Raw genomic sequence first — 72,089 nt, forward strand, 5'->3', positions numbered from 1 at the left:
TGGTGATGTTGCTCTGTACTCTGGTTAATCGTGGTATATATACCTGCTAATAGTCTAGGTTACACATCATGGCATGTCTGTCTTCGACCTTCATTAAATGCAGCATGGTCTCGACTTGGCACGCCCACCCTCTAGGTCTGTCCAGCCGTCAGTGTCCAGGGGCCAGAGTTGTCCCTAATCTCTATATATGGATTGTCATTGTTGAACCCAAGGTTTCAAATTTCGTGTAATTATATATCTACACATAGATTTTGATGATAACAAATGAATTCAAAGAATAAAAGAGTCTCAAGTTTAAGTTGTCTACACAATGGAGTCAAGCACATCAAGGAGCCAAGCATGAGCAAGAAGGGAACAAGTTTACATTAAAGTCATAGAGTAATGCTGTAAATCTCTTAAAAATTCGAAATTAGGATTAAGGCTCAAAATTAATATTTTATCATAAAGTATCAAAATACATTTTCCACATGTGCATGAATATTTTGAAAATTTTGAAAGATGATTGATTGTCATCTTTCACATATGCATGTTTTATTTGAATATTTTTAAAAGTAATTGAGATTTTTTTTTACTTATGCAAAATGTAGATGTTTTTGTTGGAAAAATTTGAAAAGTAAAGTATGCTCCTTTTGTCATATACAAAAAGTAAAAAGATTAGATTTGAATTTTTTGAAAAGTAAAGTGTGCTTCTTTTGTCATATGTCAAAAGTAAAAGATTAGGTTTGAAGTTTTTGAAAAATGAATGATGTTGTCTTTGACAATTGAAAAAGAAGAATCATTTATTTGAATTTTTTGAAAAAATGAATGATGTTGTCTTTGACATGTGAATCTTTTTAAATTTGAATATAAAGTCTCATATACCTATAAATAGATCATTTGAGAGCTTCACATTTACAACATCAAGAGCATACAACATTCATTCAAAACTTTCATTCTCTCTTTTCTAAGTATTGAACCTTAATCCTTATTCATTTTGAGAGATATATAGTTTGCATTGTATTGTTCTTATTTCACTCATTGAGAAGTGTTTTCTGATAACCTACCCATTATCAGTCCTTGTATCAGTAAAAGAGTGTGTATAACTCTTGTGCATGTAGAAAGTGTTCTACACAGGAAATAGTTGAATCACCACGTATAAGGTGATTGCAAGTGTAGAGGGTGTTTTACACGGATCCTTTGTAGCAGTATTGTTCAAAGGTGTAATAGGTTTCTATTTCCACCTGAAGGAGGTTGAATAGTGAATTTGGAGATCCTCAATGGATAGCTTGAGACGAGGACGTAGGCAATGGGGCCGAACCTCGTTAACATTCTGAGTTTGCTTCTCTCTTACCCTTACTCTTTATATTTATTGTTGTTTTGTATTTTGTTTATATTTTATATTGTATATTTGATTTATAATTGTTATTTTTTTTTTAAATACAACTCAATTCACCCTCCCTTTTGTGTTAGTCATCTGGGCAACAGTCATCCAGTATAAGTGTTAGGCCTTCTGACTCAGGGGTTCACGTCCCACGCGTGCTACTTTGCTCCTTCTTTTTGGGCTTCTAGAGCCAGTCTTTCCCTTCCGCCCAGCCCATCCTATTTCCTCATTCTGATTCCCTTCTACTAGAGCATCCCATGGCCCATCTATCCCTCTAGGCTGGGCTTGCGTGGCTTGGCCCGATGTAAAAGGTGGGGCCTACCTCCCTCACAGTTTGCTTGGAGAATGAGATGAAATAAAAAATTTGTGAATAATATTGAAATAGTTTGTGAATAATTGTAAAATAGTTGGAGTTATAATGTTTTATGGAATTTTGGAAGAGGATGGAAAAAAGTTAAATAAAAATATTATAAAGTTAAAATATTATTAGAATATAAATTTTTTAATATTATATTTGTTTTGTGATTTGAAAAAATTGAATTGCTTTTTATATTTTGTTTGGAAGTTTGGAAAAGCTGTAATGATTAGTTTTAAAATGTTTATATTTGTGTAATGTTTAGAAATGAAATATTAAATAAGATGAGAAAAGATGAGACGAGAAGAGATGAAATGAAATGAAATGAAAAATATTACCAAACATCCCTTAGTATCTACACAAAGCCTTGGACATTATTCATCAGTGTCATTTCCTTTTTTACCCCCTCTTATCTTGCATTATTACAATAATAATAATAATAATAAATAAATAAATCATACAATTTGTATTTCAAACTTAGCTTCATCCCACCTAAGCTTGTCTCCCATTTTTATTTTTTTGGTAAAATAAAAGGCCATTAAGAGGGATTAGAACCCACAACTTCAACATCGTTTAAGTATTATAAAAATTATAATGATTAGTTTGAGTGATATTTAGAAAAAAAATAATATAAAATGATATAAGATAAAAATTACTTCTAAACATCCCTAATGTAGGATTCATTGTATTCATAAAAGGAAAATTAAAGTACCAAATATCAATAATATACTATATTGCATATATTTATGGATTTATTTTTATCTAATCTATTTGTATAATCTATTTGTCCACGGAGCATGTCTCTAGAATGTCTTGAAGGGTGCCTCTTACCAATTTGGATTCTTGCGCTGTCTGTCTATCCGTAGGAATATTTATATATCTTATTATTATATCGAAATAACACCTAGATGATTTTAGAAAAGTTCAAAGAGGGAAAAAATAGATATTTTCTTTCAAAAGTAACAACACCATTAATGTTAACTGTTGTGCAAAAGAGACTAATTAAGTACAGTCTAATTACACAAATAAAATAAGATAAAAATTAAATAAAATATTATTTTGATAAATTTTTAATTATAAAATTAAAAAAAATTAAATTCTTTATTATATTTATTATAAAAAAATAAAAATAAATTATTATAATTAAATAAGATGAGATGTACTCACGAATACTGTTGCATGAGTTTTACTATGTACAAGTAAAGTCGCGTACTAATCTGCATACTAATATTGATTTCTTCATATTTAAAATTTAAATTAATATTATTTTCAATAAAATTTACTTTTTGACCAATTATATTAAATTAATGTATAGATTAATACATAATTATACTTGCAATTAAATTTTTACCTGTTACATTCCGAGGATGTTAAGCCGAATGGCGACGGCACTAATTTCCCTCCACCTTTCGGCTTTAGGCTTTGAGGGACCCTGCGGCTGCACATCCTCAAAAGTCCACAAAAATTAAAATCAATGTACTGACTACTAGTACCGCGTCGACAAATTCACAAAAGCATCAAACCGTCTGTTCTTGGAATGCTCCTCCCTTCCTACGTATTAGGTAAAAATAAATTGATAAATTGATATAAATTAAATATATTATATTAAATTATAAAATTATTTTTATAATAAAATAAATTTAACATATTATATAAAATTAAGTCAATTTATAAATTTATTTTTATTTGATTTTTTTACAATTGTATTAATTACTTCTCTCTAATTAATATAAACATTGTGGGAATAGTGGAAAAAATAACCCTAATGGCTGTCTAAAGTTCTCTCCACCTACACATGTTAGTGGATCTTGGTGATTAACTACCACCACTCATATCTCAAAAGGATAATGATGTATATATTTATATATGTAGCTAGGAATTAGGTTTTTCCATGTGCAGTTGGACGGGTGGGTGTGAGCTGATACTTTTAGGCCAATATGAACATGCTCGGAAACTGATTGGTAATCAAATAAAGTTGAAACATTAAAAATGGCTGGGGAGATAAGAACAAAACAGTGCTTGTATGGATCAGATCACTAAGCAAATGTTAGTGCATCTAAAAATTTTCGCTTTATATTAATGAAATCCTCTGTATCGGAGTAGTAGCCAAAATTTGGAAATTCTGCGTATGATATGATCATGAGTTACAGTAAATATAGGCTTTTTCCCATCTTTAGCTAGACACTGTTTACAGTCAAAACACATATTTTATTTTAAAATATTGCTATCTCTAATTATTAATTAACATTAATAATAATAATAATAATAATAATAATAATTAACTGATTTTGTGAGTAGTTATTAATATATGGTTAATGTAGTAGTAAAATATGAAAAAAATTTAAAATATTATTATTAAAAAAATAATATTATATTAAAATTTTGACTAATATATAGATAATTCAATGTGGAATTATATGTTAAATTTCTTTAGCTTAAGACAAAATATATGATTTTAGATAAATTTTAATTTTAATTTTAACTAAACCATTGTGAATGCTCTCATTGATATTATAAATTTCTTCTTGTAATGTTAGGTAAAAATTTTAAATAAACAAGTTTTGTACATATCTTTTATAAAAATGTAGATTTCACTAGAAAAGAAAAAATCATTTTATATTTTTTAAAGTAAGGTCTATATTTTTATAAAGATACGTGAAAAATTTATTTATTTAAAATTTAGAAAATCAATTTTTTTTCTTTTATCTTGTCATGATCGTAATAGTATCGAGATCTCTTATGGGAGATTTGGACGTACGGGCCAATGATTGATGTAATATTAAGAGATTGTTTAGATTGAAAAATACACTTAATCTATTTTATTATTATAATTTTCTTAAATTTTGACACAAAATATAATAAAAAATTTAATTTTTTCAAATTCTAATTTTAATTTTTTAAATTCTAAAATAATAATAATATTAAAAATAATATCCTAACAAAATTTTATTCAACTTTCAACTTTTATCTAAAGCCATCTCATTTTATCACATTATCCAAAAACCTCTAAATGTGAAGAACCAACTATTAGTAGTATTCCCTTGAATGAGTTTGAGATAAGTACAATAGAAAGTTAATAAACAAGGATAATGAGTTTGGGTCTCGAATCTTTAATAATATTATTACCCTTAGAGATCAGATGGATGCATGGTGTCTTATAAATCATCTCAACCCATCTCATCTTATATCATATCATTTAATCATTATAATTTTTTAAAACTTCCAAACAAAATACAATAAATTATTCAAAATTTTTAAATTTTAAAATAAAAATAATATTAAAAATAATATTTTAATTTTATAAAATTTTATTTAACTTTCTTCTTAACTCATTTCATCTCAACTGATTGTCTAAACCAGGTCTAAGAATATATCAAAATATGTGTGAATAATAATGAAATAATTTGTAAATAGCAGTAAAATAATAGTGAAAAAGTAGCAAATAGTTTATAGATAAAATAAAAATAATTTAAGAATATCTTAGAAGAATTATATTAATCCCTAACTTAATATTGCAAGAGAGTGAAGAGTTTTACCCTTGGATGTAGACTCCAAGTGTCGGTAGATATTTTTAAGTGCTTGAATCTGATGATTGAGTAAGCCTCGGAGAGTCGGAATGATGCCAATGCTTTGTATGCTCGTACATGCATACGCATATATATTATACTTATATACTTTTGTATTTGTCAAGAAACATTATATTTGTACGTAAATGGATATGTTGGACATAAAATCTTACCATACTATGAATATAAAAGATATATGCTCCACATCGGGTTATAAGCATATGGGCTCATTTGTTAAACCTATTTCTAGTTTCCATATCACTACTAAGCATAGGTGTCACCTAAAACTATTTAAAATTGAGTTTATATACCATAATTTTTTTTTTTTATAGGAAATAGACTTTATTTCATTCATGAAATCGAAATTATTGCTGTGACTAATAAATACAGAAAAAAAAAAAAATCTAGATTACAAGTCAAACTATTCACATGTTGGGACTTTCCTGCACACAAATTTCTTTATGGCAAACATTGTCTTAATTTCTATAAAAATAGAGATATAAGATATAAGAATCTGTAAAAACAGCAATTTTTATTTCAATTTGTCAAAAATCTAACACTGTAAAAATAGAAATAACCATCATCCAACCTCCAAAAGGAGGAGAGGGTATCTAATTCCTATCCTTCTAAAGAGGAGAGAAAACTCATCGCATCCTCTAAAGGAGGAGCGAGTACTCCTACTATAAACAAAAGTTCAATAGCATATTTCTTTTTATTTTTCCTAACACAAATAACAAAACAAAAATTACTGATTGGTAATCAAATAAAGTTGGTAATTAAATGAAGTTGGAACTTTATAGATGGCTGGGGCAGGTAAGAAAAAAACGGTGCTAGCTTGCTTTTAGATATTTTAGTATGAATTAGATCACTAAGCAAATGCTAGTGCATCTAAAAATTTTAGTTTTATATTAACGAAATCATTTGTATTGGAAAGGAGCTCCACATATGAGCTACAATAAATCTAAACATATTTAAACTCATCTTAAGTGAGTTCCATAAAACTCACTTTACCATCTTAACTCATTACTATTTATAAAGAATTCAACTCATCTCAACTCAGTTCAACATCCAAACGGGACCATTAAGCTTGATTTGGATAGTGAGTTGAGATGAGATGAGTTTAGATGAAAGTTAAATAAAATATTATAAAGTTAAAATATTGTTAGAATATAATTTTTTAATATAATTTTTATTTTGAGATCTGAAAAATGTGAATTATTTATTATATTTTGTTCAGAAATTTAGAAAAATTATAATGGTTAAATAAAATGATATGAGATGATATGATATGAGTTCAGATGATCTCTAAGACACCTTGCATGCATCTAATCTCTAAGGGAATAATATTATTAAAAAGATGGGACCCAAGCTCATTATACTTGTTTGTTAACTTTCTACTCATGTTATCTCGCACTCATATAAGGGAATGGTGCTAATAGTGTGTTGTTCATATCTAAAAATAATAATGAAATAGTTTGTTAATAATAGTAAAATTATAGTGAAAAAGTAGCGAATAATTTATAGATAGTAATAAAATAGTTTGAAAATATATGAGAACAATTATATTTCTCTAACTTAATCTTGCAAGAGAGTGAAGAGTTTTACCCTTGGTTTGATATACTATGGGACTCCAAAGTGTTGGTAGATATTTTTTAAGTGCTTTGTATATACATGTATACGCATATATATTATACTTGTATACTTTTGTATTTGTCAAGAAAGATTATACTTGTAAGTTGATATGTTGGACATAACAGCTTACCATATTAAGAATATAAAAGATATAAACTCCACATAGGCTTTTAAGCAGAAGGGCTCATTTGTTAAACCTATTTCTACTTTCCATATCACCACTAAGCATAGGTGTCACTTAAAACTATTTAAAATTGAGTTTATATACCATAATTGGTTATATAATTTGATGACATTTTATCTCAATTTCTCATCTAAGATATTTAGAGCTGACTTATATACCGTATCCTAATCCTTTTATTAATAAGGAAATTGAGGTGAATTGAGTTTTTCTAATTTACTACAAATTTTACTAACAAAATCTTGCAAATTGAGGTGACAATTCACATAGTTTGTAATTTAATACATTACAAATGTAACAAATATTAATTTTAACTTACTATAAACTCTTATCAGAAAAGCTTAAGTTTTTAAAGTCTAGATGGCAAATCTCGTACTATCTCTTACATTACTTTATTGAAATAATCCTATAAAGATTAGGGATGTAAACGGTTCAATTCAGTTGGTCTTAAAAAATATTTTTTAGACGGGATTAATTCTTTCAATCCACCAAAAGTATAGGCCGGATCGGACCGATAAGGCCATTGGACTAGACCTGATCACTTTGGTTTGGTCTAATTGGTTTTATCGGGTTGTTTCGATCGGTCGGATCATTTTTCTCTTTTGTTTTTCAAGTTTTTAATAAAAAAATTATATCAAATGATAAAAAATATAATTAAGTGAATGATTGGTCAAAGTTGTCTTATTAAATATATACTTAACTAATTAAGTATCTTAACTAAGTATAATAAATTAATAAGGTTAATATATAGAATATGTATTATCAAAATATCTTAAAATTCTTAAAACTTTAATACTTTATATTATTTAGGTTAGAAGAAAATTATATAATTATTTACTTTCAATTTACATAATTACTTCAAAAAATTATTTAAAAATCTATATTGTAAATTCAGTGGGTCCGAGTGAGAAACCCTACAACAAGACCAAATGAAAGAATGAATTTTCCTATATACTTTCTTAGATCGTGACTGATTGATCTGGTTCGGACGTTGTTTTGGTTCAAAGTACCGTACACAGGAGGGCTCCACGGACTCAAAATTCATTTTGGGATAAAGGAGAAGGAAAATGATAGGGTTACCATTGGTGGCTCCCGCTGGGGTCATTGTTAGCCTTATTTTATTTTATTTTATTTTTAATTTTTTTTAATGATTAAGAAATTTTTTTAATATTATTATAATTTTTTTATATTTTTTTAAAATATTTAAAAGTATTAAAAAATAATTTAAAAAAAAATCAAAAAGATAAAAATTTTTTTTTACCTAACGATGACTTCCAGCGGAAACTACTAACGGTGCCTGTAGCACCGTGAAAGGAGAATAGTAAGTTAATATTATTACACGCTGTGAATTCCATGGGTGCAATCCTCCCGTGTGCATGAACAGTAATTTTTCTCATGTGTAAAATATTTTCCGAATCATTATCTCGCTTACCCTCGGCCCTTACGTGTATATATATATAGAGCATTCACGAACCCCATTGACACTTTCACATATACGGGGGAATAAAGATGATTTCGAGAATGAAGCAATATTCAACAACCACCCCATATCACTTTCTCTGCTTCTGCTGCTCCTTCTTCTTCTTCTCGTTTCAGATTTCCAGCGCTCAGAATGCTACTACCGACCCATCTGAAGGTTCTCTCTCTCTCTGGGTGTGTGTGCGTGTCTGGAGGTATTTTGGAAGCAAGTAGAACTAAGAGGGGATCGATGAACCAATATCCTACCTTTCTCGTGAACATGACTATAAACTCTGACTTGTTGTTCAGTCCCCGAGCTCTAGATCAGTAAGAGGCTTGTTATTGTTTGTTTACACTCCAGAATTCATGAGCTTGGAGTTGTTAACATGATCTTGATGGTCATCATCGTACTATGCATTTACATGCTTTAATTAGATCGAATTAAGGAGAGCTATAAACCTTTCATCAAACATGTATCTTTTTTACTGGCTGACTTATTTCACACGTCTTTGTTTTTTTGTAAAACAAATTTCTAAAGTAAATGAAAGGTCAGAACAATCTAATAAAGATGTATAAAGTGCTTGAGGGGTGGTTTTCCGGGGGTGCCAGAACTGATGAGAGATCCCTCCATTAATCCTCAAGGGGGACGAAATACTATGTTGTATACATCTAATATATAGAGAATAATGTTAAGTACAAATTTCGCTTATGTGTTTTGTAAAAGGTAAATCATATTAAAAAGAGATATGCTATACATCAGCCACTATTCATCCTCACACTCCATACTTGATAGACTTTTTCTTAATTTTTTTTATTTAATATCATACCCATCATCATTGAACCCATCTCTCTTCTACCTCTCTCTCCTCAATTATCTCTCTCTTCGACCTCTCTATCTCTCTCCTAAAGCTCTCTCATCAAACACCACCTCTCTCTCTCCTCAAGCTCTCTCTCTTCAACTTCAATCTCTTTCCTCAAGCTCTCTCTCTCTTCAAGCTCTCTCTCTCCTTTAGCCAAAACCCATTTCTTTATAACTCTTCGTTTCTCCATTTCTTGCTCCAAATCCACCTCTAATACCCTCTTCTCTGATGCCCATTTCTTTCTACTCCTATCTACACCAGAAGATCTCCTTACTCTATTAGCCTTAGGCAATGAAGCTACTGATGTGTTTTCATTCGTATGGGGTGAGTTTTGAAGAGCCAGTTTTTTTCGTTAGTGATTGGGTTTGACTGCCACGTAAGGTGTAGGGTGTAAAATGGATTAAGAGGCTGATAAGAAGAATATATAATTCTATTTAAAAAAATAATTTCTTTTAAATCTTTTTATGATAAGGTTTATTTATTTTTTATAAAGACGCTTTACAAGACTTGTATAATAAATTACTAAGTATATATGATGTGATATAATAGTAGAAGTAATGCATCTAGATGGGTTTTAAATACAATCAAAATATAAGTTGATTAGCTTTACATGATTCTAGTGTTAATTCATGTACTTAGCTTCTTATAAGGTATTTGGATTGCAATTAAAAGCCTTTAGTTTTGTGTATGGATGGTGTTTTCTAAAGTAATTTTTGTTAATTTTGGAATGATGTGAGACAGCCAAGGCATTGAACTCGATATTCCAACAATGGGATGCGCAAGCTAACGCATTATGGAACAATAGCCGCGGAGAGCTATGTACCGGATCTGCCCTTGATGAAACGATATTTGAAGACCCTAGTAATAACCCATCCATCACTTGCGATTGTACTTATGACAATGGTTCAACTTGCCACATCACTAAACTGTACGTCTATCTCTCTTCTAATTATTTATCATTATTATTATTTATTTATTTATATTAAATGAAAAAATCACTTAATGTATTTTATCAAATGACAGACGAGCTAGATTGATTATGATAAATTAATTAGTTGATTTATCAACTAAATTGATGATGCATAATACATTGGATGTGAAAACTGTGTATGTATATGTATGTGTTATATTCATATACATATATATATATATATATATATATATAAAAGCTCAGGTGATTAGTGGAGTCTTATATATATATATATATATAGGAAAATACTTCATTTCATGAAGGCATAAAACCTCAAACCAAGTTACAATAGTGTTGATAAAAAAAAAAAAAAAAAAAAAAAAAAAAAAAAAAAAAAGAAGAAAAAAAAAGCTACATTCTTAATAAAAATAGGGACACCATGCCACCAAATATGCATATCATTAATGGACCATGCATGTCTTGCAAGTTGATATGCTATCACATTTGTCAATCTGTTGCTATGTTGTAAACTGCACTAGTCAAAACATTGCATCAGTTTCTTAATATCGGAAACTAATGTTCTTGTTGCTGCATGAGACTCAGTTTCTTTGTTAACTTCCTCTACCAAAAACATACAATTACTCTCTAGGATAAGGTTATAGATGCCAATGTTTATGCAAAGTTGTATTCCCCTTAGTAAAGCCACAGCTAACCATTTCAATTATTTCTGGTTCCAAAATTTCAATTTCTGCTCTACTAACTGCTATAAGGACTTCTCCCTTTGAATTTTTTAAAACTACACCCATACCTGCCCTCTTAAGATCAAAGAACAGTAAACCATCAATATTAAGTTTATAAAAATTCTTAGGAGGAGATCACCTGTAAACTATATCCTTCACTGAAACAGATCCTTGCTGCTACACACCAGAAACATTCTTCAGTTTTTTCAAAAGAGCAAACCCAATGACTTGTTTTGGAGGAAAGATAATATGATCATGACCCATTTTATTTTTTCTGAACCAAAAACCCAGGTCATTAGTAAAAAATCTGTCAATTCATCAGAGGAACCTTTCAAAAAACTTCCATAGCAACAAGCATAAATGAACTGATTTGTGGAAGCTGTTGCAGAACAGAAAATGTCCGCAACCAAGTCTCGTGTATAGATGGACACAAAAGCCGTGCATGAGCCAAATCCTCCATCTGGTGCTGACAAAAACAACATTGCCAATTCACATCTATCTTTCTGCTAATAAGATTAGCCACAGTAGGGAGGCTTTCCTTACAAGCCCTCTAAGCAAAGATTTTAACCTTTTGAGGGATTTTTAATTTCCATATAGAAGTCCAAAACCTTTTGAGATTTGCCCCATTAGAAGACTCACAAACCACATGAGCTATATAAGTTTTAAAAAACCTATAAGCACTTCTGACACTGAACATACCAGATTTTCTGTGCTCCCATATCCACTTGTCCATATCACCCAAGGCACTAAGATGTAGCTTTAAAACAGCCTCTGCTATCTTTGGATTGAATAGAGCTCTAACTTTTGAGAGATTCCACCAGTTGGTTGAAATATCAATCAAAGAAGCAACCTGTTCATCCAAATGGCTAAACGCTACCCTCTGATTTGAGCTACCAGAATACAACTCATCCCTTAGATTTCAGAAACCTGGTATCCAAACATCCCTCAAGATATGAATAGATATCCCATTCCCCACAGTCCATCTTCCACCTTGCATAAGCAAATTCTTGGCCTCCCAGATTCCTCTCCAAGCATAGGAGAGATTTCCACCAAGAGAAGCTTCCAACAGATTACCATTAGAGAAATATCAAGCATAGAACATCTTATAAAATAAGCTCTCTTTATTCTGCTGAAACCTCCAAGCTTGCTTTGCCAACAAAGCCATATTGAAAGTCTCCAAATCCTTGAAACCTATCCCTTCAACAGATTTTGATTGGTACATCTTCTTCCAACTGATCCAATGTACTTTCTTTTCCTCATTTCTCTACCCCTACCAATACATGGCCATCATACTTTCTATATCAGAATATAACTTGGAAGGAAGCTTGAAGCAGCTCATAGCATAAGAAGGAATTGCCAATACTACAACCTTTAGAAGCACCTCCCTTCCACCTTGAGAAAACATATTTCCTTTCCACCCTTGTAATTTATCCAAATTCTGTGCTTAAGCTTAGCAAATGCATTATTTTTAGACCTACTAACCATAGGAGGCAGGCCTAGATATTTTTCATATTACTGCACTTGAGAAGAACCCCACAGATTCATAATAGCTTGCTACCCACTAGCATCAACATTTTGACTAAACACCATTATTATGTTGTCTCTATTAGTATGTTGCCCTGAAGCCACCTTATACTGATTCAGAAATTGTTGTAATTTGAGATTTGTATCCATATCAGCAGCATATAAAATGAGACTACTATCTGCAAACTGTAGATGATTAAGTTTAGGAGCCCCTTGACAGATCTAAATACTAGGAACAACTTTAGATATAGCAGCATCTTTTAATAGATTGGTTAGTCCTTCAGTATACAAGAGGAAAAGATAAGGAGAGATGTGGTCCTCCTGTCTTAAGCCTCTTGAGAGTACAATATGATCAGTTGGAGATCCATTAATCAAAACAAGATTAGGCCAAAAATTTTGGAAGAATAAAGGTGGCATGGCATCAAGTCTGGGAGCTTTTGAGGGTTGCATCTCCTTCATAGATTTAACTACTTCATCAATAGTGTACTCCTTTATAAACTCATCATTCATAGATTCTGAGACTTTTCTCTCAATTTTATCAAGAATCACATCTTCATCTCGAGTACCTGCAGAATTAAACAAGGAAGAGAAATAGTTAATAATTAGCCTGTCACATTGCTCCCATTCCTTCCAACAATCCCCATCATCCATGAGTATTAAGATGCTATTCTCTTTTCTTTCTTTAGGAAGCTTTGGCATGAAAGAATGAAAGAATTTGGTGTTTTGATCCTCCTCAGCTAAGTAAAGAGCTCTCGACTCTGTCTCCATATAATCTCCTCTATCTTCATCCATTTCTGCACTTCCTTAGAAGCTTCACAGACTCCACTAGTGCTAAAAAATATTGAAGCCCTCTGTTGTTCAAGTTCAAGCTTATTTCTAGCTTCTTGTAGCTTAACATGAACCTTGCGAAACTTGGTCCTATTCCATATTTTTTATTTGGAACTATAATTAGAGATACACTCCATCACTCCTTGCAAACAATTATTTGAAATAGGAATTCTCCAAGCGTTCTTAACAATCTTAGAACATTCTCTTTCCCCTAACCACATTGCCTCAAATTTGAATGGTTTAGGCCCTCTCCTCCTATTAATAGCACCCTCCTATTCTAACCAGATTAGAAGATGATCAGAATAGACAGTTGAACCATGAGAAACTAAGGCTCTATCATATAGATTGCACCACAACAGGTTTCCCACAAACCTATCAAGTCTCTCAGAAATCAGAGCTGAATTTTCCCTTTTATTGCACCAAGTGTACCTCCGGCCACTAAACCCCAAGTCTTATCAATTCCCAAGTTTCTTTTCTTCTAGCAGTTTTAAAAGAGCCAGTCCCCCATTGTGACCCAAAGCATCAAATGTCAAATAACTATTGAATCTTAATCGAACTCTAGAAAACTCCATACTTGCAGCATTCAGTTATGTCTCTTGCAAGAACGAAACATCAGTATCTTCTTTTCTAATTAGAACAAAAAGTGTACGAATACCTCAAGGGTTCCCACGCCCTCGAGTATTCCAATTTAATATCTTCATCGATCTTGGTGGGGCTGCGAACCAGCCACCACCTTTTGTTCTAATACAAAATCAAAATTAGAAGGCCTTTTGTTGCCCACCTTGCTCTCCACCTTAGAATTGATAGTAAGAGGTTTGTAACTATGAGGCCTTAACACTCTCTTACTCTTTCATGAGATACAAGAGAGAAAAGAAGCATCAGACACGTCATGAGACAAATCCTTCCTGCTAGTTTGTTTTTCTAAAACCTCCCCAGTGGCAAATATTGAAGTGCCCCTATGTAGAGCATTATCCATAGAATCTTCCATTAAATAGTTGCCATTTAAAGCTCCTACAATATCGCTAGAATCCTTGTGTAACGACAGTTTCATCGCGATATTCTCCTCACAATAAATGAATAAACTGCCTATAACGGTCCCTGCGGATCAAGATCACTACTCTTCAAGCCATCCATAACCACTTCTGAATTATCATCATTAACTACCTTTGCAGGAGTTACCAATGAAACTCTAGCAACCGGAACAACTACATGATCTAGTGAACCACTCCTACCTTTATGATTATTGTATCGACTTTGAGCAAAACCACCAAAGTCTCCAAAGTTACCTGCATGAAGCCATGGACTGTAAGGAAATTTAGAAACTATCGTCTTCTCCATGGCTTCAGTCTACTGATCACAGTCCCGATGACTATGTCCAAGAATTCTACAAGTATAATAAAAATTAGGAAGACGTTCGTAGGAGAACGATGGGTTGGGATGACGCCACACAGATCTTCTTTCCATGTAACAATGGCTTAGACACATCCAAGCATACTCGTATCCTCATGAATTACCCCCAAGCCAACTCATCTTTCTCTAAATCCACTTCCATTGCCTTCCCCACTACCTTTCCAATGATGTTACCAATGTTACAATTCTTGGCCATAATTGGGAGATCATGGATTTTAATCCAAAAGAGAGCCTCTGATAATGAAACTTGGTGTACCTGCTATAGACCCTTCACATCACTTGTCAGCACTAAGTATTTATAAAACACCCAAGGACCCTCACGTTTAACATGCTCTTTATCACAAAGATCTTCAAATGCTGCAATAAACAATGTAGGGCTAACATCCCTAATGGAAATCGTCTTCACAGCACGTCAAATCCTCCTCATGGTATGCTTAAAAGCTTCCTTATTGAAGTGCTTAGCAGTGAGGAGCTTGAACAGCAAGCAATGCTCACTCCTTTCAAGACCATCATCCAGAGATTCTTCCTTTACCTCTAAGAGTTCCTCCTCCTATTCTGTCAAGGATAGACGTTCACACATCTTCAGATTAACATCCATTCTATAACCTTATGCATTTAAGAGAAATAGCAAGCACAGACATGCATGTAGTAGGGAAAGAAACCTCTACATGAAGAAACCCACGAGAAGAGCTTTTTACTTCTTCGTCTTTGGGGATATTTAGTATGGCTTGACTAGCGGAGTCTTGATGAGCAATAAAATAGCATTTTCTTTGTATTATTTTGTCTTCTAAATTTAAATTCTAATAAATTAGAAAGATGAGTAATGCTACTCATTATCTTAATTTTTATCATCCTTTTATCATTTCATGATGAAGCATTAGATGATAGATTCATAAATAAAGAAATGATGAGAGGATGATGAAAAATAAATGAAAAATATATTTTTTATTATAAATCTTTTGGTGAACAAATTTATTTTTTATTTTAAAAAATTATAAAATCATATAAATATAATTAAAAATTCGTAGAAATTAAACAATAAAAATACTAAAAAATGTTAAAAAAAATCAAAACTTTAAAAATTAAAAATTAGAAAGGGTGTACGGGCCTACGGGTACAACTATACAAGAAGGTCCTAAATTAGGGGTGAAAACCAACGTATTCGGCACGGTTTTTAAGCAAAATCGATGCTGTTGAAGAGGGAGGAGCCACCGACCGTAACTGGTCAATGAGAAGGAGGAAAACTAGCCGTATTGACTCTGGCAATTCTCTTTTGATTCTCGACCGGTTTTCGGTTACCCTAATAGCTTAGTTTGTCTGAGAGAGTAGAGAGAGAATGTGTTGCAGAGGAGAGAGAGGGATCTGGTGCCACGGATGCAAGGAATGGAGGAAGAAGAAGCTGGAGGTTGAAAATGGTCTGATCTTAAAATGATACCGTTTGGTTTAAAATAAACGACGTCGTTTCAATTAATTTTTTTTTTTCATACATCTTAAATGAAATGACATCGTTTCAATTATTTGTTATTTACGTATAAATTATTTGTTATATACTTATACGTAAAAAGACGATGTCATTCCATTTATGCGTCGCTTTGAGTATGTATATTAAAAAAAAGGTTTTATTGGTTCAGTCAGCTCAGCGATTTGAACGTTGGTCAAATCACTGCCGAACTAACGTTGGTCGATTCACATCAATCGCAACCGGTTTTTCAGTTTTCTGTACACCCCAATCCTGAACAATGTTAACGTTACCGTCTCGAAAGACAACGTGGTTCTAAAATCTAAACAACGTAACCTCGCTGAACGACTGCACCGAATCTAGCGCCTGTAAAATTAACAGGCATTACCCAGAAAACTCGAGCCAAAACAACTGCACGCAAACAAATTAGAGAAAATGGAAGGAAAAATTTTTGTGGCCAGTGTCTTCGAATGCCCCCAAAGTCCACTTCTTGGGATTGATTCATTAAACAGGCACTGCCAACTTAGGAAAGTATCTTGATCCAGAGTCAAGACCAAACCAGCGCTTTGAGATTTCCTCAACTATCTTCAGCGCCCAATCCATATCAAGAAATGGATTTACTTCCGTTCTTATCCAGGCTAGAATCTGTTGGTTTGATAAATATGCTAGATGTATGTCAACATTGTAGTTTTCAGTATAACATTTGCACGCACGGTGATCGAAACATCTCCATTACTTATTGCATACTAACCGTTTGTTTGTTTGTTTGTTTTTTCCAGTAGAGTTTATGCTCTGGACAAACGTGGAGTTATTCCAGAAGATATTGTGGCTTTGAAATATCTGACCTTTTTGTATGGATTACTCAGTACCTCTCTTGGCCTTTATTTTCTGAAAATTAACTTCGTCTTTTTACTTTTTTTTAACTACACATTATCTTTTCATGATACAAGAACTAGAGCCGGTGATGATTATTGTTTCTTCTTTGGAATTTTAGGAAGATTGATCAAAATTTCTTCACGGGTACCTTACCAGCATTTATTGGAAACTTATCCAAATTGCAGCTTCTGTAAGTCTAGAAAAAGCTATCATTTGTGATTGGAAGTTTTTCTGTGCTTGATAATTGACTTGCCTTCAGCAAAACTTACTAATTTCGTTTATGTGTTGCTGCTTAATCACGCAGCTAGTCATCACATTAATATAGTTATTATATATTTCTCATAACTTTAGGGAGAGATTAAGCTCGTGGGATTTAAAGTTGGCTTTCAATGGTAGATTGCTGTTTCTTCAGTGGAAACATTTACTTACAAAAATAAAATTTCTATTTAGTTGCAAAAAGACTAGAGAAAACAGTAAGGTAACTGAAGAAATGATCAAAGTGAAACAATGTAACTGTAAAAACCATCACAGAGGTTACTCAATAATGTTGGCATTAACTATCATATACAGGATGTGGTTGCATCTTTTGAGTCTTTTTGATTTATCTACCATGTTTCTTCTTATATATCTATAGTACATTAGCAGATAAAAATGATCTAAGGATTGCTGAGTTTTTCTTTCTTCATTTTTCTCTTTTCCCTCTCTCCCCCTTTGGCTGGTGTCGGGGATTTTCTCTAAACTTATACCCAGTCGTTCACTTGAGAAGCTTAAGTGGGATTTCTTAATTGAGGAGTTAGCAATGAGTTCAAGTTCCACCTAGTCAAGTGATCAAAGGTCTGCACCCCTAGCTTTGTCAGGCAGTTCTGGGGATCAGAAGTTTGCTTTTACTGAATAAAGCTTCGCTAGGGAAATGGTTATAGTGTTATGCAACAGTGAGGTACACTTTGTGACACTTGGTGGTTGTGCAAAATATGGTAGCATGTGGAGTATATGGTGTTCATATATATATATATATATATATATATATTCAGTGGGCCTTATGGGGTTTGTGTGTGGAAAAACATTAGGAGAGGGTGGGGGAGCTTCTCTTGTTTTGTTAAACATCTGGTGGGTGATTGTTCTAAAATCAAATTTTGGTTAGGGGCCATCCTTCGAGGACTATCTTCCCTTAATTGTTTGGTCTATCCCAATTATTGCAGAACACATGGAGATTTTTCATAATGTGCTCCACTGGAATGTAAATTTTATTAGATCAGCCCATGATTGGGGCATTGAATTTTTCTCTTTGTTCTTTGAAAAGTGCTATTTTAGGTGGAAAGAGGCAGTGAAGATCAAATATATTAGATCCCCTCCAAAAGGTGGATCTGAGGGTAAATATTTCTTTAATGCACCCATCCCTCCTGTTAGAGGTTGGATATACAAGATGCTTTCAACGATAGATTGTTTTTGGCGGCCACCTTAGGAAAGATTTTCTCTATGGACAATTTAAGAAAGAGGCAAATTTTAATAAAAGAATGGTGCCCAATGTGCAAGTAGAATGGGGACAGAATCGATCACCTGTTGTTACATTGTGAATTGTTTGGAGAATTATGGGCTGCAATGTTAGTATGTCCAGGATTGATTGGGTCATGTTCTAGCGGGTGGAGTTGTTGGCATGGTGGCAAAGTCCTTGTGGAAATTGTAAAAATTCAGTAGTTTGACAGATATCCCCTTTGCATTTGGTGAAAACACTTGGCCAAAGTTTTGGAGACCATGATAAAATGGCGAAAGAACTAAAAGCCACAATGTTCAGCACCCTCTATTGTTTGGATGGCTGCTCACAATAGTTCTCAACTTTTTAGCTTTCTGGATTTTTAAAAAACTTTTGCTGCTTTTATTTATTTATATTTTTTAGTTGGCTGTATCCTTTTATATTTCCTATGTAATAGGGTTGTGTCCATCTGCACATTCAATAAAATTGCATTACTAATAAAAAACTACTTTACAAATGATTTTACAAAAATATGCTTTGTCTATTTTGAAAACTAGTATTTTTTTGACCACTCATCCAATCAAATCTTATATATTGCTGCATTTCAATTTAGGCTTCTATCATCATTCAGGGTGCCATTCCTCAAATGGTTTGTGATGGAGTACCTTGTACAAAAAAGTTGACATTGTGAATTTTCATGGTTTCACAGAGAGCACCATTCTGTAATTGTTGAAATAGTCAACATTATGGTTGTTACCTGAAATATAAGGTCTTCTGGTTAGCTCTAATTCTGATTCCTGTTTTTATTTTTTATTTTTTGTTCTATCTGTTAGGTCACTTGCCCATAATACATTTTATGGGACCATCCCAATGGAGCTTGGAAATCTTAAGGAGTTGACAGTGCTGTAAGAATTCAGAGCATTCTCTACAATTAAATGTAATTTGGTTGTTAGCAGGCATTGTCAATAGTGATCTTTTTTTTGTAATAAAACTTGGTTATACTGCGTAAGGCCTTGCCTTTCAGATCAAAGTACTTTGCAGATACAATTTATGTATTCATACACCATCGGAGCAATACTCGTGGGAGGTTCCCTTTCTTTTTTGGAAAAAGATCTCAGAATTGAAGGGCTCTAAACTGTTCTTCGCATGAAACCCCACCCCACAGTCTCAAATTTCATCCACCTTTTGCAATACCCAATCTGAATGGAGATCTGCCCAGTTTGGTCCCAAAGGCAACGAGCAAATAGGACTCGGCTCATACCCAGACTCCTCCAGCCCATTCTTAGAATAGACAGAGCCATCCTGCTCCCTCTCAAACTGAAGTATAAATCTGGGCAGGTAGCTTTCTTGCTAGTTTAGGGTCGATGGTGGTCAGGTACAAGAAGGCCATTTCTGTCCACCACCCTTCTTATGTAGTCCTGCAGGGACGTTACTGCTCATACAGCTCTCAGCCAGCATACAGTTAGCCTTCACCTTCAAACAATGGAAGTGTGGATGGCTCAATGTCAAATGGGGAATTTTGTTTTTCTTTTCAGCAATAACAGAGCAACCCTTTCAAAAAACCTATGGATCCTCCACCCTGTCCTGCCACTTCATTGGTTGCTTAAACTCATCCTAGCAGCAGAAGCCATGTTTATTATTAGGATTAAACTAGGTTTTTCTTACTCATCTAAAAATAAAAAAATAAACTAGACTTTCCTTGGTCCTCTAGGTCTTTCTAACTAGTTGCCTGTCTGAAAATGCTTTCAATTTGTCTTTTAGACATCTACTTCTTTTGCTCTTGCCTTGTGTTAGCTCAGGCATGCTTCCTCTTACTTGATGGCAACCCTTGGTGCTTGTTTTCTTTCCTTTTCTGTGTGATCTTTGATTCTCACTGCTTTCTCTAATGCTAGCTGTCGGCAATAGCATTTATGCTGCTAGAATGATGTTTGCTCCTGGGAGATGGGAAAGGGGGTAGGGAATAGGAAGATGTTTGCCAGCGAGATCTTGCTCAAGTGACCAGTTGCTTTATAATAGTTGTAAATTAAACTCACTCACCACAAGGGGAGTAAAAAAGACGTGGAAAGACCTCTTTACTTGAAAATGTTTCTATCACCCAAAATATAAATAAATTACTTGATGGCCTCTTAAATCAAACTGCTTCTAGTCCTGAAAGGATGGTTCACTTTTTTTTATTTTGCTTGGGGCCAATTAACTCCGCCTCCCTTTTGACATGCCCACATAGGACGGTGATGGGTTTCGGAAAGGTTCAAGTGATTCAAATCTCTTGACGCTGGGACGTGCATGGACAATTAATGAATTGATGCTTTATTTAGACTAAAATGAATTAATGCTGATGCAGATAACTTCCACAGATCTTTGAATGATAATTACCGGAAAACATTTGACTATAAAATGTTCAATGAAAACAATTATCTTACAAAACAAAGAATTTAATGATTCTACTTGTAGATTTTTAATTTTCCATGGTACAATTAAGAAACATCATATGTACGAGAGGATTGCTAGAACTTTTCTAATGGCACGACAATATGCTTAATAACTTAGAAATGAATTATACTTGAAATAACGATACAAGAAATTTACTTCGCTTCTTATTCATTCCAATAACTCTTTGTATATATGTTATGCAGGTCTATTGCTAATAACAATTTCTCTGGATCTCTCCCTCCAGAACTTGGTAATTTGGTCAAACTGGAGCAAATGTAAGTTCCAACATTTATTCTTTTTAATTATTTTCTTCAAATAAATGCATGTCTTGCATGTTTCAACATTTCAGATGATGATAGTGTATACATTGTTTGGTATTACAGTTATCTAAACAGTTGTGGGTTGGGTGGTGAATTTCCCTCAACATTTGCTAAGCTTCAAAACATGGAAGTTCTGTAAGCAGGACTGCTACTCTCACTGTATATGTTTTAAGCTCCCAACCCCCCCCCCCCCCCCCCTTTCTTTTCTCTCTCTCCCCTCCCTATACCATCTTATGGTTACCTTACTATTAGTGAGCTTTTTGAATTTCAGGACGGCATCTGACACTCCTTGGAGGGGAAAAATACCTGAATTTATTGGTAATTGGACAAGACTTAAGAAATTGTAAGCAATAAAAAACGATCTTTTTATTTCATCTTCTAGTTCATATATTATGAAAGTAACCGGTATTTCTGTGATAGATATTGGTCTTCTTGACAAGTCATCCAATTGTTTCTGTAGGAGATTTCGAGGGAACTCCTTTGAAGGTCCAATACCATCTAGTTTTTCTATGTTGATCTCACTGAGCTCTCTGTGAGTAAATATTTGTTTCTGATTCAGGCTCTCTGTCTCTGTCTCTGTCTCTGTCTCTGTCTCTGTCTCTGTCTCTGTCTCTCTCTGTCTCTGTCTCTGTCTCTCTCTCTCTCTCTCTCTCTCTCTCTCTATCTCTGTCTCTCTCTCACTTCACACTTTAACAAGGGAAGAAAGACTAACTTTGGTAATGTTTGGTTATGACTGTCCAGACAGATCAGTGATTTACACAATGTGAGCTCTTCCCTTGATTTCATAACTAGCTTGAAGAACATAACAGATTTGTAAGTAAGCATGCCACTCCGCACGCTACAAATATATGCATGTAGTCTTATTATATTAACCATTAGCTACTCCATTTTCTTTTTGACACCTAAGAGTTCTGAGGAATGCCCTGATCAGTGGAATTATTCCTTCTAATATTGGAGAATACCAAAGTCTACAAATATTGTAAGCTCCTGAGTTTCTGATTGAAATGTCAGTTTCATTATTGGAGTTAACGATAAAAAACAAATTATTGGAGTTAGCTTTCATTAATTTGGCTCTTTAAAATGCAGGGATTTGAGTTTCAACAACTTAACAGGCCGAATACCCAGTACTTTGTTCAATATGAGTTCTCTTACATACTTGTAAAAACCATACAAGCTCGTTCTTCCGTTGCTTTAATATATTTACTCATACAGCTATAATTGATTTTTTTTGGTATGACCCTTTCCTCACTTCATGATTTTTTGCCTTTTCTTTGTCTTTTCTTCCACCATATTGCAATGGTCAGGTTTCTTGGAAACAATAGTCTTTCTGGAACGCTTCCTAGCCAAAAAAGTGAAAAGCTTCAGAATATGTGAGTCTTAATGTCATAGAAGTGGTTTACTGCTGTCAGTGCATAAAACCCCAATGGGCATGGTGCATGCTAAAACCTTGCTTGTTAGAAATCTATCTGAAATATATTTCACATAACTTTATTTCATCAACATAATGTAGTATTTAACTGGTTGTTCTATTTTAAAATATTAGTTATAGCTCTATATACATTTTCAAGAACATCAGGCTATCAACATAATGTATCCCCAAAGAATGTACTAGAAATGTCAAATGTAATTTACTCCAACCATTAAAATGCTCTCCAAGATTTGTTACTTAACAGCAAATTTGGATTCTAATGCTCTAGAGTTTATAACTCAAAAACAAGCAAGTGCATAAAAAATTTCTCCTGCCCGATAAACCTCAAAATACAGCAGAAATGTAAGTCACCAAATGACAGATAACTAACATATTACTGCCAAGTATAAGCGTCAATTGCAAGTAACATTAATCATAGAATTAGTGGCAATGCAAGACTTATGATAGGAACTATCTAGAAAACATGAAATAATATGTGAATTATCAAAAGAACAATTGTAAATTTCTTTTGCAAGGTGAGAACCCAATTTGAGTTGTTGCAACAATGTATAGTTAAGCTTCTTAAAGTAAGATTGATTTCATGAATTGCTTAATACATTATGCACTAAAACAAAAAGATCTTAGTTTCTATGGAGATCTCAAAAATGCCGGTTAACCAAAGATAGAGATGCCTTCCATGCCACAAATATCTACATTTGTTAAAATCCATTAGCTAGCTACTTACATAATTAGCAACTTGCAAGAGGATCCAAGATTTTCTTCAAGTGTCTTAAATGAACTCAAAAGGGACTTTACCTATCAAAAAAATGAACTCAAAAGGGACTTACAAAGAGTGGATACACTTATCAAGACTGACACAATAATTAAAGGGTCATGCTACTCAGCCCCCAATTGACACCTATTTGACCGAACTGTTTAATTTTTTTTTTCATGAGGATGTCTCAATTACATCTTACACAAATAAGCCTCGTTCACTTTCACAAAGCTTTTCATCTCATCTAATCATTACAACTTTCTCAAATTCCCACACAAAATAAAATAAATAATTCAACATTTTCAAATCTGAATATAAAAATAATATTAAAACAATATATTCTAATAATATTTTATTCAACTTTCAACTTTAATCTCAACTCATCTTATCTCATCTTTGAAACAAACGAAGCCCGAAAACCAGATAAATGAAAGCCTTAAATTACACTTAAACCTTTGTTTTAATAATATAAATCTCAGATCGAACATATCTGTGATATGAATTTGAAGATGCTGGCCCTATTTTGTAAACGCTACATTATTTTCTTTAATCGTAAACTAATTTTTATTGATCAAAATAGTAGGCAAGAGCCCAAGTATACAGGACATATACAAGAGTAACGCCTAAGCATGCTAGTTTAGTGATACAAGGCATTCATGAAAGGTCATGCCATGAAAATCAATTACACTCGACCCATGAAGTAAAGTATTGAAAAATAAGCTTCTAAGCCCATCCATTGACTGCTCTTGATCTTCAAAACATCATTCATTCATCCTCCTCCAAATGCACCACCATAGACATATTGGGACCATCTTCCATATTGATGCAATTGAAGAGTTGCCCTGAATGCCTCTCCAAGAAGCTAGGCGGTCGCTTACCCTTCTCGGCATCACACCCAACCTAGTCCCCACCGAGCAAGGACTTCGTTCCACAAAGTCGTGGCAATCTCACAATGTAGTAGATGGTCAACGGACTCTCCTCTCTTTTTGCACATACAACACCAATTCATGACTATGATCCAATGCTTCCTCAAATTGTCTAGAGTGAGGATCTTCCCCAAGGAACCCGTCCATAAATAAAATGCTGCCTTTAGAGCTGCCTTTGTCTTCTAAATGCTTTTCCATAGGAATGGCTTTGTGTTGTGCGTGACCGTGGCTTGGTAGAAAGAGCATAATGTGAATATTCCTTTCTTAGAGGGGACCCAAAAAATCTTTTCTTCAATTTCCCCAGGTAAATGGGTGGAATACACAAGGTAAAAAAGTGCCGAAAAAACATCAATTTCCCAATCTTGTACATCTTTGAGGAATGTAACTTTCCATTGGGGGAATACCATTGGAGATGATTAAAGGTCTGCAATTGAGGCTTCTTTCATTCTTGTTAAACCATAAACTCATGGATAGGTTTCCTTAAGTGCCCTATCGCCGCACCATACATCATGCCAAAATCTGACCTTGGCTCCATTATCCACAATAAAACGGATAGTACTTGCTTATGCATCCCAACCTCATATATATTTTTTTGATAAGTAAAAGAAGTTTTATTCAATGAATGTAATAAGCGAAGACCGTGTACATAGGAAGTATACAAAAGAAGCACCTAAATACATTGTAAGAGGGGGAAAGAGAAGATAGAAAAATATGAGCATAAGCTCCATCAAGTCCTAGAGCAGAAGACCATTGCTATAAAGAAAATACAAAGAATTTTCAAATTTCCTCCAAAGAGTTCTCCTTATTATTAAAGCATCGCTTGTTCCTTTCCCACCAAATACACCACATGAGATATAAAGGAACCATCTTCCACACCGCAACCACTTGTTTAGAATTACGAAGCCCCATCCAACACGCAAGCAAATCCACTACTTTCATTGGCATAACCCAAACCAGCCCGACTCTACTGAATAAACCATCCCACAATGCCTTTGCCACCACAAAATGCAAAAGTAAATGATCCACAGATTCTCCATGATTCTTACACATGAAGCACCACTCCATAATAACAAAACACCGCTTTCTCAAGTTATTGATAATCAAAATGTTACCAAGTGAAGCTGTCCATAGGAAGAATGCAACTTTGGAAGGCACATGAGACCTCCAAATTGTCTTCCATGTAAAAGAAGAACAGTGCTGGACAGTCAGCACCTTGTAATAGGACCGAACCGAGAAATTTTTTCATCCTGTATGCTTCCAAGTCAGTTTATCTCTCTCAATACCCCCAATCCGCAAGGAATGAAGGAAGCTGAAAAAATCAGTCACCTCATTGAGTTCCCAGTCCTATACAGCTCTAGTAAAACAAACATTTCAATGCAAGAATCCACTGGAATGGACTAACACATCGGAAACAAAAGCATGCCAGTGAGCAGCTAAGCGAAAGATACCTGGAAAAACACTAAAAAGAGGCCGATCACCACACCAAGTATCAAACCAAAAACGGATCCTTGAACCCTCACCCACAACAAAGTTCATATGGTTAACAAAATTCTCCCATCCTTTTAGGTTCTGCTTGGCCACTGAGATTTCTCAGATGAGAATTTTGAATTTTAAGATTAAATATTAAAATATTATATTTTAATATTATTATTATTTTGAGATTTGAAAAAGTTAAGAAAAAATTGAATTGTTTATTATATTTTGTATGGAGATTTGGGAAAGTTGTAATGATGAGATGAGAATTTTGTGTTTGAGATGAGAAATCTTGATGGCCAAACAGTACCGTATACTAAAGTTCCAAAGACACACCATAGGTCCCCCTAACCTCCTTAGAACACCCCTCCCCCCCCCCCCCCCCCAAAAAAAAATCACATCCATGTTCCTGATCTATAATCTCCCTCCACAACGACTTCCCTTCCAAATGATACCTCCACAACCATTTCCCCAACAAGGCCTTGTTGAAACTAGTCAAATTACAAAACCACCATTTGGAATAGGAGAGCAAACTCGATTTCAACTAACAAGGTGAAATTTAGTCTCCTCACCCATACCTCCCCACAAAAAGGTACGAAATAATTTCTCGATACGATTGCCCACCCCATCAGGCAAAGGAAATAAAGAAAGATAATAGGTTGGAAGATTTGAAAGGGTACTTTTAATAAGAATGATCCTACCCCCTTTTGATAGATAGAACCTCTTCCAACCAGCTAGCCTTTTCTCAATCTTCTCAACTACCCCATCCCAAATAGACTTAGCTTTGAAAGACGCCCCCAGTGGAAGGCCAAGGTATTTCATAGGTAGAGCAGCAAATTTACACCCCAAAAACTCTGCAAAACAGTTAATATTCCTCACCTCTCCCACCGGAGCCAACTCCAACTTACTCAAGTTAACCTTAAGGCCTGTAACAGCTTCAAAGCATAGTAAAACAGCCCTTAAGGCTTGAATCTGTCCACCATCAGCATCATAAAAGATAATAGTATCATCTACAAAAAGAAGGTGAGAAAGAGTGATGAAGCCATTGTTAACATTTCCCACCGTAAATCCAGAAAGAAAATCCTCCTGTTACAACAGCCTCCACCATCCGACTCAATGCTTGTATGATGTTGTCAAAAAGGAAAGGAGACAATGGATCCCCTTTCTCAAACCATGAGAGCTATGAAAGAAGCCACAAGGAATTACATTAACTAACACAGAAAACTGAGCAGTAGAGACACAATGCCTAATCCACGCACACCACCTCTTCCCAAAACTACATTTCCCAAGAATATAGAGAAGAAAATCCCAATTCACATGATCAAACGCCTTCTCTATATTCAGCTTGCAAATGACACCTGGAATACCCTCCTTCATACGGCTATCTAAACATTCATTAACAATTAAAATAGAATCAAGAATTTGCCTACCCGAACAAAGGCATTTTGGGGTTTAGAAATTATTCTATCCATCACTGTACTCAAGTGATTGTCAAGCACCTTTGAAATTATCTTATAAACCCCAATTACCAGGCTAATGGGGTGAAAATTCTTATATGCTTCCACAGCCCCACTCCACAAGGCCCACTCACCTCATTAGAGCACCATCCTCACCACGGTTCCTCATGCTTCAATTTGATGAAGATTCTCCACATGGCTCCTTGTTCGTAGTGATATCTCCATAGCCATTTACCAAACAAGGCTATATTAAAAGAATTCAAGTTCCGAATACCCAGACCTCCTTTGATGGGAGAGCATATTGTGGCCCATTTCATGAAGTGAAATTTAAACTCATAATTTATACCCCCCATAAGAAGTCACGTTGGAGTTTCTCCATACGATGAGCCACCTTGGCAGGGAGCGGAAATAATGAGAGGAAATAAGTTGGCAAATTGGAAATAGTACTTTTGATTAAGGCGACCTTACCACCTTAGGATAAATACATCCTCTTCCAACTAGCTACTATCGTCTCCATTTTTTCTAGGAACATCCCCCACTGACACTACTTTTGATTTTTCCAAGTTCACCTTTCAAGCCTAATACAACTTCAAAGCATAATAGAAGAGCCCTCGAAGCTCGAGTTTGATTATGGCTGGCCCCACAAAATATTAACGTATCATTAGCGAATAATAGATAACATATGTTGAGTGAGCTAGTAGTTGCCTCCCCCACTAAGAATCCAGATATGAACCCACCCTCCACAGCACCTAAAATAATCTTACTAAAGGCTTCCATCACAGAAACAAAGAGTAGCGGAGATAGAGGGTCACATTGTCTCAATCCTAGTGAGCTTTTAAAGAAGCCTTTTGGTGTGCCATTCACCAATATAGATAAACAAGCCGTAGAGATACAATGATGGATCCATGTACACCATTTCGTATCAAAGCCACATCTCTTGAGGATGTAAAGTAAGAATCTCCAGTTGACATGATCATAGGCGTTTTCCATATCCAACTTGCACAAAAACCCCGGCTCTCCTTACTTGAGTCTATATCCAAACATTCGCTGGAAATAAGCACCGAGTCAAGGATTTACCTACCTTTGACAAAGGCATTCTGAGGCTTCGATATTAACTTCTCCAACACCTTGCTCAACCTATTCGCCAATATTTTGGAGAGAATTTTGTACAACCCGCTCACCAAGCTATTGGGACGATAATCTTTTACCTGTATAACACCAGACTCTTTTGGTATGAGCACTATGAAAGTTGCATCTAGGCTTTTTTCAAACCTTCCATTTTCATGAAACTCATGGAAGACCCCCGTGATGTCTTCTTTAAGCACTTCCTAGCATGTTTGAAAAAAAAGGCCACAAAGAAGCCGTCCAGACCTGGAGCTTTGTCACCCGCCATGCGTTTTAATACTGGCCTAACCTCTAACTTGTCAAATGGCCTTTCGAGTTGTTCCATTTCCTGTGAATCAAGGACGTCAAAAGCAAGCCCATCTAATCTTGGTTTCCAAGAAATTTGTACTGAGAGCACATTCTTATAGTAATTTACAATGTGATCTGTGATCTCATAAATGCTACATTATGTTTTTTTTTTTTTTTTTTTTTTTTTTTTTTTTTAAGAAACTTTATTGAATGAAACTAGGCGAAGCCCATGTACACAGGAAGTATACAAAAGAAGTACCTAATTACATTCTAGAAACCTGGAAAGAAAACAAAAACTCATGAGCATTCCCTCCCTTAAGAACAATAGCCGAAAACCATTGCAGCAAAGAAGACATAAAAAATTTCCAGATATCCTCAACAGTTTGCTTCTTGTCGTTGAAGCACTTCTCATTCCTTTCTATCCATAAACACCACATAATACACAAAAGGAATCATCCTCCACGCCGCTGCCAACTGAGAGCTTTTGTGCTGCCTATTCCAACATGCTAGTAGATCCACCACTCTCATTGGCATAACGCAACTCAACCCAGCTCTACTAAGAACCCCAACCCATAACTCCCTAGCCACCTCACAATGTAAGAGTAAATGATCAATCGATTCACCATTTTTCTTACACATGAAGCTCCACTCCATAACAACCTTGCCATGGTTCTTCAAATTGTCAACCGTAAACTCTACATTTTGTGCAAGCCGAAAACATAATTCTCAACTATTCTCAATCCAATCACAACCAAATTTAATTGAGAATTCAAGCTTATATTTTTAGATGTTTTCTTGTAGTAGCACAATTAATTCATGATTGGACCAATAAGTTCCCAGAATCATGCATAATTGAAACTTTTTAACTTTAACATTCCTTCTATACACCTCAATATAACTGAAATCAAGCTAAAATTAGCTCAATTAGAGATGTTTGGAGGATGAGATGAGATGAGAATTTTGTGAATAGTAGTAAGATGGTTTGTGAATAGTAGTGAGATAGGTTGAGTTATGGGTTTTGGGAAAGGAGAGAGAAAAAGTTTAATAAAAAATTTTATAAAGTTAAAATATTGTTAGAATATAATTTTTTAATGTTATTTTTGTTTTGGGATTTGAAAAGGTTGATTTTTTTTTTTTTTTTGTTTGGAAGTTTGGAAAAGTTGTAATGATTAGTTTGAAAGTTGTAGTTAGCTGTTACTGGACACTCATAAGCATTCTCATGCTATGTTTGGATAAATCCATCCCTTTGTTTCTTTGGATAAGTAGATCCATCTCATGCTAAGTTTCCTATATTACCTATTGAATATGTCCTTACTAAATCTGAGGAAGAAGGACATCTTCCATGTGATAGCATGAAATCAATCTAAATGCTTTCCTAATTTCTTTGCAAGTGTGAATTTTTTGTGCATTACTTATTCATTCCTGTTAATATGATTTTGGATGCAGAGATTTATCTTACAATGATATATCAGGAAGCTTTCCGAGTTGGGTAACTACCTCTGGTTTACAACTGTATGTCTCTTATATTCTTATACATCTTTTCTCGCTCAAGTTTTGCAGGCTCTAACATTTTGCTTTGAAAGATTAGATATTCTGGTGCTCATATAGAGCTTCTTTTCTATCTTTTCTCAAACATGACTTGCATAATCTTTCTTGGACAAATGTAAGGAATCAACTGCATATTTTAATTAACCAATTATACAAATATTAAAGAATCTCCTGCTTGTCCTCCTATCATTGGGTTTCCAGATAGTTATTTTAAGCATTCCAATTGTTTTGAATGTTTGAATCCCTGCAGTGATTCTGTGTGTGTGTGTGTGTGCACACATGTTCGGTTTGGGTGGTACATGAAGACAAAAACATGATAAGGTTCTTTTCATGGAATTATACAGGAACTTGGTGGCCAACAATTTCACATTTGATAGCTCAAATGGAAGGTGAGTAATTGAATTATGGTATCTCTTATTCATTCATTATAAACCCATTATTGAATATAAGAATGAGAAAAAAAGAAAGAAAGAAACAATAGGAGCAAGCCTTTCTTCTGTGTGTTCAGAAAACAAGAAGAAAGTTTAGAAGGTCTGGGTTTATAATACACCTCATGTATGGTAACACACATTTCCACACTGATTCAGTAACACATCGTACTTATTCCAGTAATCCTAATTCTAAAACAAGAAAAGAATATAGAACACATTGCATCGATATTCTAAGAGAATAGGCTGTCTTCAACAATAATTATCTGAAAATAGTTTTTAAAGACGTACAAAAACTGCTTTTAAGAATAAGAACCCTACCAGCCCAAATTAGCTGCAATTTTTTACTTTTGGAGATGATAAAATTTCTGCTAGATTGAGCATTTATCATTTTCTATGCTTGCAGTACTTTGCCAGGGCTGGATTGTCTTCAGAAGAACTTTCCGTGCTATAGGAATTCTCCACGCTGTAAGTTTTTTGGTTCTCTGATTTCTTGTTTTGTTAGGTAATTTCACCAACTCATGGCAAAGTAAAAGAATTTATATTGTACTTTTTTTTCTTCTTCTAGTTGTCCATATATATCATGTATATAACCAAATTGGGCTTGGACGAAAAAATGCAAAAGAGGTATGAGGGAACTTCAGAAGAACATGGGAAGGATTCAAATTACACATTTATCCACATACTCATTGCTGCCTGAAGATGTACAATGAAGTGAGGAGCATGTTATTGAGAGTAGTTTTAAGTGTTTTGCCTATATGTTGTAGCTTTCGTTCAACTTCCAACTTGAGTCCGATAAATTTAGTTCCTTCTCTAGGTACAACCTTACTGGAACCACTTTGAATTATTTTCAATCATTTCGGCTCCACCATGAAACAAGATTTTTTATTATTTATTTTAATCTTAAAAGAAATAATAATCCCAGTCAATGAAATGATTTCTTATATCCGGTTCTTAGACCCCCCCCCCCTCCCCCGGTTTACCTATGTATACATCAACACAGATGCTTTCATTTTGAATCTTACAGATGCAAACTTCTCAATCAAATGCGGTGGCAACACAATGAGAACTGCTGATGGCACAGTGTATGAGGCTGAAAATGCATCTCTTGGTGCAGCTTCGTTCTATGTAACCAGTTTTGACAAATGGGCAGTGAGCAATGTGGGGTTGTTCTCTGATCGCAGTGAACCATCTTATCTACAAACTACCTATGCACAAGTAACTAGGACGAATACGCCAGAGCTTTTCCAGAGATCAAGAATATCCCCTGGATCACTTAGGTACTATGGCCTGGGTCTTGAGAATGGACCTTATACTGTAAGCATGCTATTTGCAGAAACAGGTTTTACAGATCGAAGCTCACAAACTTGGAAGAGTCTAGGGAGGAGAGTATTTGATATCTATATTCAGGTAAGAACTGTATAAAGCAAAACTCTAAACTATCCCTCATTGAAGTAGAACCACTAAAATGTTTCTACATGGTAAACCTTCAATGCATTATGTTTCAGATAGAATATATCACTATGCCCTCTCTGTTGCTTTTTTAGGGGAGTCTCCGACAGAAAGACTTTGACATATCAAAGGAGGCAGGTGGTGTTGAAAGAGCACTTGAAAAGGTTTTCAATGCTACTGTGTCGGAGAACTACCTTGAAGTTCATTTGTTTTGGGCTGGTAAAGGGACCTGCTGCGTACCAGTGCAAGGCTACTATGGCCCAATGATTTCGGCCCTCCGCGCTGTTTCAGGTACCATTTTTAATAATTTACAGGTCTCTATTCAACTTCAAATGGCATAATGTTCTTCTCTACCTTTGACTGCTACTGATCATTGGCTTCTATTGCTCAGATTTCCAGCCTACTGTAAGTGGGATTCCACCAAGTACTTCAGAACGGAAGAACAGGACAGGGTTGATTGTTGGTATTTCAGTCTCTGTAGGAGTTGTTAGCTCAATACTGATAGTTGCAGTTTGTTTTATAAAAAGAAAATCAGACAGCAATGTCGAGGAAGGTAAGCGCATGGTAGTTCTTTCAACAAAGCCTTTCCCGTGTACTGGGGCTATGCCTATTATTTCTCATTAATAAAATTCTTATTTACCGATCAAAAAATGTTATTTCAACAAAACCATTTTTGCTTTGATAAGTATGAAATTATTATTTCAACAAAACTTCATAATGGCATTGGCACTGATATCTCCTAAAAGTACCAGTCAATATCTAACTTCTTTAAATATTAAGCTAAAGTGAACCACATATTGGTCTTTGAATCTTCTTGGGTGCTACAAATATTATTTTTTGTATCTTATACTAGAATTTATATCTTACCCTATCCTTGCTTGACTTTGCAGAACTTCTTGGTATTGGTCCTAGACCAAATACTTTTAGTTATGCTGAGCTCAGATCTGCCACAGATGAATTTATACCTTCTAATAAGCTAGGAGAGGGAGGATTTGGACCTGTTTACAAGGTAAACTTTCTTAATACTACATATCCATTTAATACACAATGACGATTCGATATTAAAAATAAATAAATGATTCTAACTTTTCTTCAACAAAGGAGGGCTTTTTTTCTTTTGCTAACTGTGGTACATTATAGGGTACACTTTCTGATGGGAGGGTAGTGGCTGTGAAGCAACTTTCAGTTGCGTCTCACCAGGGAAGGAGTCAGTTTATTGCTGAGATTGCTGCCATATCTGCTGTACAACATCGCAATCTTGTGAAACTGTATGGATGCTGCATCGAAGGAGATAAGCGTCTCCTTGTTTATGAATATCTTGAGAACAAAAGTCTTGATCAAGCACTCTTTGGTATGATACTAAATAATCATCTCGTGTTTTTTTCTTTCACCATAGAAACAGAATTCTAAAATTTTTGAATAAAACACAAAACAACAAATTGTACAATAGGAACATCTAACTAGAAATAGAAAGTTAGACATGAAATTCATGACAACTCAACCCATTAAAATTTACATAGGTTGCCCAAAGGAGAAAAAAAGTATTGGAAAAGAAAGTTTTAAGCTCATCTATTGTCTGCTTGTGATCCTCAAAATCTCTATCATTTCTTTTCCTCGAAATACATCTCACTATATGATCAGAGACAATTTTCCACATTTTTTTAATGTGTGGGCTGCCATATAAAAATGGCCTTACTATCCTTCTAGGCGTAACCCACGCCAATCCAACTTGACCAAAAGCGACATTCCACGAGGTACTAGCAATTTCAGTGGTGTTAAAGGTTGCCTATTCTTACGTCTCTTATACTTGGGTCTTATTCTTATGATCAATAAGATTTTGTTTATTGATAAAAAAAAAAAAAGGCGGCCTACAAATTTCCCACTCTCCCTGCACATACTAGGGGTGTACAAGAAACCGAAAAACCGGTCGTGACTGACACAGACCGACTGCCAGAGGTTGGAACCGGTCGGCGAGCGACAGAACTTTAACAAAACCAACGGACGTCGGTTCGGTCACGGTTTGAGGCTGGCTCAAACCGCTGAACCGACCGACCACATATACTCTTATTTTTTTTTTAATTTATACCTATCTAAAATGACGCCGTTCCTAAGTGGAATGGTGTCGTTTTATGCCTGCAGTTGTGTTTTAAACACATCTAAACGACGCCGTTTAATACCAAACGGCGTCGTGTTATCTATGAGAAAAAAAAAAAAAGTAGGACGACACCGTTGGATTTAAAACCGAACGACATCATTTGATTATTACATCTTCTTCTTCCTTCTCTTCTTCTTCCCCACGATTCACATCCATTTCTCATCCTTTCTCTCTCCTCTGTAACTCTCTCTCTCTACTCTCTCAAAGAACTAGCGCTGCTAGGGGAACTGAGAACCAACTATGAACCGTTGGAGTCGATATAGACGGTTTTCCTCCTCCCCATTGACCAGTTACGGTCGGTTGCTCTGGCATATTTCATCTCGTCGGTCGGCGTCGGTTTTACCCAAAAACTGCGCCAATGAGGTCGGTTTTCACCCTTAGCACGTACAACACCAATTTATCACAATGAAAATCCCGGAATACCCATATACTATTTGATCACATCCTAGCAAGCTTAAAGAAAACCATTGCAAAACCACCTAGTCTTAATCATGCTATTTACTTCATTGGGAACCTAACTCTCTTCAAATTGTCTCTCAACCTGTAACACCCCGTTCCCGTAGGATAGAGACGTTACTAACAAACATGATAAAATGCCCGGTAAAGAGACTCATTACTCTGAAAGACCTCATTTATTGAAAGAAACTTAATTGAAAGGATATAAATAGTCTTGAAACTTAAAACTGAATAAAGCAAAACATGAGCTAGTCTTAAACAAGACTAGTTATTGAAATGACATAAAAGAAACTTAATCCTTGTGTAAAAGACACTTATTCATCTCTAAGTCCTTATACTAAATCTACTCCTGGCCATCCAGCTCTGCATCATCATAATCACCATCTGTGGCAATCAACATAGAAGAAAACAAAAAGACAAACAACAAAAATGAGTCGAATACTCAGTAAATAATACATCATACCGTAAAATACTATCTAGCTTAACATAAAATTGATTTTTAAAACCTTATCATAACTTTCATATAACATTCATGGATTACATGAATGGAAACATTCATAATCATGACAACATGAAGCGTGAATGCATGAGTAACTTGTTTATCTTGAATTGTACTTATTTCATGGTGAACCACGCTTGAGTCCATAGCACCACATAACTTGTCATGTAGTGAAACACGCTTGAGTCCGTGTTTCACTTAACTTGCATAACATGAAGTGAAACACGCTTGAGTCCGTGTTTCACTTATCTTGCTTGACCTGGAGTGAAACACGCTTGGGTCCGTGTTTCACTTATCTTGCTTGACATGAAGTGAAACATGCTTGGGTCCATGTTCACTTAACTTGCATGACATGGAGTGAAACACGCTTGAGTCCGTGTTTCACTTAACTTGTGGTAACCACGCTTGAGTCCGTGGTACCGTCTTAGCATGACTATGGTAAACACGCTTGGGTCCGTGCTACCCTAAAATGTTTATCTTTCTTAATGCATGATAATTTTCTTGGACTTCATAGACTTTTCTAGCATGGCATATTCTTGTACATGGCATGGCATAACATGATATATTCTTGTACATGGTATAGCATAGCATGACATGGCCTAACATGATTTAATCATTTTATGACATTTCATGGCATGCATGATCTCAAAACTACATGAATATGGCATACATGATCTGGCTATTTATTACATGGCATGCTTGACTTAGGTTATTGCATGAACAATACATGGCATACATGGTCTAAGCACTACATGAATGAAGCATGCATGATCTGGCTATTTTAATTCATAGAATACCTATCTTAAATTATTATATGATCATATCATGGCTTCCATGTGATTTTAGTAACATTCAATCCATCAATCAACAATCCATAAAAGCATAACACATATATAGGCTTACTTTCATGTAAATCATCATAATTCATAGAAGTTCATGAAAGCGATCTAACCTTGACTTGGCTCTTAGCTCAACGTAGATAACCATCAAAACCATATCATATTACTGTACCCAATTATAATATTTACATTACACATACATTTATATGATCATATTATTTACCTCTTAGCGCTGCTTCCGAAGACTCACGTCGTAGCTCGTGACCTATACGAGGCACTAGACGTTACTAATCTTTCTAGAAAACGTGTCGTAGCAATCTAATTATTTAAAATCTTACCATAGAGATAATATAATGAATATTCAAATATAAAAAGATTACCTAAAATAATATTATTCCAAAGCTCATATGATAATCTTAATAATTTTATAAAACTTAGTTAAAGGTCAATTGAAATATTAGCTAAGATAACAAACTGAAACAATATAAAAGAATTCTTTAAAGTATGCTTAAAAGCCCTTCAATATATTGTATAAACGAATGAGTCTAAGACTAATATATTTATTTAAGTGAAACTTTGGTCTGATTTAAGTTTCAGCCCAGCCCCAATTACAGAAAACATTTAAGGTTACTAGAACAGTTTCTGTAAATACAACCAGCCCAATAAAATAATCAAGCCCACAAGAAATAAACTCACTTATCTATTAAAACAAGTTTCTGAAATATACTAGAATCAAGCCCAATTTAAAACAAAAGTCCATATTAATGAAACATGTCTAATAAACCTCAAGCCCAGCCCACAAGGAAAGCCCACGTATATGATCAGGTTTAAAATATAAAGTCTGCCTAGTTACTAGAGGGTAAAGAGGTAACTTCACCAAAAGTTCCTTTATGAGGCAGTTTAAAGAAAGGTTAGGTGCAGTGGGTTGAAGGGCATTTGTGTAATAACCAAAACTTGCATGTGCTTTTCAGTAAAGTAAAAGAAATAAGAGGATATGAACAAAGCAAAAAAATCATTTGCTGGAGAAAGCAGGCCAGCGATGGGATCTAAGGCTTGCTAAGGAAAGGTAATGTGTGACAAGAGAGAGAGAAAAAGGTGGCAGACTGCAGTGGCTTACCAGATAGTGGGGTGTTCAATGAAGTGGTTGACTGGTAGTGTCTGTGCAGATCTCAAGGTGCTCTGATGAGGTGGCTGGGTAAAAGAAAAGAAGGGGCTGCACGAGTGCTATCCTTTTCTTTTCCCTCTTTGTCAAGTGAAATTTCTGAAACATTATTCTGAGGGTCTGGTGAGATTTTATAAAGGTGAGGGAAAGGGTTACGTGAGTTTTCAGGAGATTAGCTAGAGTTTTCAGGGGATTAGCTAGATCTGATTTGGTTTTGATCTTAGAATCTTTTCAAAAAATTTTAAACCTATCCGATAATAACAGAGAATACAAGATAAAAGGAAACCACCCTAAAAAACTAATTAATCTGGTTCATTATCTTATTTAACAAATAGATAATTATAAGCATCTGAAGATAAATAAATAAGTAATTAATAAAAGCAATAAATATAATCAGAACATAACTAAATAATTCTAACTGCATTAACCTAAATTCTAGGTTCGTATGTTACACAACCAATGTGACCTCGCTTCATATATGGACTTAAGTGCTAATCCATCAAGCTCGTCCAAGCAAACCGCTAATGGAAACTGAGCCATCAACCAAAAGCATCTCAATAGCATTGTTCACAATATGATTTCTAATCTCATTTTGATCAGAGAAGATTGAACCATCTACCAAAAGCATCTCAATAGCGTTGTTCCCCTTTCAAATCTCAATAGTTATTCCTAATCTTAGTTAGTTGCTTGATGGAACAACTTTGTACACCTATTGCCCTCTTTTAATCATAGTGCCCTTGGTTTTTACCTCCAAGACCACTCCTCTATTTTGATGACCCTTTCTAGATCAATGATTTCCAGGCTTTTCTTAGCTTATCTTCTTCATATGGTGCCCTCTCTTGTTCCATACCAATTTGACCTTGTAACTCCTCCAGTGCTATATGTTACCAAAGACTTGCTTTATTCCAAGCCCTTAGGACATTCTTTAAAGCATTTAGTTTGTGAGCTAAGATAAAGTTTATAGTTCTTTGGAAATGGTAGGATAACCACCACTGTCTAATGCTATCACCAAAATCTTCTACTTTTAACCACAACCAGTTGTGCACCTGCATGTTATATGGGAAAAATTGTTTCAAAAATTACATATAAAGGAAAGAAGACAAAATGTGTAACAAATGAAATGAAAGAAAACTAAAGTGTTGATTTTGTTTGATGGATTTGTGTCGGAAGTTACATATCAATCAAAAGCTTTTTGAATTTAAAAAAGAGAATGACCTCTGGTGAAGGATCACTGAGAGTAGTCGTAGGGTCTCTAAATTCATCTCCATTGGCGCAGCTGCCATGGATTGGTTAGCATATGCTGTGGGATATTGTAGAGTGTCTACTGGGTCTAATGAGTTTTTTAAAACTCGAAGGAAAGGGAATCAAGTGATGGTAATTCAAAGATGTGTCAATAGCTATGGCAGGTTTCTGTCTGTGTCGGAGTATGGACATGATCATGGTTGTTCCAGAAGGTTTCTAATGGCTTCATTGTTGTTCCAGAAGGTTTTATGGGTGGGGGGTGGAGAAGGTGCGGAGATGTGTTGAGAGAGGTTGTCCCTTCTTCCTCTATTTTGTGTGCTGAAAACAGAGCTCCCGTGATGGCCCTGTCACTTGTTGAAGAGGGTCGGAAGGGGACCTTTGCAGAGGTTTTGAAGAAGATGCCGCTGTGTATGGAGGGAGTACGGAAGTTCATGGAAAGTCTGGTGAGAAGTTTTCGATGTCGGTAGGCCAGGTGCAGGAGTCTGTTCATTTTCTCAAAGGCGACGATATGAATTCTTTAGAAGGTATGTTAGGCATCAGGATGAATTTCTCTCTGAAGGCTATGTATGATGCTTTGCTGGTCTAGAAATACTTAAGTTTACTTTTCTCATTCATACATAAAGTATATTTAAAAGGGTTTATTTATAGATTACAATGTTGAAATAGATAAGGAAAGAAATAACTAATTGATAAGGAAAGAAAAAGATAAGGAACGAAATAACTAAGGAAAGAAATAACTCCTAAAAAAGGAAAAGATAAATCTCCTAAAGAACTCTCCTTAGATATTCACAAATCTACAACAAACTCTCTAAAATGCGTTTTGATTGAATCATCCAAAAGTTGGAAATGAAGACTAATGTGGATCTTATGTTGAATTGGGTTAAGATGGGTTAGGCCCATTGGGTTCTGAAGGCATAACTGATAAGGATTCGCAGATGGGTATTAAGATGGATGGGCTGGATTATGGGTTGGGTCATGAGAAGGTCATTAGAGGGAGGGGTAAGAATGTTGTGGATGGGCCGGGCCTAGTCAAAAGCCTGAAACGAGTGTGGAAGGTAAAATCTAGTGTTAGCATTTCGAGAGTCTTGAGTTTGGTTTCCTCCTCAAGCACGATGGCGCCACCTCTTGCTCCGATGGCCATGGTTGTTGCATAGACTTGTTTGCGGGTCTCTGGCAACTCCTCTAGTGAGACTCGGATTAGGGTTCTGTTGTTGGAGGTGGAAGAAGATGTTTTGGTGGATCGGGACATTGGAAATGAGGTGTTATTTCGATTGGAGGAAAAAGAAGAAGGAGAGTTTAAAGAGATTCAGGATGGCGGGTGTCTTAATTAGGTAGAGATTTTGAATCCTTTGAATAATGAAGTTCTTTCGAGGGCACTAAATCCATTTTGTTCGGAGAAGTCTCTATCAGGGGAGGGGTATCGGCAACTGGAAATGGTTGGGGGTTTTGAGGGAGACTTGGGAGTATTAGCAGTGGTTTCGAAGGGTGCTTTGCAATTGGTAAGCTCTTCTAAGATTGTGTAGCAGGATGCTTCTTTATAGATGGTGGTCAAAGAGGTAGAGGGTGACAAGGAAGACATAGGCAGTCCAATTCCATTAGTGCTATTTCTCCAAAACCAACTTCCAAATTTACATCGGACTGGGTGTTAAAAAAGTGGAGGAATTATAGGAGTGTGTGGGGATTTCATGTGTAGGGTATGAAGAGCAGTTTAAAAGGGATAGGGAGTTGAAGCGTTTAAAAAGCTCTATTAACTATGACCACAAGGAGGGAAGTGTGGGGAGGGATAGGTTGAAAAGGGGGGGTGGGGGGGTGTCTTGGTCTAATAATGAAGCCTAAAATCCCTAAAATCCTATCTTGGAATGTAAGGGGGATCAATGATGTCAACAATGTCTTCGGATTAGATCACTTCTTTGTAGCTGGAATTTGACATTGTTTGTCTTTAAGAGACGAAGTTGTATTTTATTGATAGATATATTATTCGTAGTTTATAGGGTTGTACTTTTGTGGTTTGGTGTTATCTAGCTTCTTTGGGTGCTTCAGGAGGTGTGGAGATGGTAAAGGATTGCATTGGGGATTACTCAATGGTTGTTTCTTTCAAGAATATTGAGAATGGGTGGAGGTGGGCTTTCGCGGGAGTTTAGGCCTAATGTGGATATGATAGAAGTTTTTTGTGGGAGGAATTGGTGGGTTTGTATTCCTTATGGGATTTACCTTGATGTTTTTGTGGAGATTTTAATATTGTTTGATTCCCTAGGGAGAGGGTGGGGGCTTTGATGTTGACAGGTCATATGGAAGATTTCTCGGAATTGATTTTTGATTTAAATCGTGTGGATCTCCCTTTAGTAGGGGGGCTTATACTTGGTCTAACAGTAGATGGTGGCCAAGTAGGATAGATTTTTAGTCTCTTCTTCATGGGAGACGCATTATTTGAATCTATGTTAGAAGAGACTACCATGTGTTTGTTCTAACCATTTTCCAATTTTGCTTGATTGTGGGGGCATTCATGGGAGTAGGCGTTATTTCAAATTTGAGAATATGTGGCTTGAAGTTGATGGATTTGTGGAGAAGGTAAGGAGTTGGTGGACTTCTTATTCCTTTATTGGTACACCTAGTTTTATTGTGGCAGTTAAACTTAAATCTCTTAAAACTGATTTGAAGAAGTGGAATGAAGAAGTTTTTAGACATACGAAAGTACAGAAAAATCTTCTTTGGGATGAGTTGCATGCATTGGAGGATCGGGTAGGTAATGAGGAATCCTTAATTAAGGAAAAATGAGGTTGTGTCCGAAATTGAAAAGGTTTTGTTGATGGAAGAAATTTCTTGGAGGCAAAAATCAAAAGTGCTTTGGTTGAAGGAAGGGGACAAATGCACTAAGTTTTTTCACAAGATGGCTAATTCACATAGGCGCAATAATGCCATTGAAGTTCTCCAATCTGGCCCTAATGTGTTTCAATCCCCCGATGAGATTCAAGATCATATAGTGAAGTATTATGAAGACCTACTCGGTTAAGACTGCTGAATGGCATCCTAAACTTGATGGTCTGAGTTTTGATCAACTGGATTCTGATGTAGCAAGTTGGCTGGAGAGGCCGTTTGACGAAGCGGAGGTGCATCAGGTGGTGAGAGGTATGTGCAAAGATAAAGCCCTAGGCCTAGTGGTTTTTCTATGGCTTTTTTTTCAAGAGTGTTGGGATATAGTGAAGGAAGAAGCGATGCAGATTTTTTATTATTTTCATTCTGGTTTTAAATTTGAAAAGTCCCTAAATGCTACTTTTATTGCTCTCATTCTGAAGATAGCTGGTGCCTATGAGTTTAAAGATTTCCGTCCTATAAGCTTAGTAGGCAGGATCTATAAAATTATTTCGAAGGTGTTAGCTAACTGTATGAGTATGGTGATGGATAAAATTCTTTCGTCCATGGTCGGCAAATACTGGATTCAATTTTGATTGTGAATATGAGTGTTTGGACAGCCATATGAGAGAAGGTATTCTGGGGGTTCTTTGTAAGTTGAATATGAAAAAGGCATATGACCTTGTATGCTGGGGTTTTCTTTTATATATGCTTAGAAGATGTGGCTTTGGGGTGTGGATGGGTTAAACATTGTGTTTTGACCACCCGGTTTTTTGTTTTAGTTAATGGTATCTCATGTGGATTTTTTCAAACTTCAAGGAGATCCATTATCCCCTTTTCTGTTTGTTATTGTTATAGAGGCTTTGAGTTGCATGTTGGAGGCTGCTGGGGGTTGGGCGTCTTGCTGGTTTCTTAGTGGGAATTAATAGTAATGGTGTTATTTCAATTTCTCACTTACTATTTGCAGATGATACTCTTCTTTTTCTTTTTTTCTTTTTTTTTTTTCTTTTTTTTGTGATGCTGAAAGTAGTCAAATTCAAGCTTTAAGGGTTGTTCTGTTGTGCTTCGAAGTTGTTTCGGGCCTCAAGGTGAACTTAGAAAACTCGAAATTGGTATTGATGGGAGTTATGAGGAACTTCCTAGCGGATTTGTTGGGATGCAAAGTTGCTTCTCTTCCTATGAAATATCTTGGGCTTCCCTTGGGAGCATTCTTCAAAGCAAAGAGTATTTGGGATGGTGTTGTAGAGAAGGTAGAGAAAAGATTGTTGGGTTGGAAGTGGCTATATCTATCAAAAAGGGAGAGGTTAACCCTTATCAAAAGCACCCTTTCCAATCTTCCCATATACTATCTTTCTTTATTTCTGTTAGAGAACATGTTTGTAATTAGTATAAGTGTGTGTATAAGTGTCAATTGTATGTAATGTATATATATGTTTGTACATCAATGAAATCATTAAGATCTTTCCCATATATTCTGACATGGTATCAGAGCATCTGTCGTTGAATAGATCTAAGTTAGTGTTATGGTGGTTCACGCCCAAATCGAGTTCATTGTTGTCTGAACTCGTCTGAGTGTTTTTCGGTGTAGCATCTGACTTTTGTGGTCAGATCGAAGCTCACAAGTGCTTGCAATTGCCAGATACGACCTTGTCGTTGTCTTCTATGCATCCTTGTGGTTTTTCCCTTTGTCGTTGGCAATTGAAGGTGTTTGAAGTGGTTTCCAGCCACTCCTCGGCGTCGTCTCCGGTACTGGTGTTAAGGACCTCGGTCTAGTCCTTAAACATTAGGATCTTCTAGCTTCGCTTCTTCTTACTATGACCGAAGTGCCTCTTCCTCTTGCTTGTCTTTACTTGAGTATGGAACTTGAGTAATGGTGTTTGATGTATAATGATGGTTTGTATTGTGATTGTGGATTGGGAAATCTATGGAATGAACATGATGTATGGAATGTTATGGACGGATTGTGGTGTCTCTCTTGGTGTTGGCGCCACTTAGGGAAAATTAGGGTGTTTAGGGTTGGCGCCACTTAGGGTATTGTAGGAATTATGGAAGTGAGGCTAGGGTTTGTGATGTATGGGATGAGATCCAAAAATGTAGGATCACCTTTGGGATTATGGGAAATACGGCTAGGGTAAGAAGATGTAGGGTTTTAAGATGAATTCCTAAAATTTAGGCATTAGTGGAAGCTAGGGTTAGGGTTTCCTAAAATATAGGAAATCTTTATGGATCTAGGGTTTATGGCTAGGATTGTTGGAGGCACTAGATCTAGGTTAGATCTAGGGTTTTATGGAATAAATCTATGGTGGAATATGAATGGATGGAGGCTAAAATAGTGTTTGGTAGGTAGGAAAATGTATGGAAAGTAGATGGATTTGCAAAGATGATAAATGTAAAAAGAAAATAACAACGAAAGTAAATCAACAATGGAATTGAGAAAAGAAACTGATCATAAGATTGATAAATGAATCGTCACCCCTTCACAAACGTCAAGGCAAAGATCCTCTACTTGGGATTCACACAAGTTGCACCCACATAGCCCAAGTGCTAAGCACTGAAAAGAGATCTCAAGACATTAGTCTGTCGACAAGGGAAATATACCAAAAGATGTAAAATGAAATGCTAAGGGTCCTATTTATAGGTTTACAAAGTGAAAACCCTAATAGGTCCCATAAATAATAAAAGACTTAAAATAAATGAAATAAATAAAATAATAAAATAAATCAACTAGATCTGGCCAGGCCCATGGCTTGTCTTGGTGCTTGCCTTGAGCTGGGTATGGCCCATGGCATGGTAATGGAAGCCTCATTCTCACTCACTTTTAATTGGCATGTTGGGTGATTAGATTTAGAGTTTTTTGCTTGTTGGTTGGTTAGATCCAGGGTTACCTTAAGGCAACACAAAGATCCAAATTGGTTGGTTGGTAAAAATAAAGACTAGCTTGAGTTAGCACTTAACTCTCAAAAGAATTGGATAGAAAATTCTCATATGTTGAATAAACATAACAATAATAGATGAATAAACAAGCAAAAGCAAACTATAAATAGGAAATCCCCCCTAGGATTGGTGCCACATGCCTCCCCCTCTCTTCCCTTAACTTAGATCTAGATCTAGATCTCACTCTTGATCTACTCCTAAGTTTTAGGAATCCTAAATTTAAAGAAACAACATCTAATGCCTAAAATAAAGGAAATTAACTAGGAAATAAACTAGGAATTAAACTAAGAAATAACAAAACATATTAAAAATAAATAAATTCCTAAATAAAAGGATCATGGCCAGCCACCACCATGAATGGTGCCTCCACCCTTATTTTTTAGGAACTTGTCATCTTGTCATGAAATTCCTCTAGTTGCACTTGTCTTGGACTCCCTTCGCCTCACCACCCGAGCCATGCATGCAACTCAATGCAACCCTTTTAGCCTTGGCATGCCTAGCCCTCCTAGCAGCATTACGAATGGCTCATCTTGCATCTCCATCAATCATCCCCCCTTCAAGACCGACCTTATCCTCAATGTCCAAATCTGGAAATTAATCATTGAGAACCCGAACACTCTCCCATGTAGCATCCTCATACGGAAGCCCCTTCCATTGAACCAAGGCTTCGGTTCTTATTTGGTCACCCTTCCTCACAAGCCTGTACTCCACGATCTTCTCGGGTTGGATTGCCATTCTTGCCTCTTCATCTACCATGGGCATCTCACTCACAACCTTGGTTGGATCTCCAACCTTCATACTTAGCCATGAGACATAGAAAATAGGGTGAATGTGAACCCCAACCGGTAGATCTAGCTTGTATGCAAGCTGTCCGCACTTCTCCAACACTTGATATGGGCCAAAATACTTAGCCCTCAACTTGCTTAATGTTGCTTTGAATAGTGCCTTGTGCTCTCTTGGTAGGTAGTTGAGAAATACCCACTCACCCGGTTCAAAGGACTCCATAGTCCACCCTTTGTCAAAATGCTTCTTCATTTGGTCTTGAGCACGTGCCAAATTCTTCTTGAGATCCTTCAAGATTTCATCCATCTCTCTAAGCTCCATATCCACTAAATTATTTGGTGAACTCCCCACTTCATAGGCTACATGCACTGGTAGTGGTCTCCCATAAAGTGTCTCAAATAGTGTCATCTTGATAGATTGGTGGTAGGATGTGTTGTACAAAAATTCAGCCCATGCCAAATGCTCTTCCCACTTCTTCGGATATTGGTGCACAAAGCACTTAAGGTATTGCTCAATGGTCCGATTGGTCACCTCCATTTGGCCATCGGTTTGGGGATGATAGGTTGAACTTCAGGCCAACTCCGTCCCTTGCATCTTGAAATACTCATTTCAAAAGTTGCTCATGAAGACACGGTCTGTATTGGTCACTATGCTTCTTGGCATCCCATGAAGTTTCATCACTTGATCCACATAAAGCTTGGCAATTATCTTGGCCGTGTATGGATGCACCATTGCGATGAAGTGTGCATACTTGGTCAAGCGGTCCACCACCACAAGCACCCCATCACAACCATTTGAGAGTGGCAACCTCTCTATAAAATCCATGGTGACATCCTCCCAAGTGTGAGTAGGGATCGATAAGGGTTGTATCAACCTCTTGGGCTTGCTACTCTCACTCTTCACCCTTTGGCAAGTATCACATCTCCTCACATACTCACCTCTCCTTTCATGCCATCCTAATGGAACAAATTAAGCACCCTTACCCATGTACGGTACAATCCCAAGTGTTCCCCTTCCTTAGAATCATGAAAGTGGCTCAAGATCTTCCTTCTAAGCTCTCCCACACTCGGCACCATTACTCTCACCTTGTATTTTAAAAGCCCATTACTCATCTCATAATTTTCAACTCCCTTAGCATCCACCTCTAGCTTCTCCATCACTTCCTTACACCTTAGATAATTTTTTACTCATTCTCTAATCTCATCCCAAATTCCCCATGAAGGACCCGAGAGGGTCTCCAATACCTCACCATCCTCCCTCCTTGATAGGGCATCGGCCACTCGATTCTCCCTACCCCTGCCTATACACCAAATCAAACTCAAAACCAAGAAGTTTAGAAACCCACCTTTGTTGATCCGGAGTGGTGATTCTTTACTCCAAAAGGTGCTTCAAAGGTTGTTGATCCATGACTATTGAGAACTTTATTCCCAACAATTAAGGCCTCCACACCCTAACGGCCTCCATGATGGCAAGCATCTCCCGTGCATACACGCTCCACCCTTTCTTTTGAACACTAAGGGCCTTGCTAATGAAGGCTAGTGGCCTCCCTTCTTGTGTCAAAACAGCCCCTACGCCCACATTACTTGCATCCGTGTGTAGCTCAAATGTCTTCTCAAAATTAAGCATAGCAAGGACGGGTGTAGTTGTCATGGCTTTCTGCAAATCTTCAAAAACCTTCTCCGTCTCTTTACTCCAAACAAAATTATTCTTCTTGAGCATGTTGGTGAGTGGTCTTGCAATAGAAGCATAATCTTTGATGAACTTTCTATAGTAACCCGTGAGCCCAAGAAAGCCCCTCAATTCTATGATAGTCTTTGGTTTGGGCCAAGCCACCATAGCTTCCACCTTCCTTGCATCTACCTTGACCCCATCATGTGAGATCAAATACCCCAAGTACTCAATCTCCTTTTGGCCAAATGCACACTTGGACAACTTAATATAGAAAGAGTTGTCAAGTAGTATCCCCAAAACAACCTCCAAGTGCCCCAGTGGTCCTCCCATGTCTTTGAATACACGCGAATATCATAAAAAAATACTAACACATACCTCCTCATATACGGCTTAAAGATTTGGTTCATGCATGCTTGAAAAGTTAAAGGAGCATTGCATAAACCAAACGGCATCATCAAGTACTCGAAGTGGCCATTGTGAGTTTGGAAAGCCGTCTTGTGAATGTCTCTCTCATGCACCCTTATTTGATGGTACCCAGCCTTAGATCTAGCTTGGAAAAGAATATAGAACCTCCAAGCTCATCTAGCATGTCATCAATGGTGGGGTCGGAAATCTATCCTTAATGGTAGCCTCAATCAAGGCTCGATAGTTGGTGCAAAATCTCCATGTGCCATCCTTCTTCTTCACCAAGAGAACCGGACTTGAGAATGGGCCAGTACTTGGTCGAATGAGCTCATTAGCCAACATCTCATTGACTTGATTTTCGATCTTGATCTTTTGGTAGTAAGCATGCCGATAAGGAGCAATATTAACTGCTTGGCTTCCTCCTTTAAAGGAATGGGATGATCAAATTCCCTTGAGGGTGGAAGTGTCTTCAGATCCTCCATCACTCTAGAGAACCTCCCCAACAACTCCCTTAAATCAAGAGGCAACTCATCTCCTAACTCCCTCTCCAAGCCTCCTTCTACCACCTCATGCCCCTCGATTGCGAGGCCAATGTGATAGCAAAACATTGCCCCCTCACTTCAAGATCTTCTCCATCTCATTAGGCCCAATGGCCTTGCATCCTCCTTTTCCACTCATTCTCATGATCACCCATTTACCCCCATCATAAACTCCATAGTCATCTTTTTATAATCCGACACTATCTTCCCTAACTCCTCTAACCATTGCACACCCAACACCACATCCAACCCAACAATTGGCAAAGAATACAAATCTACCACAATGTCAAGATCTTGTGGTTTCAAACATACATTTTTATAAACTTCTCTACACATCAACTTCTCCTCACTAGCTACCTTGACCTAAAATGGAGTGATAGAAGTCATAGGCAACCCCAAGCTCTCGGCCACCTTTGAATTGCTGAAGTTCAAAAATGAACCATTGTCCACAAGAACCGTTACCTCCATCTTGCCAATGTGTGCTTGTGTTCTTATCATTCTAGGCCCAGCAACACCCGCCAAAGCATGAATAGAAATACGAGGGTCTCCCCTCTCGAGGTCATGTTGATCTTGCTCCTCTTGCCCTTGCTCTTCCTCCACTACTTCTTCCTCCTCCTCGGACTCCACCTCTATGAGAAAGATTTGCTTGGCTTTGCACTTGTGGCCCATAGTAAACCTCTCATTGCAATTGAAGCAAAGCCCCGTCTCCCTTCTTCATTGCATCTCCTCTCAAGATAGCCTATTCACCCTCGCGGGTAAAGATTTAGATCCACTTGATGCGCCTCCACTAGGACTTCCCGGTGAGAAATCCTTGCCAAAAGTCTTGTTTGCACCAATCTTGGAAACCTTTGGGGGTGGTTTCCTCACTTCAAACCAGCTACTCTTCTTTAGATCTTAGAGTTGATCTTCCTTGATCCGTGCAACCTCCAATGCTTGCATCAATGTCTTTGGTTTCTTAAGTTTCATTTCCGCTGCCAACTCGCTCTTCAAGCCGACCACAAAGGTTCCAATAAGGGCCTTTAGGACACTCTTGCATGACCCTCCATGTGATTGTGCTCAAAGTCTTGAACTTCTTCCACTTCAACTCCCTCCTTTGAGCCCCATACGTCTTCCTCATCCATTGCCACCATTGGCTGGCCTTTCTCTCAAGGAAGTAAGCGGCATAGGACACTTTCGCATGACCCTGCATGTGATTGTGCTCACAGTATTGCCAGACTCTACTAATCCACGTGCTCGGGTTATCACCATTGAACTTTGGAAAGTCCATCTTTGGCTTGAGAATTTCCCCCCTACGTGCTCCTCTCCTCTCTTCACGGTTCTATTCTTCTCCTTCACTTTCCCCGATTGATTCCTCATGAGTGCTTGAGGAATCTTGAGAAGATGAATCCGAGTCATTCACCCTCTCATGGCATTGGCTTCTTCTAGATCCAATAGAACCCTCCGGACTATGGACTCTTCTTCTATGGTGTCTTCTCTCTCCATTCCTCCTTTGATTTACCAATTGATGGAGCACCTTCTCTATCCTTCCAAGCCTTTCATTGGTGGCAGTTTGTTATGCCTCCAAAGCAGCTTCAATATTCTCAATATGTTCCCTATGAGTTGGTTGTCGATTGGCCATGGCTTCCTCTCCTTAGATTGGATCTCTCTCAACAAAAGCACCAATTGATGGAAGCCTCACTCTCACTCACTTGTAATTGGCGTGTTGGGTGATTAGATCCAGGGTTTTTTTCTTGCTGGTTGACTAGATCCAGGGTTATCTCAAGGTAACACAAAGATCCAAGTTGGTTGGTTGGTGAAAATCAAGACTAGCTCGGGTTAGCACTTAACTCTCAAAATAATTGAATAGAAAATTTTCATTCATTGAATAAACATAACAATAATTGATGAATAAACAAGCAAAAGAAAACTATAAATAGGAAATCCCCCTCGGGTTGGCGCCACATGCCTCCCCCTTTCTTCCCTTAACTTGAATTTAGATCTAAATCTCACTCTTGATTCACTCCTAAGTTTAAAGAAATAACATCTAATGCCTAAAATAAAGGAAATTAACTAGGAATTAAACTAAGAAATAACAAAACATATTAAAAATAAATAAATTCCTAGGATCATGGTTGGCCACCACCATGAATGGCGCCTCCACCCCTATTTTTTAGGAACTTGTCATCTTGTCATGAAACTCCTCTAGTTGCACTTGTCTTGGACTCCCATTGCCTCACCACCCAAGCCATGCATGCAACCCAATGCAACCCTCCTAACCTTGGCATGCCTAGCCCTCCTAGTGGCATTACAAATGGCTCATCTTGCATCTCCATCACATGGGCCATGGTTGGTGGGCTGCGTGCATGGCTTGGCATGGCTTGTGTGCTGGCCAAGCTAGTAGCCTACGCATGCACCAGGCCTAGCATGGCTTGCACGTACGTGCGTGCGTGCTGGGCTGGCCTTTTGGCACGCCCTATGCTGCATGCTGACCTAGTCACTATCCTCGCCAGCGTGTTGGTGCACGTTGTGTTGTGCTTTGGCTGGGCCAACGGCCTCACTGGCATGCTGGCTGTGCTGCTAGCATGCTGGCTAGCTGCTACGGTGGCCCATGGCATGCTTGCTAAGCGGTACTGGGTGTGCCATGGCGTGCTTGTGGCTCATAAGTGGGATTGACAAGGCATATCAGTTGTTGTGTCAAGGCATGGCCTTGGACCACCTTCTTAGGGGTTCTGACAACTAGGCACTAGGGTTGGACTCGCCGACCTTGTTTGTGGTTACTGGCATCATCATCACCATCGGAAAGGGCTTTTGTCACTAGCAAAAGGTTGAAGTCCCGGAGTGTTTGGTTGCAGCTCAATTTTTAAATCGGTACCGGTACGGACCCAAAACTCAGCCGATACATCCTAAAATAGCCCGGTTCAAACCTGAAACTGACCCGTTCAGGCTGATACCGACCGATACATACCAGATAAAGAACTGAAATTTGTTAGTCGAGTTATTTTTTGGGTACTTGGGCTAAGTATCTACATTTCCAAATTGTGTTTCTCGGATTTTTCAAGTTGAATTGTGATTGCTCTCAGATATTGTGTGGAGTTTCAATCTCCAAGTTCAACTGTGATATTTTTTTTGCAACCATGACAACTAAATTTAAGTCACAGTTACATGATGCAATTACCTCCTATGTTGCTCCTGGTGGGCGTGGAGGCCAAGGTAGTAGAGGCTCACATGGGGGACATGATGCCAAAGGTATGATTAATATATCAAAGGATGAGTATGATAAGCTTTTGGGTCGCACAAGGGTTTCAATGTTCACATGTCTTGCCTCATCCATTCAAGATTTGTGGATCATTGATTTAGGAGCTAATGAACATTTGACTGGTATGTCCTCTATCTTATCTAAGTTAGATACTATGACATCTCCAAAAGGTGTTACTCTCGCTAATGGTTCTCTTGCTAAGGTTACATGCATTGGATCCATTAAGCTCACTGACTTTATATCCTTGTCATCTGTTCTATATGCTCTTAGTTGTCCCTTTAGTTTGCTGTCCATCAGTAAAATTACTCAAAGTCTTCAATGTTCAATGACCTTTTATCCTCTTCATGGTCTTTCAGGATCTCAAGACAGGAAACAAGGTTGGTACAGGGCATGAAGCTGGAGGCCTGTATTATCTTGATGTTAAACAGTCACCCACTGGAGCCCTTACATCCTCCTCATCATCTGCTTATGAATGCCATTGTCATCTTGGTCACCCATCTCTCTCTTTTGAAGTGTCAGGTTAGGAATCTAGGAAATGTGTCTCCCTTTCCTTGTGAAGCATGTCAAATTAGTAAACATCATCGTGTGTCTTTTATACCTTGAGTTGATAAAACAAGCCTTGAGTCCTTTTGAATTGGTTCACTATAATATATGGGGACCAATCAACATTGAATCAAACTCATTTCAGTATTTTGTCACATTTATTTATGACTACTCTAGTGTGACATGGGTGTTTTTTATGAAGGCACAATCTGAACTTCTTTCCATATTCAAAGTATTGTGGAAAGAAATTAAAACTCAATTTAACAAAAGGGTTCAGGTTTTGCATTCTGATAATGCTAGAGAATATCTATCTAGTGCCTTTGCTACCTACTTAAGTAGCAAATGAATTGTTCATCAAACTTCATATTCTTATACACCCCAATAGAATGGGGTGGCTGAACGCAAAAATTATCATTTGTTAGATGTAACCCGAGTACTTTTACTGCACATGCATGTTCCTAAACGATTTTGGAGTGATGGTGTTCTTACTGCTTGTCACCTTATTAACCGTATGCCTTCATCAGTTCTCGATGGTTCTTCTCTTTTCTCCATCTTGTTTCCTTCATCTCCACCATTTACCCTTAACTCCAAAAATCTTCGGGTGTGTTTGCTATGTTCATAACCTTAACCTAGGTTTTGATAAGCTTGATCCACGTTCTACCAAGTGTTTTTCTGTTGGTTATTCTCGGACTCAAAAATGATTTTGTTGTTATAGTCCTGTTCTTAGACGCTATTTCACAAGTGCTAATGTTACCTTCTGAGTCCATATCCTATTTCTCTGACACAGCTTCGAGTGTTGAGTGTGATCATCTACCATTACCTACTCTTACACTTTCTCCTCCGGTTGTCGGTCCTCCCCCTCCATCTTTGGATCCTAAGTTACCTAGTACTCCAGACTCTCCACCTATTACTCTATGCAAAGGTACTCGATCTTGTGTTACTCAACATCCAATTAGTCAATTTGTCTCATATCATGTCTTATCTCCTTCATTATCATGTTTTACCTCTCAACTTTCGAAACTTTCTATTCCTAAGACAGTTCAGGATGCTTTATCTGATTCGGGATGGAGGACAGCTATGAAAATTGAAATGGATGGATGCCCTTAACTATAATGAGACATGAGATCTTGTTTCACTACCACCTGGTAAGCAACCTGTTGGCTGTAAATGAGTATATACAATCAAATTTCATCTTGATGGTTCAGCTGAATGTCTGAAAGCCCGCTTGGTTGCTAAGGGTTACACTCAAACATATGGCATTGATTACCAGGAGACGTGCTCCCCAATTGCCAAAATCTCTTCTGTTCTGGTGTTTATCTCTCTTGCTGCTAATTTAGACTAACATTTATTTCAGCTTGATGTTAAGAATGCATTTTTGTATGGCAACTTGCATGAAGAAGTTTATATGGAGCAATCACCTGGGTTTGCTGAAGATAAGTATCGAGGTACTATACGCAAGTCAAAAAAGACATTATATGATTTAGAACAATCTCCTCGAGCATGGTTTAGGAATATTTCTGATGTTATATTGGCATTTGGTCTTCATAAATGCCAAACAGATCATTCGGTATTTCACCTACATAGTGATGCATGTCACATTTTGTTGGTTGTATATGTGGACAACATTGTAATTACTGGGAATGACTCTGCTGGAATTGCTAGGCTATTTACATGATTAATTTCAAACAAAAGACTTAGGCAAGTTTAGATATTTCCTTGGAATTGAAGTCAGTAGATCTAAAGAGTGTATCACCCTATCTCAGAGGAAATATGTATTTGATCTTCTGGAAGAAATTGGCATGTTGGGTGCACGACCTATTGACACCCCTATGGACCCAAATTGTAAATTCTTACAAGAGGAAGGAGAGTTGTTTGGAGATCCAAGTAGATATCAAAGACTTGTTGGGAAATTGAATTATCTCACTATTACGAGACCAGACATCTCTTATGTTGTCTGTGTACTGAGTCAATTTTTACAAACACCTAGGGTCTCACATTGGGATGCTATAATTCATATTATTCATTATCTTAAGTGAGCAGTTGGCCTTGGATTACTGTATTGACCAAATGGACATTTTAGGATTGAAGCCTTTTCATATGCTAATTGGGCAGGATCCCTTTCAGATAGAAGATCTATCACTGGATATTGTACCTTTGTAGGAGGTAACTTGGTTACATGGAATAGTAAGAAACAAGCAGGAGTAGCTCGGTCCAGTGCAGAAGCTGAATACAGGGCAATGACTCACACTACTATTGAGCTGACATGGTTGCAACACTTCCTTCAAGATATTGGGTTTCCAGCTCCTACCCCCCCTCTCCAGTTATTTTGTGATAATCGAACCACAATGCATATTGCCTCTAATCCTGTTTTCTGTGAGAGGACTAAACATATAGAAATTAATTGTCACTTCATTTGAGATAAGCTACTAAGTGGTGACATTGTTACACCTTTTGTGAAGTCTGCCAATCAACTTGCAGATGTATTTACTAAGTCTTTGTGTTGGAGTCGGTTAAAACTTATTTGTTTCAAGTTGGGTTTATATGATATATATGCCCCCCAGCTTGAGGGGTAGTGTTAGAGGACATGTTTGTAATTAGTATAAGTGTGTGAGGGTATAAGTGTCAATTGTATGTAGTGTTTATATATGTTTGTACATCAATGAAATCATTAAGATCTTTCCCATATGTTCTAACAATTTCCATTACCGGTGGGAGTGGCCAGATTGAAAAATTGTTTAGAGCTTTTTTGTAGGGTGGTATGGGGGAAGAGAATAAATTTCATCTTGTGAATTGGCAAAAGGTGATTTGCCCGATTGTGAACGGTGGCTTGGGAGTGCGAGATTTGACTATTTTTAGTAAGGCATTATTAGGGAAGTGGTTGTAGAGGTATCAAAAGGAAGGGGATTCATTGTGGAGAGAGGTGATTGATCGGAAGTATGGATGTGAGTGGGGGAGATGGTGTTCTAAGGAGGGTAGGGGGTCTTATGGTGTATGCCTTTGGAAATATATTAGAAAGGGGTGGAACATTTTTGAAAAACATCTTAAGTTTGAGGTTGGAGATGGTGAAAGAATCTGGTTTTGGTTTGATGAATGGTGTAGTGAAAGACCTCTGGAAAAATTGTTTAGTCTTTTGTTCTCTATTTTATTTCAAATTTTGTTTAAAACTTGATTGTGAAGTTGTTTGACTAGCTATTTTAGATTACTAATTATAATGAATTATGTATAGAAGTGTTATAGATGAAACAATACATGTTCTTCTTGACTTTTAAAATTCCATGATCTTGAAAATTATAATAAATTTATGATCATTAAAACAAAAAGAAATGGATGACATGGCCCAACGGGAAGAAAACTATTGCTTCAAAAATCAAATATAAAGGAAAGAAGACAATATGTAATAAATGAAAGAAAACTAAGTGTTCCTAACCAAACAATGTTTCCTAACCAATAAAGCTCCATGATCTTTCAAATTATATTAAATTATAGTCATTTAACACTAGAATGGAAACATGACTCTATTGGAGCAAAGCTATTGCTTTGAAAATCATTTATGTTATAGATTTTTGGATTTAAAATACCTATTACCCCTTGATGCCTTCTCAGTCAATAAAAACGGGGAAATGTTCCGAGCAAAGTTGGGATAACCTTTTATACAGATCAGGAAAGTGCACTTCCCAATCTGTTTGTACAAGGAATCTATCAATTCCAAACCAACAAGAAGTGTCTCGGCTAATAGACCATACGGAAGGGCCTCCCCTCCATTGTCCATCATATCCTTCTCAAAGATGAAGTACGAGAAATCCACCGTGGCAAAACAATCATGAGCTTCACCCTATTTTTCACTTAGAAACCAAGTGAGATTGAAATCCCACCTTTGCAATAGTTACCTTGAACTAAAAACTAGAAATATTAGTAAGCTCCTCCCACGAATACCCTCTATTGCTATCTTGCCCATAAAGTTCAGGAGAACCTGTCTTCAACATTTTTAAAAGAACAAGCCACTTAAAATTGGTTTCTATACACAGTAAAGGAGAAGTTTTTTTTACTTTCATTGAATTGTTAATATACAGAATTTCTCCTTCTAGTTTGTTTTGTGGGAAAAGACAACAGAAATTCATATATTCAGATCTTGTCACCAACCTATCAATCAATACTATGGCTGGAAGCGTACTGTGTTCTAACATTTGCACTGAATCCCATTTGTCATGTATACACCTCATAACTAGTGGGGTCATGAAGTTCTTGCCTTGCCAACCTTTATTCAGTTTGATTCGATTCATTCAAGTCAAGTTTTGGGTTTATTTCAAGAGATGGATGTAGTGTTTCTCACTAAACCTGGAGAGAAACACAGAATCATCTAGAGTTTAATGATTGAAATTCTTGAGAGTTATTTTTGTAACCTCGATCAATTCATTGTGAAATTCCTTGCTTTGAACGTGGATGCAGGCCAAAGTTTAATCAAACTTATTCCATTGTTTTGTGTTGATTGTGTTATTGTTTTCTCATTAAATTTTTGAACCATCTGAAGATGAATAAGCCTTCATTGTAGGGTATTCAAACATTTAAAAACTATTGTAGGCAGTTTTTATACATTCTGGAGTATTTCCATGTGATCTGAAGCAGTTTGACTCTACAATAATTCTAGTGATTTTTACTATACACATATTAAATTAATTAACAATAAAGTTTTGGGAAATTGCACTTTTCACGCATAAAATACCACCCATTATATATCTTGCACCTTAAACTACAAATGGTTGGACCATAAACTATTAAATAGGTTTCTTTGTACCTTCCATTCAAATATATGACCATTAAGATTGTGCCAATCCACATTACTCTCACTAACTGTGAATAATTAAATTTGTTTGGCAACATCACACAATCTTAACATATAGATATGAATAGAAGGTAGAAAGTGAAAACTATTAGATGTTTCGGGTGCAAATTCAAACCTTTGTAGTTTAGGATGCAAAGTGTATGATAAGTGGTTGTTAGTGGGTGAAAATTGTAGCTAACATATATTTTTTTGCCCCAAATTTCTCGTGGTTATGAATATTAACCACCACTTTGCAACTGTTCAAGTTTTATAAGATGATAACCACTGCTTATACAGGAAAAAATGACCTGAGTCTTGATTGGCCTACCCGATTCAGCATATGCATAGGAACTGCAAGAGGCCTGGCTTATCTTCATGAGGAGTCAAGGCCAAGAATCGTACATCGAGATGTCAAGGCTAGTAATATCTTGCTTGATGCAGAGCTTTGCCCCAAGATTTCAGATTTTGGATTGGCAAAGCTATACGATGATAAGATAACACACATCAGCACCCGAGTAGCTGGGACCATGTAAGCTATATCTTTCAACTCCTTTCTAAATGTGAGAAGGAAAAAGAAAAATAGTTTATTATAAGCATGATTATATAACCATCGCAAACAAACTTAAGGGGTTGGAGTATTATGTTTTAATATATGGTTGATCTATGCTACTAATAGATTGAATTGAGAACAAGAATGACTACTTTAGCTAGATCCATGGTTAGACAACACTAGTTATTTATTAAGGTTCCGACAAATTTTGTATGGTGGCCAATAACATTGGAAGATATTGTTGCTATAACTTTTAAACACAGGAAAAGTGAGTATATATATTTACAAAATGAAAAGGTATTGAACCTTAGTTTTCATAAAAAGAAAGCTTTGAGCTCGTTGGAATTGTCTACTTTAGCAGTTATGTTTTAGGATATCTAGGTTAGATTTTATTGGGGGAAAGGTTGGGAGAATTTGTTGATTTTACATTATTTTATGATGCACGAGAGGGGTATAGTTTGGGCTTTGAAATAAGCAAGAACGAGAACAACAACACTAGTCTGTGTACTGCTTTGAAATTGTGAGCACCTTTTTAAGTGTTTAGGGTGTTAGTTCTTTTGCTGAAAAATTATATTAGCAAGCCAATGTAGAGGAGATACCCTCTACACTGCAGACATGGCAGAATTTTGATTTGCAGGAGACTGGAGAGTATGCTTTTAAATTCTTTTGCAAATCAAATCCTGCCTTGTTAACAATGTGGCATGCATTTTCTTCACACTGGTTTACAAACAGAAGCCTCTTTGACATTTCATGCTAGAACTCCCATAATCAACAAAGAGGAGCTAAAAGTAAAATATGACCAAAATAAGATCGTGGGCAGGTATGGCCAATGTCCAGTAAATTTGAGAAATTGAAGAAATAATCCAACCGCTTAAACCCAAGGAAATATAATCAGAATACCCAGAAGCTTAATGTCAAGAAACAAAAAAATAAATAAAAGTAGTTAGCATAGCTTGCGGTCATGCCAACCACGCCTACAAAATTGCCAACATAATCTGTTGACTAGACCCCAAGTCAAAGTTATACCATACTTTTTCATATGCTCTTAACTTGGTCATTACACTTTCTCTTTTGTGAGCCTGTTTTTCCTGATTAACTGACTGGTCATGGAGATATCGTCAAGGGTTCTTCACTAAGCAATTTATTTTTAATCATTTTCACTCTTTTAGTGGCTATCTAGCTCCAGAGTATGCAATGCGTGGACACTTAACAGAAAAGGCAGATGTTTTTAGTTTTGGTGTTGTTGCTTTGGAGATCCTCAGTGGGAGGCCAAACTCAGACAATAGCTTGGATACTGAAAGGATTTATCTGCTTGAATGGGTATAGAAAATGAATCTCTCTCTCTCAAATTACTATGTAATTGATATTTATTTGTTTTTTCTTGTGATAATCACTATTATGTTTTCTAGGCATGGACTCTTCATGAACATAACCAAGCATTGGGATTGGTGGATTCAAAACTACTGGAGTTTGATGAAAATGAGGCAACTAGAGTGATAGGAGTGGCTCTTTTGTGCACTCAGGCATCACCAATGATGCGCCCCCCCATGTCACGTATTGTTGCAATGCTTACTGGAGATATTGAAGTAGGCACTGTTACAACAAAGCCAAGTTATTTAACAGATTTGGATTTCAAAGACATCACAAGCAACTTTTTAGATGAAGGTGATACTGTGTTAACCGCCTCGAGTAGTATTAAGAGACAGCAGAAAAACCAAGATGGCAACACAGCTGATGTGAGCCCGACTGATCTAATGCCCTCACCCATGAATATCACCAAATCGTTGATCACTAATATTATTGGAGAAGGAAGGTGAACAGTAGCTTGTCTTGCTATATAATTGTGTCAATCTTGGTGGTATTTAATTTGCCTGATAACTAATCACAGTTGCCTTTAAGTTTCTACAAAAGGTTTTGTTACGATCTAGGGTTCCTCCCTCTGTGTCTCAAGCTGCTGGCATGGAACTGAAGTGATAACTTTGATGACCTAGTTGATTTTTAACTTGTGTTGTATCGTTATCATGGGTCAGGACCAAGTGGCCTAGGATTACTTCAGATGTGGGCCTATGTTATGAGGTTATTTTAGTTAATTGAATCCATTAGTATATATGTAGTATTTCAACCCATTAAGGGCATTACTGTCGTTTCGCTGTAATTTAATTATGCATGGGATATTAGTAACGGTAGAATGTTCTAGTATTTGCTATGAATGAATTACACAAGGCTTTTGCCAAAATTGGAGGTTTTTAGTTCCTTGAACAATCATATCTCATCTCTCATTACAATCTTTTTTTTTTTTTTAATTGAAATTATCACTTGGGTTCAATTAGTATTAGATGTATAGAAGCAACAATGGCGGACGGCACACGGTATAAGGAGCTGGTGCTTGGAATGAGGCAATACCAAGACCTGTAATAACAAAGGGTAGAAAGTCACTAGAAATCGTTGGATGACCTGGCTAAAAAAAAATGGATATATTAATAGAAACCTTGAATGGGGCACACACCCACTCATGGCACCCTCACAACAGAAACAATGAAGAGGAATTACATACTGAAGGCTTCGGGGCTTTAAGGGGAATGCAATTTCGCTCTATTAAGCCTGGTTTTCTCATATTTGATTAGGAAAATCCCACTAGATGGTAATACAAGGTGAATCAATATTTTGCACTACACCTTATGCAAGGTCACCAAAAAATTCTGATGTCTTCCTTTTACGTGAAGGGAGATGCAATTGTTTGGTTCTAGGATGCTGAGGAGATTGGCAGCCTCCACTCTTGGGATACTTTTATTCAGGCACGGTAAGTCAGATTTGGGAGTTCATCTTATGGTGATCCCATAGAAGCCATTACTAGGTTGAGGCAAATGACTATTATGGCAACTTACATGAACTAATTTGAGGTATTATCTAATCGTTTGAGGGGACTTTATGAGAACTATAAGCTAAGTTGTTTTCTCAACGAGCTTAAGGATGAAATTAGCCTAACCCTAAGAATGCTAAAACCACAATTTAAATTCAGCATTTAGATTAGTCAAGATCTAAGAAGAGTATGTTAATAGCTCCAGGAGAATTAATAAACCTTTGGGCCAATACAGTCTACCCTCTCCAACGGGGTTTAGTGGGGGAGGAAGCTTGGGTTCATCAGATGAGGGGTCAAGGAGGGGGTTTCCAACCCCTAAAGGCTTCCCTTCCAAGAATAAATTTCTCATTCAAAAGGTCGGTGCCTCTGAGATGAAAGAGATGAGAGACAAGGTGCTTTGTTATTATTACGATGAGAAATAGAATCCCAACCGAAGGTGCAGAAAGGCCAAGTTATATGTAATGGAGGGTATGGAGTTTGATCAAGAATGTGATACTGAATAGGGAATTAATGGGGAGCATTTATTAGAAGTGGAGGTGGTTGTACAGAATCTAGGGGTGGAGGCACCCAAGATCTCCCTGCGTGCCATTACAGGTTCTCTTAGTCCAAGGATAATGAGAGTGATGGGAAGGGTTAAAGGATAGCTAGTGGTGATTTTAGTGGATGCTAGTAGCACCCATAATTTCCTTGATCCTACCATTATTCCCAAGGCTCAATTAGCCCTTAAGACAATAGAACAAATAGAAGTCATGGTTGCTAACAGAGAAATGATTAAAAGTGAGGGAAAACTGGAAGGGGCAGAAATACTGTTAAAAGGTCACTTGTTTTCTACTAATTTTTTCCTACTGCCTTTAGGGGGATGTGATGTGGTACTTGGGATGTAATGGCTAAGAACCCTTGAGCTTGTGCTGTGGGATTTTGCTTCCCTTACCATTAAGGCTATTCAAAACTTCTGATGGCTCTGACTCTGACTCTGACTTAGGATCAGGGTTGCTTTGAAAATTTTGGCTGGAGGCTTCGACTCTGACATTTATACTTAATATATTTAATATTGTAGAATTAGTAATAGGTAGTTGAGTGACCTAACGATGCAGCCATGAATTTTGCAACATGCGATCCGCATTTGAGCTCCCCCATGTACGAGACTGTGATTTTTTGCAAAGATTTTTTTTAACTCTTAAAACGATGTCGTTTATTTCTCTTATATATTCATCTCTTATTTCAGCCAAACCCTACATATGAACATTTCCTTAGCCCTTTAGCCAACACTCGAGTCTCAACAACAGCTACTTTCTATTGAGTCTTCTTCTATTTTCTCTCTTTGTTCTAACTTCATTTTCTCTCTGCTTGTCTTGTCAATCGTGAAATCATTTAACTAAAATGTTACAACACATACCACTGCTCTCTCTCTCTCTCTCTCTCTCTCTCTCTCTCTCTCTCTCTCTCTCTCATCTTTGTCAACGTGCCCTGAAGCTTCCTTCTTGATTTCTTGATGTTTGGATGCGTGGAAAGTATTTTGATTTTTGATTTTTTTTTTTTTGTATGCTTTGTGTTGTTTGGATGTTGTTTAACTTTTTTTCATATATTTTGTGTTAGTATGTCGTAAAGTATGAAGTATTTTTTTAAGTATTTGAGATTTTTTCAGTTTGGTGCATAATATTGATCAGAAAAAATTATCTATTGTGAATATTGTATAATGTTAGATACATGTAAGGAATATTGTATCTTATATGTTATGAATAGGGGCAAGTAACCTTGTGTTGCACGTCTCAACGCTTCAAATGTCTGTCCCATCCAAAGCAAAATTTGGGAGCTTCACAAAGACCAACGAAGAACACCATTCTGGTCATTAATGAGCTCCTTAACGAATTACATGGAGCCACCATTTTTTCTAAGATGGATCTAAGATCGAGCTACCACCAATTAAGGGTTTAAGAGGAAGATGTTCTACATACAGCATTTAGGACTCATTATGGCCACTATGAGCTCCTAATGATGCCTTTTGGACTAATGAATGCCCCATCCACATTTCAAGGGTTGATGAATGAGATGTTCCAGCCCTATCTAAGGAGGTTTGTGATTGTCTTTTTTTTATGATGTTTTGATATATACAGTAAGAATAAGGAAGACCATGTAATTCACTTGGCTATTGTGTTAGAAATTTTGGTTGCTCATATTCTTTTTGCTAAAAAGAGTAAGTGTAAATTTTGATGTAAGGAGATCAAGTACTTGGGACACTTGGTTTCAATTGAAGGTGTAAAAGCCAATTTCTTGAAGATTAAGTCTATGATCAATTGACCATTACCCAACTCTCTCAAATCCTTGAAAGGATTTTTAGGGCTCAATGGCTCACTGCCCTATTGAAGAAGAATTCATTCCAATGGACTATAGCAGACTCTAAGGCCTTTGAAGAATTAAATATAGCGACGACTAAATCAATAGTGCTAGCCTTGCCAAAATTTTCTAAGCCTTTTTCTCACAGACTGAGAAGCCTTAGGGGTAGGCATAGGGGCTATTTTGATGTAGGAAGACGAATCCTTGACTTACCTTAGCCATGCTCTCAAGGGAAAAGCCTAGACCTATCTACCTATGAAAAGGAACTTCTAGCTCTAGTCTATGCTGTAAAAAAAAAATGGTGGCCATAAATTTTGGCTAGGGAATTTACTGTGAGGACATATCAACAGAGCTTGAAGTTTATGCTAGAGTAGAAAATTGGTACTCCATTTTAGCAAAGTGAATTGATGAAAGTCATTCAACTAAGTACCAAAATTTTAAATGCAAATTTAAAATCAATCTCGCTTAAACACAAGCATATCAAAAATATTACAATTGACCAGTGTAAATATAATACAAATCAAAAGCAATGATTGAAACCAAGAAATATATCTCAACCCACGAGTGATCCCCGATCACTCCTCCGGCGGAGCCGCCTCCTCGGGCCCAGCCTTCTCGTCCTCTGCATCAAAATCTACGGTACCAAAAATGGTACCGCATGTAAGTAATAATCCAACCAAACCTCAAGATAAAAAAATATATCCATGCCACAATAATATGCATGAACATGATGCCATATGCATATGTCCCGAAAATCATCATTTCCCGAAAATAATCATTTTTCCAACGCACACCAAAATCCCATTTTGGACCAAAACATTTCCTCGTCATTATCCCAGATAACGTCCCAAAAATCCAATCCCATCATTTTTCCAAAAAATGACCCATTAACCAAACCATCATAGCAATGTAGGCGGGACTCTACCACCATCCTTACTCATTACCATCCCTACACGTGAACCGTAGGCGGGAATCATAGGCAGGACTCTACCACCATCCCTACAGTCCATATGTAGGCGGGAATCGCAAGCGGGACTCTTCCACCATCTCTGTTTATCACCATCCCTACGCCACATGCACCGTAGGCAGGAATCGCAGGCGGGACTCTACCACCGTCCCTGCTTACCACCATCCCTAAAGTACCTCTGATCAAACCAGTCAATCCAATCATTCAAATATACCCAAAAATCATTTCTCGCTTGAAAACCTAGTTTTCAAGTTCCAACACATGAACATGCATGCAATTATATGAAAACCCAGTTTTCCTTTTCAACACATGTACATGCATGCACTATGCAATGCAAATGACAAGACATAAATATATCCAACATCATCCAAACATAAAATAACTCCATTCTCCAATCCATCCGACCCTCGAACTCCTCAGACTTAGTCCGGCACAACCAACCAACACAGTGTATTGTAAAAGTAATAATATATTTAAATCTTAAAGGAGGTTTGGAAAATATTTACAACGCTATAAAATAATTTTCGAAGGATCAACGAGCTGCAAAAGGCAGAGGAAAAGCAACATAACAGTGCAAAAACACTGTGGCCATGGGTTGTAAAAATATCCACTTTTGAATGGGGACAAACCAAGGCTTGGGATTGATAGGGAATGGCTTAGAGGTGTTTATGAAGTTAGAAGAAGTGAGGGTTGGCCGTGGGTGGCAGCGAAAATAGCGGTCAAAGTGAAAAAATGCCAAAACAGAGTTGAGCTCATGGGGGTTGCTCCGACGATGGATCGGAGCTAGAAATGGGTGGTTTAGGTTGGCAAGAAGTCGGTGATGAAGTGATGGCCGGAGGTGGAACGACTGTGGCAAAAGAGCAACATAACGGTGCGGCTTGGAGAGGAGCATGCAGGCTAATGGCGGCAAGGGAGGAGCTGAAAACGAGTGGGGGAGCTCGCCGGCCGGAGGGGAAGAGGAAGGGCTAGATGGTGACGGCCACGCCGGTTCGTCTGCAACACTACGGCGAGACAAAAAACGAACAAAGAGGGAGGGAGGGCTGGTCGCATGCGGGAGGGAGAAAGAGCAGGGAAGAAAGAAGAAAAAAAAAAGAAAAAAGAAAGAAAAGGGGAAAGGAAAAGGAGGAAGAAAAAGAAAAAGGGAAAAAGAAAAATGAAGGGAAAGAAAGTGAGGTCCAGTCTTTTCAATTGGGGGTCACAAATTGATCCAACGAAAATGAATTTTAAAATGATGAATTAAATGAAATAATTTAAACACAGTGACTTTATAAAATAAAATATTAGAATTCAACAATAAACTATTCTAAAATAAAGAGCACAATAAAATAAATAAAATTCAAATAAAAACACTACAATTCAATATTAATAACATAAAATAGTTAAAGCCCAACAATAAAATAATTCAAACTAGAGAGTAATTTAAATGTGAAGTAATTATTAATATCAAGAAAACACATTATTTAAATCTCACAACTTAAAAATCATAAAACAATACAACGAAAACACGTTTAATTTAAAATAAAAGAACCACTTATTATAATAATTTTAAATAATCCTTCAATACAAATACATGTAAATACGGGGTGGTGAGATGTACGGCGGCGGCGGGTGGTGGTTCTAGGCAGACGAAACGAACGGCGATAGAGAGGAAGGAGAGAGTGCGCGGGGAGAGAGAAACTGGGGAGGAAAAGTGGGGAAAAAGAAAGAAAGAAAGAAAAAAGAAAAAGGAAGAAGAAAGAAAAAGAGAAAAAGAAAAGATGGGGGAAAAGAAATGAGGTCCAATCCTGACCTCTGGAGTCGAGAAACTGATCCAACGAAAGCAACTTTAAAAGCTATAAATTGAATAAAATAATCTAAACACAATATCTAGCTAAAATATAATAAATAACTAGTAAAAACTAACAACAAAATTTTAAATCCAAAAAAATAAATTAAATTAAATTAAACAGCAATTTAAACACAAAACAATAATTAATATTAAGAAAGTACCTTAAAATAAATTTCACAACTAAATAAATCAAATTAAAGTTCAATAAATTTAAAATAAAAGAACTAATATTTTAATTAAATTAAAATATTTTTTCAATAAAAATACACGTAAAAACGGGATATCACATGGCTTTGTGGATTTCACGATGTAAGGCTCGAATAGAAGGATGTGTGGAGTCTTGGAAGCAAATTATTTTTGGGATTGTGTCTCAAAATCAAAATTTCTTCTCCAAAAATATGAAACTGTCTTCATGTGATATCCGCTCCTTCTTTCTTCTTCTTTAATTATGAGTTGAGCCTATGTCAAGCTGTCTTCATGTCAAGCTTTGGTCTATGTGTTGAGCCTCGTTCTACGTGCCGAGCTTCGATGGCGTGTTCCAAAAGTTATCCAGCAGATTTCAAAGTAGGATAGATATTTTAAAATTTACGGATATTTTAAATATATTCTGGAAATATTTATAGGTGATATTTCCAGTATTATTAGATAAGCTTGTTTTTAAAGTAACACAATTATAATATTTTAATCAGCTCTAAAAATATTATAATTGTAAATAATTACTTAAATTAAATATTTTAGTTATTTTAAAATATTAAGAGATTTAACTTTACGTTGAAAACTCTAAATTAATTTAAATGATTTTATTCTCTTTAAGTAATTAATGATACTTCATCATTTTAAATAATGATGGAAAAATATTATTTTATAAACTTTAGTTTATAAAATAATATTCTATCTTTATTCCTCTCATTGTTTTATTTTAAACTTTAGTTTAAATAAAACACTTACGCGTTTTCAAATCAGTGTTTAAACTCATCGTTAAATCATTTTGAGGATCCTGAAATGAAGGACTTGGATTAAATACCCAAGCCCCTATCCTTTTCTCTTCACTTTTTCCTTTCTTCTTTCTCTCTCTTCTCTCTCCTCTCTCTCTCTCCCCATGCCCGATGTACGCACGCTACTCTCATTCACCATGTGGGTTGCACTCCTAGTTGGCGCCACCTCCAGCAGCCGTGCCTCACCTCCCCCATCGGTGTGTTCCTCCCTCACCAGCAAGCTCTACTCCACCGGTAGTGAGCTACACTGGCAACTTCTCTCTCCCTTTCTCCCTCCAATCGAATGGGCCATAGAGCCTATTCCTCCACCTAGCGCCGCCATATACTACCAAAACGGCCAACGAGCACTTCCACCAGCACCACCACATCATGGGCTTCCTCCCCATGTCCTCCTTTTCCTCTACCTCTCTCTCTTTCTCTAATGGGTCTCCACAACCATAGGTTCAGTTGCACCACTGTGCACCACCGTGCATGGCTACCCACGGTGTCTCGCTACCACCATCTTGTTCATCTCATCACCACAACCTTCCCCAACAATTTTCATGTCCAACCGAGGTTTGTATAGCTCTCACTCTCCCTCACTCTCCAAGGCATGAATTGCACTTCTTATGGCCGATCCACTGCTGTGAGCCACCGCCTAGCCACCACCTTGCCACCATAGCTCCACCACATCTTCCTCTACCTCTCTCTAGTTTTCCATGAAGTTTCATAGCCTTCCTCCACCTCAAGCAACCTCCTTCCATTTTGGATGCACTATTCACGGCGTGATGTCGCCATGCTCCACCACTTCTGACCACCACGAGGCCACCTTGAGCCTTTCCAATACCACGCCTAGCTATTCTCAAGCTCAAACTACCACTTTACATGGTGGACAGCCACCGTATGCGGTGTTACCGCCATGTACGACCCCTCCAACGCCTCGATCGTGATGGGCAGTGAGCGACACACGGGTTATCCCATCGATGATATAACCCTCTATCTCTAATTATTTATGTTTATATTAGTTGGTTGATTGAGCTGTAGACTGTGTAGTTAGTAATTGTGGAGTTCGCTGCGTAGTTGTGAAGTGAAGTGTACTTGTGAAGTGTTGGGCTTGATTGTGTAGTATTGTGAACTGTGCTGTGAAGTATGAGCGTGAGGTGTATCGTATTTGTGATGCGGCATACTATTGTGAAGGGAGTACGCATGGAGTGTACTCTGTGTAGTGCAATGATGCACTGTGTGACGTGCGCTGTAGTGACGTGTGGCATAGAATGAAGAGAGTACACGTGGCGTGTGCTCTATGTCGTGTAGCGACGCACCATGTGATGTGCGTCGTGGTAATAAATGATGTAGCAAAGGGAGTACGCATGGTGCATACTCCATGTTGTGTAGCGATGCACTGTGAGGCGTGCATCGCAGCAATGTGTGTCGTAGTGTGGAGGGAAGAGAGTTCACGTGAGTGTACTCTATACTGTGTTGTGATACAGCGGATGGTGTGTCACAAAGGATTGGATGGCGTAGTGAAGAAGCGTGGAGTGTTTAGTGTAGCGTCGGGAACTGTGTAACAGTATCTCGAAGCAATGGTGATGGCCTGTAGTCCAAGGTAACGGGTGTCACCTTGTGGTTGACTTATGGCTAAGAGTATATGGAAGTGGTGGCAAAGTATTAGAGAGTGCAGCAGGAGTATGATGGGCGTCGTGTTGTAACTTGGGAATTTGTCTTGAGCTACGTGACGTGACAGAGGCGCATTTGTGGATGCCATCCTCTTGTTAAGTGGCAGAAATTGTGTAACAGTGTCTCGAAGCAATGGTGATGTGGCCTGTAGTCCAAGGTGAAGAGTGTCACCTTGTGGTTGACTTGTGGCTAAGAGTATATAGAAGTGGTGGGAAAAGTATCAGAGAGTGCAGCGGAAGCATGATGGGCATCGTGCTATAACTTAGGAATTTGCCTCGAGTTGCGTGACGTGACAGAGGCGCATTTGTGGATGCAGTCCTCTCCTATCAAGTGTTGGGATGAACTTATACAGGGCCAGGAAGTAGGAAGAGTTCTATTGATCGGGTTTGAGCAAGTTGGTATCGGAGTATGAAGCTTGTTTATACAAACGGGCGTCCATTAGAATTATAAGTTGATCTTACGTGATAAAAGGAGATAAGATACAGGTGTCTCTGGCGAGACACGTGTGCTGGACAGGTTTACCATATGTAATAGATAATTTGTACTCAGCATAGTTACATGGTGTTTTAGCCCCATAGTTGGCTTGAATTCATATAGCCTGACTGGTTGGGAATGTGGATTTAGTATGGGCTAGGATACGTGAAGGTAGTAATGGGTAAGTAGTCTAAGGTTAGGACGCATGAATCTGTCGGTCGGAATCATGCGTCAGAATGTGGAAATAGAAGAATGAGACGGAGGTCTTAGTGTCTTAACCCTAAGGTGAATCACGGAGGTTCACTTTAAGGAATAGGACCCCGAAGGTTTTAGCATAGTAAATGGCCCGTAACAACCCAGGGATGGATGGAAAGTGTTCCAAGTGAAGTATAGTTCTATTTTAGTATAGTTACTTATGCATTAGATAGATGATGATGTAAGGTTATGTATATGCATGTAGGTTGCCACCTGACACGCACACAAATGGACTGCATGGATTGAGTATGGCATGAAGTCCAAATAAGTATTGCGTTCATACTCTTCTAGAGCTTTTCCTAAATAAACGAAGAAAAAAATGAAAGCTTTTCTCTATAAGGAAAACGAAACTTTTTCTCCATGAGACACGCTTTACGAAAGAAAAAAAAATGAAACTTAAGTTTGCAAGTATAAGTATGTAGCGGCCCTCCTTGCCAGCCACTTTTCACGCACCCAAAGTATGTACGTGTATGCGTGTGAATGGATGCTATATGTGGTACGTATTGTATATATGTTCACGAAAGGAAAATGAAAAGAAGCTTCAAAAGATGCAAGAGCTTACGCTTTTAAAATGAAAAGAAAGAAAACTACTTTTTCTAAAATGACTTTTACGAAAAGATAAACTTCTTTTAAAACGACTTTTATGAAAGGAAAGAAAACTATTTTCTTTTAAAATGACTTTTTATGAACTGTAAGAACTGAAGAACCCTAAGAACTGTAAGAAATGACTGTAAGAACTGTAAAGGGCTAAAGGAAAGGAAATGACTGTAAAGGAATAAATGAACTGAATGGATGATGTTTGAAAATACGTAATGGCCACATGAACTAAAATGGAAAAGGTACCAAATGGACTGGACTAGGCAGATTGCAATGTTGAGTAATTAGTACTAGTAGTATACCCAGTGCTGCACCCTGACGGAATGGATTCCCAACCTGTGGCCACAAGTAGAATCAGGTTCAAAAGACCACTAACCCTAGCACATGGGGCGTAATAGTGTGCTACACGGCCAATGAAAGTGATAAGAAAGAAAGAATGCATGTTAATAAAGAATACGTGTATGTATGAAAAGACGTATGCATGAATGTATATAAGAAAGAAAAGATGAATGCATGAATGTACATATGCATGAATGTACGTAAAAAGATGTATACATGAAAAGATTCTTTAAGAAATGAAGGTAGCGATGCATGGGGAACTGTTTTATGAAAGAAAGCACGCTTTTAAAGAAAAACCTCACCTCACAAATGTTTTCAAACAAAAAGAATGTCTATGCATGCTATGTATGATATGTATGTATGGAATGATAACTGGATGACTGAAAACCTATGTTATTATATTTTAACTGTATGAAGTAATGCTTACGAGTTATCGACTCATTTTAATTTTTATGTGTGCACTCCTAGGGACAAAATGAGCATGACAGGTCAGGACGGGTACAGCTCAAGGGGAAAAGCACGAAGGCCTAGGCAAGATATTTTGTACGAGAAACTTTAATTATAAAATTTAATATTTTCCACTGTAATCTTTTAATTAGGAAAAATGAATTTTATTTATAACATAGAGTCTTTTGTATCTTTGCATGAAAGGAAAAGAAATTTAAAAGGAATTGGAATTCTCGTCGATTTTTATTAAATTCATTTTGAAAATGACCCATAAAATTATTTTGTAAAAGACCCACCACAAGGATGGGCGTTACACTTCATGTTCCAGGTATGATCTTGATTTGTTGAGTAACATTAGTTGTTGTATTATTCCTATCAGAATGCCGGTAGTGAGAGCTTTTGCTTGGCAACCTCCTCCTTTGAGTTGCTGGAAATTAAATATAGATGAGTGTTCTTTTTGGAACCCAGGTTTGTCAGGGGGTGTGAATCGAGATGCGAACGGTAAGTTCTTAGCAGGATTTGCTCATCATTATAATGTGCAATCGAACATTATTGCAAAATTTTGGGCCTTAAGGGATGGCCTTCAGCTATGTAAGGATTTGAGTTTTTCGGGTTTATGTGTAAAAACTGATTCTTTAATGGTGATTTCTTGGTTTCAACATGGGGAGTGTTCTCATTGGTATCTATGGGATTTTTGGGTGGAGGTGGTTGATCTTTTTAGAGAGGTTGATGGTCATATTTGTCATATTTATAGAGAACGGAATATGGTTGCAGATTTCTTTGCAAAGGAAAGGGCTCGTAATTCTTGCCTAAATCTTGGCGCTGATAATCTTCTCCCTTCAAGGCTACAGGGTTTGCTGCGTATTGATAAATGGTCTTTACCTTACGGTTTTGTTAAATTGTAATATTTTTTTTTTGTTGTTAGTTTTTGAAGTTTGATTGTTTATTGGTTAATGTCCATTATTTTATTGGTGAGTTTGTTGATTTTGTTAATAATTTTCCATGGTTATTGATTAAATTGTAATCACGTTATTCATCCGCTATAAGTGAGAGTTTATCAATAAAGCTTTGTAGGTACCATCCTCCTTCCCAAAAAATAAAAAATAAAAAAAATAAATTAAAAAAAAAAGGACACAAGTCCTTCAATATATACATGACAACCCCTATGGGAGGTATGTTGGGTACCAAAAATTCATCCACGAGGCCAAGGCTGATTTTTACTAGCAAGGGAAGAAAAAAGACATTAAGGCTTAAATAAAGGAGTGTCCCACATGTCAGCAGTGTAAGTATGAAAACCTGCATCCTGTTGGTTTACTCCAGACTTTTCCCATTCCATCCATAAGCTGGACATATATTTCTATGGAATTCATTAAGTCCCTTCCCTCATCCAAAGGCTATACAATGATTCTGGTGGTGGTGGAATGCTTCACTAAGTACGCTAATTTCCTTCCCCTCTCCCACCCTTACACAGCAGCTACAGTGGCCAAAATTTTTATATCTCAGGTCTTTAAACTACATGGCATGCCTTCCACCATAGTCACAAATAGGGATATCGCATTTACTAGCTCCTTTTGGAATGAGCTATTCAGATTGCAAGGTACTTAGTTAGTGTAACACACGTCCTTGTGGTGGGTTCTTTAGAAAATGATTTTAAGAAAATAGATGGGAATTACCGTTCATTTTAAAATTTCTTTTCCTTCCATGGTAGGATACAAAAGACTCCATATTTATAAATAAAACATGTTTCTTAATTTAAAAGGTTACAGCAAAAAATATTAAATTTATAAATTAAAAATCTTTCACACAAAACGTCAGGCTCATCTTTTCCCTGGGGGGACACACATAAAAATTAAAATGAGTCGATAACTCGTAAGCATTACTTCATACAATTAAAATATATCAACATAGATTTTCAGTCATGCATTCATCATTCCATACATATCATGCATAGACATTCATTTCATTTTAAAATATTGCGAGGTGGGATTTTTCTTTAATAATGGTTTTCTTTTGTGAAATAGTTCTTCATGCCTCGCTGCCTTCATTTCTTAAAAAGTCTTAGCCTACATACATTCTTTCTTAACATGCATACATTTTTTTTTATCACTTTCATTGGTTGTTGCACACTATTACACCCTCTGTGTGTGAGTTAGCTGTCTTTTGGACCTTGATTTCGCCTGTGGCCAGGGGTTAGGAATCCATTCTATCAGGGTGCAGCACTGGTGCACTACCAGTACTTACCCGGCATTGCAATCTACCCAGTCCAGTCTTTTGATACCTTTATTCGTTCATTCATGTGGCCATTACGTATTTTCATACATTAAAGCATTCAGTCCTTTCGTTCGTTCAGTCATTTTTAGTTCTTTCAATCCTTCAGTCCGTTTATTCATAAAAG

General features: G+C 36.8%; 1 protein-coding gene across 5 annotated transcripts; it reads left to right on the top strand.

Moving 5' to 3' along the window:
- Positions 1–8,590: 8,590 nt before the first annotated feature.
- LOC122275277 (probable LRR receptor-like serine/threonine-protein kinase At1g56140) lies at positions 8,591–59,204 on the top strand. Of its 5 annotated transcripts, none has more exons than XM_043084265.1 (24): positions 8,591–8,730; positions 10,154–10,340; positions 17,063–17,134; positions 17,278–17,349; positions 19,464–19,535; positions 21,264–21,335; positions 21,444–21,515; positions 21,652–21,723; positions 21,841–21,912; positions 22,122–22,193; positions 22,288–22,359; positions 22,467–22,538; positions 22,685–22,750; positions 30,279–30,344; positions 30,725–30,769; positions 31,215–31,276; positions 31,836–32,218; positions 32,356–32,551; positions 32,652–32,813; positions 33,151–33,269; positions 33,401–33,611; positions 56,690–56,921; positions 58,112–58,262; positions 58,352–59,204. In XM_043084265.1, the coding sequence occupies exons 1-24, from the start codon at positions 8,604–8,606 to the stop codon at positions 58,757–58,759; spliced, it is 3,135 nt and encodes a 1,044-aa protein (XP_042940199.1). In that variant the 5' UTR covers positions 8,591–8,603; the 3' UTR covers positions 58,760–59,204. The 5 variants fall into 5 exon arrangements, with proteins under 5 accessions (XP_042940199.1, XP_042940200.1, XP_042940201.1 ...); XM_043084267.1 differs by lacking the exon at positions 8,591–8,730 and adding an exon at positions 9,467–9,736; XM_043084266.1 differs by lacking the exon at positions 19,464–19,535.
- Positions 59,205–72,089: the final 12,885 nt, after the last annotated feature.

The sequence above is a fragment of the Carya illinoinensis genome, chromosome 9 (assembly GCF_018687715.1).
Source record: "Carya illinoinensis cultivar Pawnee chromosome 9, C.illinoinensisPawnee_v1, whole genome shotgun sequence".
Classification (NCBI taxonomy): Eukaryota; Viridiplantae; Streptophyta; class Magnoliopsida; order Fagales; family Juglandaceae; genus Carya; species Carya illinoinensis.

What these genes read in the sequence shown, in the direction of transcription:
- LOC122275277 (XM_043084265.1), top strand. Translation starts at nt 8,604, where the DNA reads ATGATTTCGAGAATGAAGCAATATTCAACAACCACCCCATATCACTTT. An exon ending in CTATAGGAATTCTCCACGCT is followed by an intron (nt 31,277 to 31,835) that starts GTAAGTTTTTTG and finishes TGAATCTTACAG; the next exon opens with ATGCAAACTTCTCAATCAAA. An exon ending in GATTTGGACCTGTTTACAAG is followed by an intron (nt 33,270 to 33,400) that starts GTAAACTTTCTT and finishes GGTACATTATAG; the next exon opens with GGTACACTTTCTGATGGGAG.